This window comes from Rhinolophus hipposideros (assembly GCF_964194185.1).
Source record: "Rhinolophus hipposideros genome assembly, chromosome: 10".
In the NCBI taxonomy this organism is placed as follows: domain Eukaryota; kingdom Metazoa; phylum Chordata; class Mammalia; order Chiroptera; family Rhinolophidae; genus Rhinolophus; species Rhinolophus hipposideros.
Window position 1 is genome coordinate 49,502,057 of NC_138056.1, and position 72,089 is coordinate 49,574,145.

General features: G+C 42.4%; 1 protein-coding gene and 1 long non-coding RNA gene across 2 annotated transcripts; one reads left to right on the plus strand and one right to left on the minus strand.

Annotated features, from left to right (window-relative positions):
- Positions 1-23,773: 23,773 nt before the first annotated feature.
- LOC308503592 lies at positions 23,774-46,234 on the minus strand. The gene is made up of 5 exons (XR_013994218.1): positions 46,032-46,234; positions 36,235-36,355; positions 32,165-32,272; positions 28,293-28,329; positions 23,774-26,890 (listed from the first exon to the last, which is right to left on the minus strand). It is a non-coding gene; the product is annotated as an uncharacterized lncRNA (long non-coding RNA).
- Positions 46,235-46,991: 757 nt separating this feature from the next.
- GVQW3 (GVQW motif containing 3) lies at positions 46,992-47,895 on the plus strand. The gene has a single exon (XM_081062562.1). It carries the CDS (start codon positions 47,130-47,132, stop codon positions 47,760-47,762), a length of 633 nt encoding a protein of 210 aa, XP_080918688.1. The 5' UTR covers positions 46,992-47,129; the 3' UTR covers positions 47,763-47,895.
- Positions 47,896-72,089: the final 24,194 nt, after the last annotated feature.

Consider the following 72,089-nt stretch of genomic DNA (forward strand, 5'->3'; position numbering starts at 1 on the left):
CAAGGTGGAAAAAGGGGCCCTGACTTGCCTGAAGTCACACAGAAAGTCCATAGGAGGCCCACGCCTTCCAATCTCTGGCTTTAAAAATTTTGTTATCCCACTCTGTTACTTCTATTCAAAAGATCCAAAGAAGAAGTTTCAGGAGCCCCTTGTTTGGTTTCCAGGCGGACCAACTCAAGTGGGGAAAAAATGCTCACTCACTGAACACACACCATATGCCCAGTATATAGAATTCTTCAAAGGAAAGATTATTATCCCCATTGTACAGATGAGGAAAGTGAGGCACAGAGCGATGGATGACTTTCACAGGTCACAGAGCAAGTTGTGGTAGAGCTAGAATTCTAATGTGATCTTAACCACCATGCTGGGCTCCCTGGAAAGCTGATGCACACAAATTAATTCTAGAACAGTACAAGACAGCAAATAAACACAGCTTTGACGTTTGAGATCCATAAGGTAGCAGGGAAGGCTACCTGGAGGTGGTGGGGTGGGGCACTGAGTGAAGCTTGGATGCAAGCTGGATAGGGAAGGAGGATTTTTCAAGTGGGACACATCGTGGGAGGAGGCACCATCCTCCCTGTCGTGCGGGGCGGCCTGCGGGGTCTCAGCTCCCGCTCCCCACATAAAAACTCAGGATGTGGCTAGGCCAAAAAGGAACACCCACAGAACCATAGTTAGGGGAGTTGTCATACGGGGTCTCTGGTCCCGCTCCCCACATAAGAACAGAGGACACGGTGAGGCCAAAAAGGAACACCCACGGAGAAATAGGTAGGGGAGTCACACCACTATAGTCTCACTGGAGGCTGGATTCACACAGCGTGAGACCTGCTGTCTGCTTTTCTGCCAACAGACTGACTCAACATTTGCTAGCTGCAATCCACCTCTCTGCAATCCGCAATCCACACTCCTCCACTTGCTAGCTCAGCTACCATCTTCTTGCTAGCCCCCATTTTCTGCTAGCGTAGCCAAAGCAGTTGTATTAGTGGCCAGTGGTCACTGGTTACAACTGACGGCCAACTAGCCACAGCTAATGGCCATCCAATCACAGTTGATGGCTATTTACTATCTGAGCCAGCACCTTTCCACATGAGGCCAAGAGCCTGGAAACTGTACTCCTGGCTCTGTCCCACACTCCCCCTTTGCTTCCTACTTAGGGAAGGCTGGGCCACCCAGCCATCATGTGCTTCCTGACCCCGACACGCAGTCTATCACCGAGTTCTACCCATTCCCCTCAGAAAATCTCCCATCCATCCCCTTTTCTCCATTCCTACTGTGACTACCTTAGCCTAGGCACCTTTACCTCTACGTACAGACTCCTCACCCATGTTACTGCAGGCCCCCTTTCCACCTCCCTCACTAAACTAGAGTGATCTTTCTCAAAAGCAAATCATCTAGCCCAGTCTGGCCTTCTGCTTAGAACCCTACAGTGCCTGCCTCGCATGGTGTACAAGACCTTGCTTGGATTGGCCCTTGCCACTCTCTCCAGACTGGTCTTGTGACACTTCACCTTGAACTCAACACCTCAGGGACACACAATACTGGCAATTTCCCCAAATGCCACGCTCTTGGCCTTTGCATATTCTGTTCTGTCTGTCCGTGGTGTTTTCATCTTTCAGAGCTTAGCTTAAATATCTGCAGGAAGCCTTCCCTGAGCCCTGGGTCAGGAGGCGAACCCTCCTGCAGAGACCCTCGTGGGTCTGTTTACCTCCGCTGCCCACGCCCCCCCCACCCCCCCCACCCCCCCACCCCCCGCCCACACCCCGAGCGCCAGGCTCTAGGTCTCCGGCAGCGCATGCGCCCCTCGAGCCGCGCGGGGTGGAGGCGCCGACTCGCTGCCAGACTCCTTTCGCGGTTCCTCGCGGGGGAAGGCGGGCCGGGGCCAGCGGCGCGCTGGAAAGTCCGTTTCCGCCCCCCTACGGGCCCAGGCAATATTTATGGGCTGCCCGCGGGGAGGGAGGGCGGAGGCGGGGGCCGGCGGCCCGGCGGGCGGGACGCGCCGCCCACTCGGGTTTTCTGCCGTCTCCCGAGGGGGATCGGCGCGTGCGGAAGGCGGCCGGAGCCCCCAACTTCAGGGCCGGTCCGCAGCCAAGTTGGAGGCGACCGCAGCCTGGAAGGAGAGAGCCGCAAGCGGTTTCCTTCCACTTGGGGCGTAGCGGCTGGAGGCAGGAAGGAGCCCGGGGAGGAGCCCGGGGAGGAGGCAGGTGTGGAGCCCCCGCGGGGCGCCGCCCGTACGCCTCTGCCCCCAGAGCCTCGCGAGACTCGGCCCACTTCACGGGCGGAAAACTGAGGGGGTCCCAAGCCAGAGCCAAGAAAGGCGGTGCTGGGGACTCCAGGATCACGGTTCTGCCCACTCCCCTATTTGGCAGCACTGTAGGCCGAGGGCAGCTCACTGTTAGATGAACACAAAGCATCACGGAGGCTGCTGTTAAATGAAGATTACAAGGCCTCATGTCCCAGAGATCCGGTAGGTCTAGGTTGGGACCCAATAATTGGCTTTTAAAAACAGGCAGGCTGGACACCATACATTGGAAACATTGGTGAAGAGTTATTGTGGAATAAGAAGACTCCCCTCAACTGATATCCAGGATAAAGCACGTGGGGACGGCACGGGGGAAGCAGAGAGAGCCTGGACTTGAAGGGGATGGATTTGAATCCTGAAACCAACATTTTCTGCTGGGTAACCAGGAGCTGGTGATTAACCTCGGGCCTGATTTTCACTTGCCTAAAATGAAGATGACGTTCCGCCCACAAGTTCTGTAATATCAAAGAGATCTGTGTAAAAGTCCTTTGCAAACTAAACCGCCACCATCATTAGTCACTGCCACTGCCAGTCCTCTCGGCAAGGAGAGAAGCCAGCCTGAAGTGGTGGTGATGAGCTCAGGTGCCAACGATGTGAAGCCCATCCTGACCAGTCACTTGGGATGAAGCCCTCCTTTGGACAGCGCACCACCCAACTTCTTTACCTCTGTTTGATACTCCTTTCCTGAGCCTGGGGCTGACTTGGCAATACATGTGCCATTTTCCCCCTTAGACTATGAGCTCCTCCTTTGGGGCTGCTCAGAGTTAGCAATAATATCAGAGGGGCTGGGTGGTGGAGACAGACCTGAGTTCAAATCTCAGTCCTGTCAGTCATTAGCTGTGGGATCTTGCTCTGTGGATCCATCTCTCTGAGCTTCTATAGCTGTAAAGTGGAAAGGTTTAAATGGAATAATGTCTGGGAGATTCTGTAAAGTCTCCGTAGGCCCAACTTGGGTAAAACAAGATACAAGCTTGGGAGACGGAGGAAAGCACCACAAGGGATGGCTTTTGACCTAGGCTTTTAGAGCCAGGAAAGACCTTAACAGATAAAGAACTGGTGGGGAAGGGCCCTCTAGGCTCTTTTCCATACTCTGGTTATATGCTGTTTACTTCTCTAAATTGGCAGCAGAGAAATCCTACTCTGAAATGTGTTGTTGCCATTCTTTTAAAAATTGAAATAGGATAAAGATAACAAGTTGAACACACACTGTGGTCTTTCCTGAAACCAAAGAAAACAACAGTAAAGGGATTTATCAAAATATTGGAAACTAGACATTGCCAACAAAGAATGGTAACTGACTGCAATATGCAATGAAGAGAGTTGAGGAGCAGCCCAGTTTACACTGTGAAACCCCCAAATGGTTCAGGAATTGGCTGTACCAGGCACTTCTAGAAATTGGGTGGGTAGCGTGGCTTAAAAACAGGGAAGATTGGTTGAAAAACTATTTAAGAAGCAATCAGACTCCCAGACACCCTCCCCACCTGGTAGACTACGAGAGGTCTATTCTCAGGAGAGAGTTAGGAAAGGATCGCTATTCTGTGGGTACTTGGATAAGGAGAATCAAGTGAACGCCTATGTACTTAATATTGAGGCCACCAGCCTTTTCTTTCCACTCAGCTTTCCAAATTCTGGCTGCTTCAGGATAGTACCCTCCAGGCAGGAGACTGGAGGGGGTTTTTCTTGACCAGTTCAACAGAAAAGACATGGGGTGACCCAACCAGATCCATCTACTCAGCCCCAATTATGATAGTAAGGTATCAAGGGTGTGTGTTAGTTCATTGTTAAATATGAACAGACAGCAAAGAATGAGTAAACATTTGAGGAAAGCTTCTAATAAGAAAGACAGGTTAAAAAAAAATCAAGGGAAAAAAGGAACTTATTATAGAAGATAGCGACTATGGAATAAGCAGAAGACTTAAAAGAGAAAAATGTCGTGAATGTCCTCAGAGATAAGGTGTTGCACCCATGAACAAGAGAACTCTTGGGAATTAAAAATATGATAGCAGATAAGGAAAAATTCAAAAGAATGGTTGGAATATAAATTTGAGAAAATTGAGCAAAAAGGCTAAGAGATGGAAAACAGAAAAGACAAGATAATTAGAGGGCTAGTCAAGGGAACTCAAATCTCAATAACAGGAATCCTAAAACGAGGGATTGGAGGAAATGACCTAGAACTGAACCACTTGAGTTTCAGATCGAAATGACCCATTGAGGACTCAGTACAGTGGATGAAAATAGACTGATACCGTGACCTCAACATTCCAGAACCCTGAGAGCAAAGAGATCACAAAAGCTTCCAGATAGAAGAAAAAAGGAGCAGGAGCAGGCTTCACACAAAGGATTACGAATCACAATGGTATTGGATTTCTCAATAGCAAGATGGGAATTAGGAGACAATGGCAAAGTGCCTTTGAAATTCTGAGGGGTATTATTTCCATCCCAGAATTCTATACTGAGCCAAATGATTATCAAGGGTGAAGACAGAATAAAACATATTTAGTCATGTAAGGTCTCTTTGCATGCTTTCTCAGGAAGCTGCTGGAGGAGATGCTTCAGCAGTGAGTAAACCAAGAAAGAGGAGGACACGGCATATAAAGAAGAGAAGATGCCGCAAAGCATGGGGAGGAGGAATCCCCAGGTCAGTGGTTGTGCAGTAGAAAGCAACTAATCCTGACTGGAATAGGAGGGGAGACCCTGGGAGAGATTCCTTCAGGAAGACCGTCCGACGCATTTAAACATAACTAATTATTACGCAGGAAAGGAAAAGTAATCATAGAATATTACATGGCTCACTTGTGAACAGCATTTATACGGCCTAATAATGCAAATCGTAAATACTCTTCTAACCAAACTTGTGATGTAATTACACTGGGAGGATGGTGGGGGACACAAAATGAACATGTGGGGGTGGAGAGAGAGAGAGAGATCTAAAACTGAAAAAAAAATCAAGCAAATAATTTAGAGTTGAAAACAGTTGCCTCTGTAGATGATGGGGTGTGTGTGTGTGTGTTGGGGGGACTCCTGCTTGTATTCCATTACAAACCTTGTAGACTTCCTAAACTATGTGCATATACAACTAGAGGGTTTTTTTTGTTTTTGTTTTTTAATTTAGTGACAACAAGCCCTGAAACCAAGGCCACTCGGGACAGGAGGGCAGTCATTTTCAGCAGAAGGCTTAGCCTACCAGTCACCAACTCTGAAATACTAGCGGAGAGAAACATTCGGGGGACTCGGGGGAGCTCAACTGAGTATCATAGAATACAATTCATCTGTCAAAGGCAAACTCCAATGCCATGCCTTCCAGAAGCCTTCCATGGTCTCTGCACCCCATGGGATGCTTCCTTCTCCCCACCCCCGCCCCATATCCCACTGTCATTACTGTGATCACTGTCTAGTTTCAACTGTAGATATCAAATCTCATCTCTCCCACCAGTCTGTGAACTCCCCAAGGACAGTGACTTCAGCCAAGTGGCCCAGAGAAGCTGCTCAATAAATACCTGCTGACTGCATGAATGGTCAGTACCTAGTGAGGGCCGGGCACATACTTATTGAACAGAGTAATACTTAATCCTTATTGGGAAAAAAGGACCTTCTTCCTTAGAATCATCCTCACCTACGTTTTTGGTACAAAGTAAGTCCTTAATAAATGTGCATTGACTTGTGGGAGTGCGTATGGCCCTGTGGACTCCCAGTCTGCTGTGTGATTTTGAACAAACTTCTTCTTCTTTTTTTTTTAAACTTATTGGGGTGACAATTGTTAATGAAATTACATAGATTTCAAGTGTACAATTCTGTATTAGATCATCTATAAATCCCATTGTGTGTTCACCACCCAGAGTCAGTTCTCCTTCCATCACCATATATTTGATTGAACAAACTTCTTAACCTTTCAGAAAGGAGCCAAGATTTCCTCATATATCAATAAAGAGAAGAAAGAGGTGGACAATGATCTCCTGGGTCTGGGAAGCATGACCTGGAAATGGAGTGAGGGCAGAGGAGATGGTGACAATGGGACACAAGAGCCCCCAAGGATTTTCAGGTAGCTGGGAAGGCGGGTGGGTAGGAGGGAATAGTAATGGCTAATGAAAAGCGGCTGGAGAGAGGCCTGGATGAGAGGAATGATTCATCTCCCAGCATCTCTTGCCCAAAGCCACTCCTCACGGTCCCTTGGCCCTGGCTTCCAGTGGCCAAAGGTGTGGAGTTGAGTCCCGCACCCAGAGGGACATTTGGCCCGATTCTCCCTATGCGCTGGGATTGGGCCAGGGGAGTCCCAGCCAGGCCTGCTTCGGTTGGGTTGGTAACTCACCCAACACCAGTTCCAAGGGCTCTGGCAAAAGCGCAGAGTGCTCCTTAACATGGGACACTAGTCAGCCAGCCCAGAAGGTCCCCACACTAGGTTTTACAAAAGAGTGTATGTTAAATAAAGACGTGGGAAGACCAACGTAAAATTGCCGACTTTTTATTTTGCTCAGAAAAGAAGATTGATAAAAGAGCTAGTCCAATATTCTGTTTCTTGATCTGAGTGGTGGTTACACAGTGTGGTCAACAAAGTGGAAATACATCAAGCTGGATACTTGAGAGCAAGACTATTCTGTGTGTTAGATTTTGTAAAAAGTTTACTCAAAAAACTACTGTGTACACCACCATTTCATCTTTGAAAAAGATATTTTGATGCTATAAAATGGGAAAGGCATAATCTCAATAAAGAACAGTCAGTCCTAAAAAAGGACAGTGGTAAATTTACAATTGCATACTGTGTATGTATTATAGTAAAAAAAATTCCAGGGGAAAAAAAAATCAAAGACTTATTTCACAATATTACTCACACATTGGTTTTGTCAATTGAGGGATTCAGACATGGTGTTCTATATCCAGCCTATTCTTAAGCTTTTTCACAGTTGTTGAGGAAAAACCTGTTTCACTGGGTTATCTTGAGGAAAATGGAAGCCACATTCAGTGTAGATTCACTGAATGTCCTGAGAGACCTGAGAGGCTGAGGACCAAGATGGCAGCCCCCAGCCCCTGCTCCCCCTACTGCGTAAAGAGGCAGGAGGCCGGGTGATAGGACTCAGAGCCAGCGGGCACTCTGATCACCCAGCACATCGTCAGATATTTACCTGAAAGGGACGCTGCAGACCAAGGAGACCTTTGTCAGAGACCCTCGCCAGTCCGTCCATCTACAAGCTTTTGGGAACCACCCTTATGTCAGACTCCCTTATGTGAAAACAGGCATAGAGAGGGGAGGTGATTTACCCAAAGTCACACAGCAAGTTAATAAAGAGTTGGGGCTAGAACCCGGGTCTCTGGCCTGTCAGCCCTATATTCTGGCTCCGGGGCTTCTGCTCACAGGTCCTCCCGTGTTGCCGTAAATTCTTCGGGGCTCCAGTTCTGGTAGTCAGAGCTGGGCTGGTGCTGGGCTGCACAGGATCAAGTTCCCTGCCTGGAGAGGGTCCCCCTCAGGAGCCAGCCACTCTCCAGCTTGGCAAGAGGACAACTTGGCAAGGCTGGGCTCATGGAAGATGCCAGAGCTTCTACAATGGAGGGCTTCAGCCACCTAACACCTCCTTCAGGGCTGCTGTCACCAAACCCAGGTTGACACCCTGGCTCAGGGCAGAGGATGGCGGGGGTGGGTAGAGGAGGGGAGGCTGTTCAGAAGGCTCAGCCAGGCAAGAGAGGGAAGGGGAGGGAGCTGGCCTCTGTAAGAGGCTTCTTTCCTGCTTGCAGGGCTGTGCTCAGGCTGCCCACTTCCCTGCTTCTCTCATAGACCCGCCCACTCTCCACCCATTCAACAAAGCCTCTTTGATTAATGAGGCCATGAAGAAGCTGCTTCAGGGGACCCATAGACTGGTCTACTCTTTGGGACTTTGTCACCTAATCTGCGAAATGGCCGGTTGTGAGTATGTAAGTAGCTCAGCGCAAAAACTGAGTCTTTCAGGTCAACTCTGTGGTGGGTGGGCTCCAGCTGAGGATGTGGACCCTTGGCAGCCCAGGTGGCCAATTCCTACCCTGCGCAGAGGGACAAGGACCCTTAATTTCTCTACCACATGTCAAAATGGAAGAAAATCCAGTCAACCATATGTTCCGGGCACCTGGAAGGTCTTAATAAATATTTGTGGAATGGATGAAAGACTATTAAGGTTCAGTTTAAGATGATTTTAAAGAAAGGTGCCACTGCATAAAAAAGAAAATCAAAGACATACTCCAGCTGCCTTCATCTAACAGAAGAGGAAATAGGCCCAACAAAGGCCCTTTCTTGCTGAAGGTCACATGGGGAGCACACCTGGCCAGGCAGGCCTGAGCCCAGCCTTTGAGAGCTGCTCCTCTGATGGGTGAGAGGCCAGGAAAGGTCAGGGCTGAATACTCGATGAACCAATCCCCAACACTCAGCCTTCAAGTCTGTAGCTTCCAGGGACACTCCCAGTCTTCAGATCTATACCTAGGGCTTCTTGAAAATTCCTACCATTCCTTGGGCTAGCTTGCTCCACCCCACCCCCTTCTTTTGAATTTCCCTCAACTACCCTACCCTCTGCTATAAGCTGTGTGATCTTGGACAAGTTGTCTGGCTTCTCTGAGCTTGCATTGTTTAAGTGAGAAGCACATGACTATCTCTGAAAGATTGCTGTGAAGGTCACAAGCTCTAGCAGAGACAGTGCACAATAAAGTCAACATTGATGGGACCCCCTCCACTGTGTGGCAGATACGTATAAGACTCAGGATCGTTTTCTGTAGAAAACAGTGTAGGGGTTAAGCAGAGCTCAGATTCACAGGTAGCGCTGACCTGAGTTAGAATTCTAGCCCTACCACTGACTCACTATGGGATCCTGGGCCAGTCACTGAACCTTTCTGGGACTCTCTTTTCTCATCTGGAAAACAGAGATAATAATACCTGCCTTGCTGGATTAAATGTGAGCCATGTAAATGCCCAGTACCGGGCACATAGTAGGTGCTCAGTGAACGGCAGCTTCCATGCATTTCTCTTCCATGAAGTGCCCACTGGGCCAGTCCTGCAGCTCCCCCCAGTGAGCACTGGGCCCTGGCGTTTAGGAAGTCCTCAGTTCAAGGCTGTGGAATATCACTTGGGTCTAACCTGGAGCACCAAGATAAAAAGGAATGAGGAGGCCCCAGGATGGGGAGCTTGGAGGGAGGGTGCTGGGCTGGGCTGGCAGCCAGTAGGCCTGGACCTGAGCCGCCGGCAGTCACCTTTCTAAATCAGGTCCTTCCCTCTGAGCAAGCAAGCGGGCCCTGGTGAAGGCCTGGCCAAGCACAGCAGACCTTTGTGAGCCCTTGGCTCTCTCCACAGCTCCTCCCTCATCTTGTCATCGCCTGCAAGGAGGCCTGGAGGTGGGGTTCCAGGCATGGGGGGGGTGGATGTGGGGGGAGCACGGAGAGCAGCTCTCAGCAATCTCTAACCGCCTTAGCCTGGCATTAAGGGTCCTAGGGTCTGGTCTCAGCCCCCCTCTCCTGTCACAACTCCCTCCAGCTCTGCCTCTGCTCCCAAGCTGCCACCCTGTCTTTACACGTGTTTCTCCCTCCCTTTGATTCTCTGGAGGGGTGTGAACAGGGCCAGGCTGTGGAGGGGCAGGGAGAGGCCTTCACTCCAGGAGAGGTCAGTCATGTCTCCCCATCCTCCCCGCTGCTAGGTCAACACGTCCCAGCCACCCTGGCCAGTCCTAACTACTCAGACCTCTGTGTCTCCACTGGCTGGTGGGGTAGCTTCAGCCCTGACAGTCACTTTCTTTCTCAGTTCCAAGAGATGAAATTCCTGCCTTGCGCAGGCCCTAGTAGAGCAGCTTCCTGGACACTCAGGGACTCGAGAAGACTCCCTGGACTTTGTCTTTGCCCGCCCCCCACATCCAGGACGGCCTGGCTCCAGGAACCTGAACTCTGAAACTCCCATCTCTCTGAGGTCTAGCCTTGTATGAGTCACTGCTCAGAAGAGCCCCCTCTGCAGCCACAACCCCAGGGTTATTGTCCTTCCTCATTCCTCAGACCTGGCTGAGGGAACTGCCCTTGGGACATTCTTACTGAGCCCTGCCACCAGGGCAGTCTCTGCCTGTCTCATTTGGCACTGGATTCCCAGGGCCTGGTCGGGGCCTGGAACAAGGTAGGGGCTCCAAAAACAAAAACGGGCCCACGTCCCCCCACCCTCTTTACTATCAGCACCTGAACCCACCTTTACTTCACTGAGGACATTTCTGCAGGAAAAAATCCAATGTACAAAGTCAGATGAGAAATGGAGGAAACATTTATACATAAGATGGACACATGCTAATCTCCTTAATGTTTTTATAAAACAATAAAAATACCTTTGTTCAAAAAAAAAAAAAATACCTTTGTTCACATTCTTTATCCAATTGGGAAAAAATACAATTTACAAAAAAGAGAAAAATAAACATTTTTATACCTGTAAGAAGATGGCTAATCTCTAAAACAAAAGAAAACTCCACTAAAATAATTGCAATCTACTTTCTGAGCTATGCCCCTCAGATTGGCTTAGAGCAAATAGGATGATATTTATGAGAGATCGACCTGCACGTGTTTGCAATAATGGGTAAGGCTATTCATTGCATCATTGTTTAGAGCTATAAAGGACCAGATAGTAGCCATTTTAGGCTTGAGGAGCCTATAGGCTCATCGCTATAAAAGCAGGTGGGTAGTGGGCCGGATTTAGCCAGCAGGCCAACCTCTGGTTTAGATGAACAAAAGACAAGAAGTGATCTCAATGCCCATCACTGGAGGGAAGGCTAAACGCACTGGACATGACCCCAGGATGGAATACGCCTGCACAAGAGATGTGCTTAGCAGTTGCCTCCATCTGTATTTGGAAAGCAAAGCACACACACGCATACTGTGTAGCCTAGAATTCCCAGAGAGAATACAGGAGAGCTATAAATGACACCCATGGTAGAAGCAAACTGGGCATCTAAGGGAGGGAGGAAAACTTTACAAAGTATACCCCACTTCTCTGTTTGAAATGTACTGGTATCGTAAGCATATGTTAATTTAAAAAGCAATCCCCTACTCCCTCAAATAAAGATGTTCCCTGCAACAAAGGGATTTATGGTGAAGTCAGTTTGATCCATGCAGGGTTAAGCAAAGTTAGTGTCTTTGCTGCCGGATTTGGGGCCTTGAATACGCTGCTGTGCCTCATGAGTCCCGAGGAAGACACTGTTCGTGGCACTTCCCACGCATATTACGGGACCATGTTCCCACAGAGCATCTCTGGGGGGCTCGTATTCTGTGGAATAGATGCTAGAAATTGCCACCTCCAGGAACAAGTGCAAATGCATGAAACTTGCATACTTGTATTTGGCGTAGACTGGGCCACAGCTGCCTTCTCCCGTCCAACCCAATTTATCCTTCATTCAGTGTCCTGATACCACACAATGGAAAACTAAGAAACAGTTTCTGCGTACACACACACACACACACACACACACACACACACACTATACCGCGACATTTCCTGAGGTGCATTCACAGGTCACTGATCTCCTGAGATGCTCCGTGGTCAACTATTCTTGGGGGACACTGCTCTGCCAAATTGGATGATAAATTATTACTCACACTTCTCCCAGATTTTACTGCTTCTCTGCCTTTGCTCACACCATTCCTTCCATCTGGACTGCTCTTTGTTTTAACCCATTTCTGCCTGCCCAAGTCCTAGCTCATCTGTCAAAGCCTGGGTCTCCTGCTTTCTGCAACGTGAGGAAGGCTTCTTAGATCCTGGCAAGATTCTAGAGAGGCCTGACAAGTGTCCCCAGACACTTGGTGAAAGAAAGAAATTCTGAGTGCAAAGAAGAATAGCTGAGGGAGGGAAGAGGAAAGGATGGAGGGAGGATAGGTGGAGGATCAGATCAGTGGGGATGGTGTGATTGGATTGGCGAGGGGGTGATGCAGTAGCTTGTTTGCCTGTGCCCAGGGTTCTAGTTATCGTGGGTGGTGCAGGCAGAATTTCAGCTCTGTAGGTCTGAGGGTACCAAAGCAGCTTGTTGGCCCCCTCTTGGGCAGTCCCAGGGACAGCAGAGAGGTCCCGCTCTCCTAAGCCTCTCCCTTAGGCTCAACCCTGTCCAAAGCCCCGTTAACAAAATGCCCACTTCTGAATGTGAATCTGAGGGTGTCTTGCCACATTACGCAGACTTGCCCTTTTAACTGTTCCATGGGCACTTCCGGGGAGGTCACTGCACCCTTAATTGTTTTAACCAAAAACCTGTGGGGGTCTGCAGAAACTGAGCTGTCCTCGCTCCTCACCCGGACTCTGCAGCAAACTGGATACCCCAGTGCTGCCCCTCTTTGGGGCTGTATGAGGTTAGACCTGCACGGGGATCCAAAATGAAAAGTGGCCAATTAAACTGTTTATCCTTAATAGGCAATTTCCTCTGGAACCTTCTGCAAATTGCCTAACCTCTTTGAACATTATTTTCCCTAACTTTACAATGAGTATCTCTCTCTCATCAGCTACTAAGAATATTACGTAGATGAAAGTACACAGTAGGAACTTACCCCGTTTCCCCGAAATAAGACCTAGCCAGACCATCAGCTCTAAGGCGTCTTTTGGAGCAAAAATTAATAGAAGATCCGGTCTTATTTTACTATAAGACCGGGTCTTATATAAGACCGGCCCTTCTATTAATTTTTGCTCCAAAACACGCACTAGAGCTAATGGTCCAGCTAGGTCTTATTTTCGGAGAAACAGTGTAGCAGCAATTTCTTTCTCCCTTTACCCTCAGTGCTGATTCTGAGCTGCTAGAGAGACAGTTTCTTAGTTTTCCATTGTGTGGTATCAGGACATTGAATGAAAGATCGATTGGGATGAACAGGAGAAGGCAGCTGTGGCCCAGTCTATGCCAAACACAGGTATGCAAATTTCAGAAGCAGCCTCACCCCCAGGTAAGGCTTCCCCCAGTCTTTCTCCTTCAAGGGTTGCTTTTATCATTCTATTTGTAACTAGCTGGTTTTCTTGTCAGTTTTCCCTCTCACCCCCACTTGCCTCCCACTGATGTGGACCTACCTCAGATCAGCCTCAGATCACGTGCTAGGGATGACCCAGCTGTGTCCCCAAGCCCCGCTCAGGGCATGGCACAGAGTAAGCTCACCAGATGGAATGGAGGGAAAGGCTGGTCTCTGCAGCTGTCACTGAAGGTCCCTTAAAGAACAGTTTTACTTGCTGCCGAGAGGGTGCTGAGCCCTTGGCAAGAGTGAGCAGGCACTGGGAGTCCAGGCAAGGAGAGGGGATGAGGTGGTGAGAGGCAGGGATGGAGAGAGCTGGAGGAGGGACAGGCTACTTTATTAACCGAGTGAACGAATATTAAGTGCCTGGTGCTTGCCAGGCTCTGTGCATTCTGGCTTGGGGTACTGCGGTGTGTTGGTCAAGAGTGAGGTGGGTCTGGCTCTGTGCATTCTTGGGCGAGTTACTTATTGTCCCTGAGCCTCAGTGATATCAGCAGTACGGACACAAGACTCAATGTTTCACAAGGTTGTTCTGAGAATTACATGAGCTTATTTATGTAAATCGCTTGACAAAATCCTGCTAGATAACTGTTCCCTAATATAATTGTTAAAGATACTAACAGAGCAGGGCACTCTCTTTCCATCTAAGCTGTAGTTTTTCCTGGAGTTTAGAGCGTGCAGAGCAGGCTTGGACGCTGATTGGCCAAGCGCTCCTCTGGGGGAAGAGGTATGTGAAGCGAGGGCACTGTTTGCACATAACAGGGCCTTAAAGGCGACTTCCGGGACTCACACTGCGGATGTATTACACATAAGCACAAGCCACTGCTGGGCCTGAGACGTGCTGCTCTGAGCATCACCTCCCTTCAGCTCAGGGATAGCCTGGCCCAGGAGACGTTACTGCTTCACTCCAGAACCTTGCCTTACTAGAGTTTGAGGCGATAACAAGTGTATTTGTAAAATTTTTCCACTCTTTCCCTCGTGGTATCATGTCCTTGATTTCATTTGATCTCCATAGGAATTGTTTTTAACAGATGGAGAAACAGAGGCGCGAGGAATTAATTTATCTGATGTCCTACTGTGTTTCCCTGAAAATAAGACCTAGCTGGACAATCAGCTCTAATGTGTCTTCTGGAGCAAAAATTATTATAAGATCCAGTCTTATATTATAGTAAAATGAGACCCTGTATTGTATTGTATTATATTATATATTATATTATAAGACCCGGTCTTATATTATAGTAAAATAAGACTGGGTCTTATATTAATTTTTGCTCCAAAAGACGCATTAAAGCTGATGGTCCGGCTAGGTCTTGTTTTCGGGGAAATACGGTAGGTAGTACCAGTCACCAGGTATTTTCACAAAGTCTAGTGCTTATTTAATTACTCAAAATCTGACACTTACTGGGTGCCTCCTGGAAGCCAGACTCCATTCAAAATGCTCTACCTACATTGAGTTCTAATAACTTTCACATCTGTCCTATGTGGCAGAAGTTATTATTTTTCTCCCAGATGCAGAGGTCAACTAGGGTTCAAATCCAGATAGTTGGGCTCTATAATCAACACTCTTAATCTCAATCAGGGTTTCCTAACCTCGAGCTATGGACATTTGAGCCAGAAAATCCTTTGTTCTGGGGGGACAGTCCCATGCACTGCAGGTTTAGCAGCATCTCTACCTTCTGTACACTGGATGCCAGTAGCTTCCCCCAAAGAGCGGTGACAACCCAAAATACTTCCAAATACTGCCAATGTCACTTGGGGGTCAAAGTCGCCCCTGGTTGAGAATCACTGCTCTGTTATACTATGACAATACATAGGTTTGTTTGATTTTTAAACTATGGAAACACCTAATTTTAGACAAAATATGTTCTGTAGACCTCTTTCCAAAGTGAATCAACATGCAGATTCAAACCACCTCAACTGCTTACCTCCTAGGCCCAGGCAATTTATAGACCATTTAAAAAAACGAATTGATGGTTAGGGAAATCCAGTGACTTGCCCAGAATAACAAAGCCAGTGTGTGGCAGAGCGCGAACACCGGTCTCAAGGTCCACATGACGAACTTTTTTTGGTAGTTTTCATTCTGAAGTGACGTAGTCTGTATTTTCTCAATTCTAAGATACACTTTCTCCCCAATTTAATGGTTTTGAAATGGAGATGCAATTTAAAACCAATGTATGCTTAAAGTAGAAATATTTTTTATTCCCCTAAAAGCTATTTAATTAAAAGGGTGTCTCGTAACTGCCTCTTAGAATTGGGAGCCGAGGGCTGGAGCAGTGAATGTGGGGCATGGTGGTGGAGCAGGATGGGAAGAGAGCAGTAGCCCTTCTGTGCTGGGGGCATGCCTGGTCCTCTGCCCCAGCAGTCCACCCAAACTTTGCACCCTTCCCTGCTAAGTCCTAGCCAGCCTTCAACACTCAGCTCCTACCAACACTCCTCCAAGACATCTTTCCAGGTCCTTTGGTGTGAAACTCATCCAGTTCTAATTTCATCTAGTTTTTTTCTATCAGATCATTTCAGTGACATAATGGAGGATATAAGCAGACTTAACACTTTCACCCTAATCATGGGAGATATTAGCATCTTTGCTTTACAGATGAGAAGCCTGAGGCCCAGAGACGGGCAGCAACTTGCCTAGCCTCTTTCTCAAGGACAGGGAAGAGAAGTCTCTCTAGGTTCTCCACCTCAGTACTCTATACTTATTTGGGGATAGTTACCTATAACCATGACATTGGAGACCGTGGCATTCCAAGATGTGGTGAGGTTTGCTCATGGTGGCACAATGAGCACGGTGACAGCTGAGCTCAGAGAGGTGAAGTGGTTCACCCAAGGCCCCACAACTCCCAAGTGGCAGCGCTCAGACAGGGTCTCCTCACACCAAACCTCTGCTCTTTGCCTGCTCCGGCCTGCCGCTCTGTCCAACCCTGTGCCTTCTCTCCGATGCTTCCGCTCTCCCCAAGAAAAGGGGGAGCAGCCTCTTCCAGGCCTCCCCGAGAATGAGCTCCCACGTACCTACTCTCTTTGATGTCGCAGGGATTGTGGTCTGGCCCTCCCAGCACAACCCGTCAGTGCTCTAATTGTTGCAGAGCTGGACTCAAATCCCGTCCGTAGCACACGATGTGCACAGGACCCTGCCCCAAGCACCAGTCTGAATCAGCGCCACCGTGCTGCAGGAAAGGAGGCATGAAGTTGAGTCCTTAGTGGTGCTGTCAGTTAGGCAAGTTTTGGCAAGTCAGTTAGGGACGACACCACCCATCTCACGGGCTGTAATGAAGACAAAATGAGGTAATGTCTGTGAAGACCCTTGGTGCACTTTCAAGTGCTGTGGCGGGGTTGAGGCTGGCTGTGCAGTAAGTACAAAAACATAGGACTGTGTGACCGAGGGAAATAATTTCTCTGAAACTCAGTTCTCTCATGGAACACATCAACCTCAACAAAATATTGAGTCTTAAATGAGATTTTACACGGAAAGCACCTTACACAGTGCCTGGCATACAGGAGGCACGCAATAAAAATACTAAATCCTTTCCCAAGTATAAGGTCACTATAGGAAACATAGAAATCAGGATCTTAATTCTCTTATTTCAGCACACTGATGAATCTCACGCTACGGGTGGGGACCTGAACCTCAAATGAGCACTGAGATCGCGGATTTTACAGCAGCAATCACCTTTGTGTTCAGTCATCTATCTTCCAGGGACACTGCAAAGCTGGAAAAGGAACTGCAGTCCAGAGGAAATGCCACGATGTAATGGAGGTAATTTAAAAGTGCAGATCCCTCTCTCCACACTGTTTCAGGTCTGCTCCCTTTCTCTATAAAAAGGCTGAAGCTGAGACACTAACGGGTTCTAAAGAGGGCAATGAAAATTACATAGGTTGTGGTTTGGGAAGGGAAGGAAAAAAAAAAGCAAGGCAGAAATGACTTGACTTGGAAAAGAAGAGGTAAGACGGGTGATAAAAAAGAGGGTATTCTAAGGCACGGGAGGGTGATGAATCACATGTCACGGTCGTCACTGTGGCAGGACCTGTGCGTACCAAAGGGATCCTATCTCAAGACTTGGAACACTTTGGAAGAAAGACTATACAAATCACAGATGTTAATTATGATTAAGTGACCAATGTGGGGTTTGCTTTTCAGTTCAACCATGCTGTTTCTAAACATGCCCAGGAACCTCAGCTGGACTTGGCCATACACATCTCACCTACAAATGGTGAGGCCAGTTCACAAAGGCAAGAGGTATAGACTTAACACCTCTTGGAGCACCCACCTGACCAGAGGGTGATGGCCACTCCTGAGCAGGAATTTCAAGGATTTTCATGGCTTGGCCCCTAAATGTTTTTCCAGCCTCATCTCCAGTTGCTTTCTCCTCTCCTTAAACCTCTAGTCACTCTGAATTTCCCATAACCCTAGAAGACATCATTTGTCCCTATTCCATTCCAGGCACTGTTAAAGGCAGTGGGATACAACCACAGTGAACACAATGAGGTCCCAGGCCTTGTAGAACTTTTATACTAGTGTGGGCAGATGTCATTTCTAGTGAAGGTAGTAAAAGGATAGTTTTGAAAGGGTAGTCAGAGAAGCTTCTCTGTGGACCTAATATTTATGCAAAGATCTGAATGATACAAAAAGTGAACTGGGGGTTACCTGGATTAACAGCTTCAAGACCCAGCAAGTATAAAGGTCTTAAACAACTTTCTCTGAGTGAGCTCGGTGAGTGGAAGAAACTAAAAGAGCGTAATAGCTGGGCAGTGAACAAGAATCTGACTAGGAGATGAGGCTGGAGGTTGGCACGGGCCAGATGGCACAGGGCCTGCCAGTCATGGGCAGAGCTTGACTTGTGGTCTAAGACCCCTGGAGGGGTCTGAGAAGAGGTCCGTGATCACTCTGCCTGTTAGGTGGAAAATAAAGTAGGAGAGAAATATAAAGTGAACGACGACAGAGGTTTGAAATAGGGTAGTAATAACAAAGGTGGAAAGAAGTAACAGCGGGCAAGAGGTGGGGGCACACTGATGATGGTCACAAGCTGGGCCTTGAAGAATTAGCAGCCTAACAACTTGCCACCTGGGTTTGTGGTTTATCTTTGTAGCCAAAACACCTGGCACAATGCCTGGCATGATGTGTGTTACATGGAATTGGGAAAATAACAAATATTGTGGAAGGAAAATGTTTTTGTGTAACTAATCTTGATTTTTCCATCTCAGAATGCTATTTAATACTTTCCAAGATGTGAAAATATACATTATAGAAAATTTGGAAAACAGGAATGTCAAAGAAGCAAAATTTGCAACTCCTCATATTCTCACCCCCTAGAGACAAACCTTAGTATTTTGGTGTACTTTCTCCCCAGTCTTCTCATACATATTGTTAAAAAGGTGGGTACTCCCACTTTGAGGAGCAGCCTGGTCTCCCGGAATCAGCTGGTTAGGGTTTGAATCCCACTCCACCGCTGAATGGCCTTGGACAAGTCACTTTCCGATCCACAAAATGAGGCACAGCAATACCTACTGCACCCCACTACTGTGAGCCTACATAAAGCGATTCATACCAAGTCCTAATACGAAGCGCAGTACATAGTAAGTGCTCAACACATAGTAGCTGCTATTAATGAAAGGAAGTCCAAATCCCACGAGACACAATTATAAAGAAAGCTTTCAACATCTCATTTTTGAGGAAAAAGGTTTTGCAAATCCACAATCTAACCACATGTACTCTTCCAAAGAAAAATAATCATACCAGGACTAGGAATTTGCCAAATAAGATGTAAGCAATACCAAATATTTTTAAAACCAAAATGTTACGGTAACTCAAAACAGAAATGTGCCAAGAACCAACCCCAGACCCTGGCCTGTTTCATAAATCTCTCTCGTATAAAGCTGACATACTTATGGGATTACCGTTTACATTAATAACAGTTTTAAGGGTGAACACTGCTCACTTGCCAAGAAATGGTTCTTTCAGGCTTTCCATCCTCAGTTACGTATGTAGGGTATGACAGAGCACCGCACTGTCAGGACACTGTTCATCCTGGCCTCTGCTGCGTGGCGTGATCATGAACAAGCTGTCCTGTCTAGAAATGACGGTTCTCTGTAACTTTACTGCTCTAAAACTCTACCACCAGGATTTTACGGTTTATTACGTGTAATACTGCTTTGAGAAAGTATTACATCTTAAGCAAGTATCTTGAAAACCTCAACATACTGAGTATCGTAATCATTTTTTGGAGGGGAATTGATTCACATTATAGGGCTATACTTCTAATACTACGATAACTCACATTTTAATTGAGAAGTGAGAGAGACTAACTTTAAAACATTTAGGGTTACAAAATGCCATAGTACATAGCATTTTCAAAGGCAGATCTACTCTTAGCAAGTGTTAATTCCTCAGTGGCTTCAAAACTATTCCACTGGACCTCTTATGGGAATTGTTGGTGGTGAATTTGATAATTTTATATACCGTTATCATTCATTAGTTAGATGAGTTAATATACGTGAATAAGAATATTGCTGGTTTATAGGTTTCTGCAAAAGCTGTTGTCTACCCTTTGACTTCCTATATTCACACTGTCTTAGCTAAAAACAGGAGGGCATGTCAGAACCACACAGGTTCTCACAGGGTTTCCATCTAGTGAATAGCCAGGCAAATCTGGGAGCACATGTAAGAGCCACTTGACTCAGATTTCAGGGATAGGGAAGCCCTTAGAGAAAGTGACATCTAAGCTGAGGTCTGAAGGGTGAACAGAAAAGCTGTGAGGGTGACGACTGGAGATGAGAACATGTCTCCCACTTTGGAACCCTAGGTTTAGCTAGGGTATCAGCTCTTCTCGTCAGTTACAGCCTTCTCCTCAGTTACAGCCTTCTCCTCTCTGCTTCCTTCACAGTGGGTTTCCTCTAGCTCGGGTGACCACTGGTCCTGGTTTATCTGTTGTTCCAGCGTAACTATTCCTAGTGCCCCCTTCCACGCGCGCAAGTGCTCTGGCTGGGAAGATCAGTTACATGGTTACCCTATCTTCAGCTGGCTCCTGGCAGATCCTGCTTGCGTCTGGCTCCCCCATGCGACTCAGTTCACTGAGGGGCTGGGCTCAGTCTTACTTCATCTCATGGCACAGGCTTCATCTCATTTACCTTTGTACCTTTGACACCCAGCTTCCTGCCTGAGGCTCAATTTTGATTGAGTACCAGAGGTGCTCCATACCACATTTGAAATTAGAATGAAAAGCAAATATGAGACACATTACACTTGCAAATCTTCACATCATGTTAGAATCATGGTTCTACCTTTCACTAGGTGTGTGACCTTCTCTTAGTTTTTTACCTGAAAAAACGGGGATAACAGTACTTTTCTTAGGATGAAATTTAAATGAGACAATCCAGGTAAAGTGCTCTGGGATAGATAGCACCTGGCATATACTGCGCACTCCGTGAGCAGCAGCTGCTCTGCAGTGAGGACCACTCCTGCTGCTGAAACCCTGCTTCGCTGTAAGAAAATTAAACACCTAACAAGTATCCAGCAGGGACTCAATAAGTGTGCACTAAATGAATACTTGGTCTCATGCCACACGCTGGCTGCAGACCAGATTCTTGGATTACAAAATGCATTAATCAGAATTACAATTTAGAAGTCAAAAAGTTTGACTCCTCTTAAGTCCAGTTTTAATAATAACAATTTTTTAAAAACTTACCTTGTATCCTTAAGTAGAAAAGCACAGAACAAACAAGAGCACCATCTGGTAGCATCTTAGATGTGTCAGTTAACAGCATTTAAACCGCATCCTTCTTACAATCATGCACTTTTAAAAGTTACTATTCCATGAGCATGGCAACTTGGATATTTGGGGTCCATCTCTTCTCTTTTTGAACTGTCAGCCTTTGTAGTTTTACGTGATTAATGTATATAGAGAAAATTAGAAAGGCTTCAGATCGAGTCAACAGTACTTTTCTTGATCCCCCAATTACAATATCCTCTTTGCAGTATATCCTTGTTGAACATTTGGAATGAATCAAGACTTTAAACTTCCAGATGTTTAAACTACTACTGTAAATTCAAACTCATTAAAAGGAGCAGATTTACTACCTCTACTTAGTTTTGAAGTCTGTTGTTCACCCTGTCCAAATAATTTATGAAACCAAATACAGTGGCAGGTAGTGTATTTTATTTACATAGTATTCATGGTGAGAAATAAGGGGCACTTAAAAAGGTCTAGAAATTAACTGCCATTTTGGCCAACCTGTAGATCACACTTATTGTTGTTTCTAAGCTAGTAATTGTTTCCTGAAACCGATCTAGTAGAGATTTTTATGCTAATCTGTACTAAAAATTACTTTGCTTTGTCTGGCCACAAAAAGCTGGCTACAGAAGAGCATTTGATTACAGCAAGAAGACAGCTGCACCCACGTTCACGAAATAAATGGACCTGGATGTGCAGTCCTTTGTGGTGGTGGGCTGGCAGCCAAACAAAGGTGGCAGCATTTCTACACCCCGTTTGTAAAGTCTCAGAAGTTTCAGGCTTCAATTTTATTTTTTTTGCAAGGAACCCACGTGGACTATAATGAGTGCATTTTAGAGATGCTGTGCTGAAAAAGAACGAACATAAAAGAAGCCTATTCGTAAAGCAAATATTTTGATAAACCTTAAGAATGAAGTGGCTTTCACAATCAATTTTATGACTGAAGGATTGAAGTACCTGGCTCTGGCACTTATTAGCTATATAATTTGGGGCAATTCATTTACCTCTGTAAGCTTGATTTCTCAACCGAAAATTGGTAATAATACTTGCCTGAGTTTCTCCGAGAACTTGAATGATACATTCAAAGTGCTCTGTAAGCTCTGAAGTATCACTATTAATAAACACCACGGACAATTTTCCTGTTTTGTGAGTTTCTCACTTTAAAAAGTGGCTGTCCTTAATATGAAACAAAAACCAGATTTAACTTACTGCTGAGGAACTGGCCTCAAGAGGAGGGGGTATCTTTCAGCTGAATCCACTATTATTTACCTTATAGGATTATTGTTAAAAATTGAATAAAATTACATGAAATTATTAATGACGCATTTGTTCTCACGCATTTTACAAGTAACAAATCCTATGTTAGTCTTCAACTGTGTAACCCCCTCCACCCCAAATCAGAGTGAGTATGTCAAAAGCAAAAATTCCTCCAATTAGCTATGCTAAATCTTGAATGTATTTCCTAGTACATTTTGCAAGCTGTTTAGATGACACAGAATATTAAAAACTATACAAGGCTTCTATGGTACCTACATGCTATTTTCTTTCCTTTTAATTTCAATAATCTAGTTCACTTAACTCTATAAAGCGTGTATGTGTGTAGCTATAAATAACTATAATTGTAGTCCTGTGGGCCAACTCTAGGCTGTAAGCTCTGTAAGAAAGTGCATCTGTTACTGCTAGCACTTAACCAAGAAGTATGGCACACAGTAAGCATTCAACTAATATTTGTGGAATAAGTTACTACACCTACCCCGGTCTAACTATCAAATTTTGACAATCTCCGTTTTATCTATGGGGAGACGACCATTGATTCAATCTACCTTCAAAGATTAGAGTTTGTGAAAATGCCTCTTAACAAATCAGGGTTTTTAAGCTTTCAATAACACTCCCAAATTAATTTAGAGAACATACTGGGATTATAAAAACAAATGACGGGTACCTTAAAAGGTTAGTCAATGCTTCTTGCATGAATTTTTTGGATACATTATTTTGGTAGACTGAAAATGGGGCCATATTTTGCAGCTTCTTCCATCAATATGAGGAGTGTTTCCTCACGCCTTGAATCCGGGCCAGCCTCATGACTTGCTTTGACCAAAAGCATGTGGTGAAAGTGATATTCTGTCAGTTCTTGAGGCCAGGCTTTGCCACTTGTGGTTTTGCCTTCTCGGTACTCTGAGACCACCGTGCCACAAGCTCACGATAAAAGACCACGTGGAGAAGCCCAGCTGTCCCACCCAATCCCCAGCCAACCTGCCGGCTGAATGCAGAGAATCAAGAGAAGGCTTAACAAACAAATCACTCAACCAAGCTACAAAACTGAGAAACCATAAACTGATTTTTCAGTCCCACTAAGTTTTGAGATGTTGTTAAGCAGTAATGGGTAACTGATGATAAACGATCTAACCCTCATAGCACAACCATTATGTGCGGTTTTATAGTTTAGGAAACACTGTCAGGTGAAATAATCTGCCAAGTGTCCTAAGAACTGGATGCAGGTATTCAAAGGCCAGCTGTGTGTCGTCTTCTTTGTCCCCTGCCATCATGAAGCTGATCCGCTCTTTCTGCCATGGACAGATACACCTTTTAGAGATGTGGCTATAAGATAAACTCTGATATCTTTTTTATAACCTGCGTGGGTAATGTGTCCTGATTTGACATATCTGCCGGGCTTGTCTACGACAGGGAAACGCACTGCCAGCTATCATTAAGACCCAGCACTCCACAAATATGCCCCATTCTGTTTGCTGAAACTCAAATAACACTAACTTATCCCAATAAAATAATTCAGTGACACCTCAGCAATTATATTCATTCATTTACATTTTAGCCAGCAACAATTACACAAATCTTGACATTTTATATCATGGGCCATACAATATATAATATAAAAAAATAAGTTGGATAAAGCTTACATTTAATAATTTCTTAATTAAAACGTCTTTTTATAGATCCCACGTAGTGAACCACATACCGAAAATTATATAAATAAATAAATAAGAACTTACCTTCAGTTATGAAGGTGATATTTTTGAAGAGGTTTTACCACAAGAATCTGTTTTGTCCCCACCAAAAATAATGTACCTGAACTTTAAACAAAATTCACATTTTATTTAGGTTGAAATAAACTATACAAAATTGATTTTCTTCACCAAAAATAACAGCAATATTTTTCTGTATTACTCCTAGATAAGCCACAAAACACAGTTTTGTAGGTTTTCCAGGTTTTTCTTATAAATCAAGACGAGGCAGTTGTTATAGTCATGGGAAAAGACAGACTGAAACAGACCAGTCGGCTGTCCACATCCACGGCCTCTGATCCTGTGGTGACCATGAAAACAGACGTGTTCAACATGTACCAGCTGAAAAGCTTATGAAGATAAAGGCTCAACGAAGGAATGTAAACAGTAACAACCAGACGTGGAACAACAATGGCAGGCTCTTCCATAAACCAAAACCCTGTTTGGCAAGTTCACGTTTCACTGGTAATTCACTTAACTGTCCATTATAGAGTTTTAACTGTATATTAAAAACTGCTATTCAAAGGTTAGTTGTGAACTTCATTGTAACATTTTATAAAATGCATTCCTTCCTCCCACACCTCCTCAAAATTTACTTCTTCAAAGAACGATAATTTAATACCCGACAACTGGATCCACAGTGATAATAAATGTTATGTCTAAACTGACTTAATTACAACAATTCCAAAGTGCCATCAGCAGAGATCACGCAGAAGTGTGACATGGCACTTTCAGTGCTATCTTCTGGAAGAACAGTAGTTCCCCAAAGCATGAGATTTCAAACAGGGGCCATTTAAACAGGCAAATTATCAATGGCTAATGTTCTCAATGGGAGCCTATAGGTCAAGATATTCAGTGGTTAAGTGACCTACGCACACCTTACAACTTCTCTATAAGATATTTTCAAATTTCTTAGATATTTTTAAATATCAAAAATAACAAAAAGCACATTTTTAAAGTCTCTCAGGTATTCTGGATGGTGTCTGAATTATCAGTAGGAAGCTGTGACTTAGTTGTATAGAGTTTGATATATGTATCCACCATTAAATCTAGATCATGTTTTATATCGAAATTTATGTGAAGCAAGGCTAAGTTACTCGACCTCTGGCCTGTCAAAGTGTTCCTCAGGTATGCTTTGAGACGCTTCCGCCCATTTTCATAGCGTTCGTTCTCTACCTTCATCACAGGAAGAATACACAGGACCTTCAGCAACGCATAAACATTAGGAAAAAACTTGATGTCTGGCAGGTGGAGGGCTTCATAAATGGTGGATGGAAGCTCTATATCTTTTCCTCTGTGTTTCCACTTGATTCTCCAACAATGCAGCTCAGCCGAGAGAGTGTCAGGATTGGGTAAGTCACTTCTGTACATGTCAGCATGGTGCTCCTCTGATGTATTGAATTTGAGCTGCCCCATGACAGAAGGTACCAGAGATAAGCATTTAAGAGCTTTGAGGTGCTGTTCTGAGAATATATCTTTCAGTTCCTGAATGATGTGTTCTACTGTTGGAACACTTAGAGCTTCTTTGTAGTAACTCTCAGAGGTCAGCTGAGATTCCAGGTTACCTTGCTGAGCTCTGCGGAATTTCCCAGGGAGCTTCATCTGAATATCAAGTTTGGTTGCTAAATTGGTGGCTTCCTCAAACCAGAACTCGTGATAAACTTCAATATTTTCCATCACTTCATTTAGTGAATGCAGCACTGCAGTCAAGCTACTGGCTGCAAAGAAGACATCAGACGTTTGCCCCTGGAGATTTTTCCCAAAGGCTCTTGTAAAAGATAGAACATTTTTAAGAACAACAATAGTAACAATGAAATCAAAATCTGTTACTGCACTACAGAGTACAAATGCTCGGCCAGCTATACAGTTATTCCATCTAATATTTGTGTCACTATTTATACCATCTAAACATAAAACAAGTGCTTGTAGGAGGTCCACTAAAATTTCAAAAGCATCATGCCTGCCTGTCCACTGAGAATGGCAAATTTCCTTTAGTTCTTTACCTCTTTCTTCATTATTCTGAAAGAGGACAGAAATTACACTGTCAAGCTCTAAAAGTAGTTGTGGTGATCGATGGAAAAAAGAACAAACTTCCTCAATTGTTCCTAATGCAACAGACACTCCCATAACAGGCACGGATTTTGCCAACCACATATTTAAGGCACAGGAAGAGCAGAGCGTGTAGATAGCTTGGGGATATTTCTCTAAAAGTCTAGAAGCAACAACTTTCATTTTGGAAGAAAATCCACTGGACACAATGTAAGCCTGGCCGCGACAATACTCCATGTTTAAGCCCCACTTCTCAGTTATCATAGTATGAAATTTCATAGCCAAAATTTCGGCATCACCTTCATAAGGCAAGAAGCCCACAAATTCCTCTCTCAGGTTATGAGATTCATCAACAAACCTCACCAACACGGGCAGGTGCTCTTCCCCTGCTATATCCACTACCTCGTCAGTGATAATGGAGAAGAAATGAGAGTCTCTTACTTCCCGGAGGGTTTCTTCCCGAATGCAGCTCTCACAGATCTCCAGCATCTGTTTCTGCTGCGTTTTTGAACAGAACAGTGTGTTGACTGCTGTTGTCTCAAAGCGCTTTCGCAGAACCTCTTCACCAGAATTTATCCGGCACTCCAGTAGTGCTTGAAAGTTATCAGGAGTAAAGAGACCTTCTGGGATTTCATCAGCTTCATGTCCATCCAGAGGTATGTTTTGTTTTCCCATAAGAATCAAAATTTCAAATAAAGATTTTAAGTATTCTTTGTTTTCCTTCTCTTCAAGGGTTAAAGGTAAAATGTCTTCGTCCTGTTCTTCACCCCCTTCTTCTGCACTGGGGTTCTGAGCATTGCTGTTATTTATTTCTTTATGTTTTTGTTCCTGTTCAGAAGTTTCGTCAACTGGAAAATAAAGAATTAATTTTATAAAACAGGCTCATGAGGAACCATACAAACAAAAAATTTTATATTCTTGATTAATTAAATATTTAAAACACACACTGTGAACAGATAGGTTTTAATCCTACAAGTGAATGCTGTTATAGCAGCGAAACAATTTCTTATAAACTAAACAAGGCACATCACGAATACAGAGTAATAAGAGAGAGTCCATGCCCTCAGAGAAAGGAAGAGGAAGAGAACTACTATTTATGAGGCACTGTGTTGACATTCTATATGTTACTATTCTACAGGTGTTATCAGCCCCATTTGACAACTGACTGCCCAGGGGCACAGATGCAGTTAGAAAGATGGAGGTGAAATTCAAACCCAATCTTGTCTGGATGCAAGGTCCATGCTGATGCTGTTTCTATCAAACCATTAATCTATAGTTTTATATGGGAGATGAGACAGTTATACAAACCAATATAATATAAAGCATATCCATGCAAGTTTTAGGGCTAACAATAGAATATTAGAAATCTCAGCCTAATCTCTTCACATTTGGGTGGGAAAACTAAGGCCCCGACCACCGTCACACACACAACCCTGTAAGTCCTGGCCCCTGTGGTCCCCTCTGGGTTCATTTTCTAACCATTATGGATTATTAGAAGCTCCAAACAATAAAGTAAGTGCAGTTCCCTACACTTGGCACCCTGTATCAAGCCACTCTACTTCTGCAGATACCCTTCCCTCCTTTCTTAGCCTGAGTCCACGTCTCCTCATCTACAAAAGGTGGAAAATAATAGCACTTACTTCAGGGCTAGTGTGAGATTTAAACGAACTAATATAACTAAGGTACTTAGAATCATGTCTTGGCACATGATAAAAAGTCACGTTAATAATAACAGTAGCAGGAGGAGACGGAGGAGGAGGAATAGTAGTAACTGATAAGAACACAAATAACTTCTAGTCCTTACCCTCTGGTGACACAGCTCGGGCATCAGAACCTGCACAAAGGCTATTGTGACTTCTACCCCCTACAAGGCTAAGTGTCCCCACAGCATTTGTTCCTTAAATGTTTACCAAGAAATGATTATACACCACATACTGGGGGGACAGAGATTCTGCTTCTGCCCTTTTTGGTGCCTTTCCTTCCCTAAACTGGGACACTGTGTGTCTGCCACCCCTGCCACATTGAGAGCACCCAGTGGAGAGAGAGTAAAGCGTATAGCACAGTGGCACTCAACAAAGACAAACTGAATTTTAGTCTCACAGACAATTCGAGACCACAGGACAATGACCACCACTCTGTTACATCATTCTCACAGTAGATTTCGGACATAAAACATATTTATTTGTCCTTACCAGGTCAAGGCCTTTTTAAAAGGCATTCAGAAGTTGAGTCATTAACCCTATCACTTACTTTTTTTCTGTTTCAGAGTCCTGATTTCATCTTCACTCTAATGACAAGAAAACAAAATCTTTAGGAACACTGAATTCTAGTATATTATGTAGCTTCACAAGTAAAAAACATATTTGGAGTCAAATTTAATTCTCTCAAGAGCATACATTCTTTATGAGGAATACAGATGACAGGAAAACCAGAAAAATAATTTGCTGACTCCAAGTTTGTAATGAAATATTAGAGGGGAAAGACTGTATCATTTAACTTAGTTTATACCTAAATCATCATAACTTTGTGTTATGTTTACTAGTAATAAAAGGCATGAATATACCATGGCACTTGTGATCAAATCCAAGGGGACACAAATCCTACCTCCCACCTCAATCTAACCCAGGGGGATGCCATGTAAGAGGGAGTTGCTGGATTACAGAATCTAACGCAAAGGTTCTGAGAAATCCCTGGGACGCAGAAAGTGACACAGTGCCAGTAGGAAGAGAAATGAATGCATACAGCATAGAGGGCCAAGCGGCACACACAGGGTTTGTGCCACATACTGGCACAATTTTCCGGAGAGAATTTTCCAGTTGTGTCCTCTTCTCTCCCTCTAAGCCACTACAATGCTTAGATCACAGTCTGCTCCATTAGTATTCTGGGGCAGGGAAGCAGCAGTACCAGTGATAGCTGGAGACAGCAGGGTACCTGCTAGACCGTGTGGGACATGACACTGATAAGAATCTGTCAGCAGGCCAGCCAATCCGAAGCATCCCCTGCTTAGCCCATGGGCTGCGAGTTACACAGATAGCAGATCTGGAAGCGTGCCTGCTATAGGTATTGAGGTTCCCTGGGGGGCAGAGTATAGGAAAATGACAGCTCCAGAAAGGGTGGGAAATGGCTGACCCACCCTGGTACATATTACTAAGAAGAAAACTGCTGCAGAGAACTGTTGTCTAGTGTCAGCATTCATCTACGAGAAGTCCAAGGAAAACAAATACATAAATAAATAGAGAGAAAATGCATGAAGAAATAAATAAGAACTGAGGATTCCTTAGAACTTAAAAATGTTAAGTCTGGATAAGAAAAAAACTTCACATGTAGATACAGTTTAGCCAAATCAGAAATGTCAAATATAAAGAAAAAATACTAAAGGTTTTGAGGGAGAAAAAAATAGGTCACCTAAAAATGAACAACAATCAGGTTGGCATCAGATTTCAATAGCAATAATGGATGCAAAAAAACTAGAAAGAATCAACATCACATAGACTATATGTATTCTCTATGTATTACTTAGTAACATTTGAAATAAAAAATACAAAATGGTTTTAAAAAATAAACCCATGTCTGGAAACTAAAAACAAAAATAATCCTGTGTTGAACAAACAGGGGAAATTACAAAATACTAATAGCTGTACTAATAGCTGAAAGCACTATACATCTAAAATTGTGATATAGCTAAAACATACTTAAGAGAGACATGTATAGCTTTGCCTACACATAAATATAAGCTAAACATTCAAGAAGCTAGAAAAAGGGTCAAAAGGTAAATCCTTCAACTCAAGAAGAAACCAATAAAATATCTCACAAGTACAGCAATCATTGATAAAACTAACCATTATTTCTTTGAAAAGATTATTAAATAATTTTAGGAGTAGAGAAAGACAAGCATTCTAAAATCCTAGATAAAGTTCATAAACTTTTGGAAACATAAAACACAAGAGAAAACCAACAAATAAATTGAAATGGCAATCAAAATATTCTCTCACCCGTCCCAAGCCCCCTGACAGTTTTAACATGTTTGATCTAACTTTCCAGAGCAGATAGTATCTACCTCATTTAAGTTTTTCTAGCAAAATTGAGAGAAAGAAAAAAAATGAAAGCTGTCCAACTCATTTTATAAGGCTAACAGAACCTTGATATCATAACTGGATAAAAAGAGTGCATGAAAAGAAAATTATGGACAGGCCAACACTTGTAATTATAAATGCAAAATCCTAAAGAAATTATTGACCAACTGAATCCAATAGTGCATAAAAATAAAGAAATATAATGCAATCAATTAGGGTTCATCATGGGAATGTAAAGATGGTTCAACATCAGAAAATCCATCAGTGTTTTTCATTACATTAAAGAATGGAAAAAACTTGTGGACTTTTTCTACTTAATAGATGCAATGAAAGCATTTAATAAGCTCAACAAGTTAAAACAAAAACTTGGAATGAGTACTAGGAGGGAATGAAGGAAATTTAATCTTCAGCTTGATTAAAAACTATCTTAACAATACCAGCAGCAAACATACTTAATGGAACAAAGCAAGTGGACTAGCTGTGACATTACTGGGACTATTCAACATAGAAGTAGGGACCCTGACTACACAACAAAACAGGCAACAGAAAAAATTAAAATTATAAGAAGTGGAAGAAGAGGCAAATCTGTCCTTATTTGTAGATTGACCTTATTTGTAGATGATATAATCAACTACATAGAAAACCCGGTAGACTATTAGGATTAACAAAAAAGGGTCTTCAAAATTGATGGAAACAATCTCATCCAGAATACATAATCTGTACCAACAAAAACCATAATGAGAAAGTAGAATCCAAGGAAGAATGTACATGTTCTCTTTTAAAGAACTGCAACGAAATCCCTGAAATTTTTTCAAATTTGTGACTTTCTGCATTCCTAAAAGTATTTTAATTCTTTTCAAAGAAGTAGTACCGTATTTAGTTTTCTCAATGATTACTGTTACTTGATAGCCATTTATTTATTTATTATGGCTGGGATCACAATTTTGAAAGAGAAGAGTTAAGAAATCACCTTATCTAAAAGTAAGGTATATTCTAAAGCCATGGTAATAAAAATAGTGTGACACAGCTGTGAACAAACAAATATCCCAGCAGAACAGAGTTCCCAGAAACTGCCGTGTACATATGTGAACTTGGTGTGTGACAGAGGTGGCATGTTACACCAGTGGAGGAAAGGGTGGATTAACAGACCATATTGGGAAAACTGGTTCTCTATAAGGAGAAAAACAAAATTAGATCTCTAATAGACACTATACATACAAACTCCAAATGGATTAAAGATCTAAATATGAAAAGTAAACATAGAACAAAACTAGGAAAATTAGATGTTATCTTAAAAAACACCACATAGTAGGTAGATTGAAATGACATGCACTAAATACACTACCACGGATAACAACAGGGAGGGGAGGAATGGGAATGGGAATAGTGGAAGAAGGAAAAATAATAAGCAAAACAAGGGCCTTGCTGGAGGCAGACACTAGAAAGCCATGGACTGAGGGGTCTGAATAATTTAATTTTGTTCACCCAAGCTCAACAAAAAGCGAGTAGGTTTCAATCATAACTAAAGGGTATCAAAGGAATATAAAAACATGCATAAATGATGCTATATATGGAGATTTAAAAGCTTTTTCTAAAGCCTGTCAGTACTTAATAGTGATAGTCCTTATCTGTAAGTAAAACTATTCCTGTCTTAACTTTTATACTTTCCCTTCTGTATCCATTTGGGCTGAGTTGGATCTGAAATATACCTCACGTCCACTTTCCTTACTACAAAAGAAAAGGTAGTTTTTCGGGTTTTTTTTTATTCTTCCCAGGAAGGGCATGAACTAGTGGCCTGTAATTAACAGCACACTTTGGCCCAAGTCAACGAGTACCAACCAGCTAAATTTGAAGGAGATTTTTCCAATTTAAATACTAAAAACAAACTAATCATCTTACATCTCGGCTATTTCAATAATAATCACAGCATCCATTTCCCATGATGCTATCTGTGTAATAGAGAGTAACCGGGTTCAATTTTAACATGGGTGCATCTATACTGGATTTCATAGCATTATGGGGGGGGGAAGCTGACAGCACACTACATACCAATTCTTTTATTCGTTTTCTGTGTCTACTGTGTGGATTGTTCAAATGACTGGTAAGATCAAATATTGTTGGTATTGCATTATCTCGAAGAACTGTCCTATAAGGACTCTGAAAAAGAAAAGCGTGTTAATTCAGAGACAGTCCTTAAAAATGTATCACACATAAATAAAATTCTATGTTAATGATTTCCCCAGTACTCCTTCAACTCCAGCTCTAAAGTGTAAAGAGAGACGTGAAGAATTGATATCAGTCTAGATCAGCTTCTTATTTCTAACTCTTTTTGCATTTGCCCTTTTCGCAATCTTACTATTATAAATTGAGGAAATGAATTGATGATAGGCATAAGAAATAAAGTATTGTGCGTATATATTTCTAATTCACCCTTCCAGCTACTTTATTCTGCCCTTCCATTAGCTCACCAAATCTACAACAAGCACAAATGTTTCTCAAATAATCTGTCCTCTGGTATGTTCTATAATAATTCTTTCTTCCTTCATCTGCTGTGCACTCCACTTCTACTGCTGTTACTGAGAAACATCAAGGCACAGTAATGATATTGGATTAGGTCCCAGAGACCTAGAAACAAGTCCAAACTCTACCAGTGACTCATTATAAGACCCTGGCCAAATACGTTCCCCTTTTGGACCTCAGTTTCCTCTTCTGAATAAAATTCAGGTATTGAACTAGATCTACATCTCCCCGAAATGAAATTGTCCACATACTAATGATCACAATAATGCTTGCCGTTTCAGTTATACCGTCTATAGTTTTACACAATCCACTCGTTTTTTTAAATTGACATTGTCTTAAGCAATAAAAGCTATACAATAATGATATAGCAATACAAGCAAAAATGGCATAGCAATAAAAAGCTACACAATAATGGAAGGGCTAGGTATATTTTTAAGACATATTACAAAAACTCGACAATAAAAATTGATGCATATGCCACCTGAAATCACTCACACCATAAGTGATGTATATAATCACACTTTTGCAAACATTGAACTAGGTATTTCTAAAGCCCCTTCTAATTCTAATGTTCTTGTCATTGAAGGATGACGATCATGCTCTATCCTAATTCCTGTTAACCCAATCCAACCTGGCTAAAAGCTGATGACAGTCTTCCAGCCCAAAAGGAGGTCAGTTAGAGACAAGAAGTTTATTAGGAGGTAGAGTAACAGATGAATAACTGCTGCGACTACATTCCCCCCAGCTCATTCAAAGAAACAGTGCCTTCAATTTATTTCCGAATTTGCACCAATAAAAACAAAACACACTTCCTTTTTAAAAGTTTTCTCAGCGATTATTTCAGCGATTATTTCAAAGCGATAATAGCAGCGATTATTTCAAAGCTGACTATTAAAGCATGTTCAAATTATATGCCAGACAAAAATAACAACTTCTGTATTTTTTCACCCAGGAAAGGAAAGTTAGGAAGATATGAAGGAATACAGTTGATCCTTGAACAACGCAAGACTGAACTGCGCCGGTACACTTATATGAATTTTTTAAATAAATACTACAAATGTATATCCTCTTCCTTATGATTTTCTTAATAATATTTTCTTTTCTGTAGCTTACTTTATTGTAAGAACACAGTATATAATACATATCATATACAAAATATGTGTTAATCAACTATTTATGTTATTGCTAAGGATTCCAGTCAACAATAGGCTATTACTAGTCAAGTTTTTGGGGAGTCAAAGTTTATACATAGATTTTTCAACTGCGGGGGACTGTCAGTACCCCTAACCTCCGTGTTGTTCAAGGGTCAACTCTACATAACTAAAGGACACACACTATCCTAGGTTTTATCCAAAGAGTTGTTAAACACATTTGGGAAGAATTTCTATTAAGATGCACCATTTTCTAGTTCAATCCCATGCCTCATAGAAAATACAAAGAAGTAAATCTACCTTAATGACACCCAGCTTCTAATGTTGGGCCAATTATCCTGAGTCTACCTGGGAGTTTGAATCAGGGATTGATTAGGGACACAACCATTGAAGGGAGCAAAACCTACAGAATACCTAAAGCGTCTCATCTTTCCCACTTAGCAAACACCTCAGAAGCAAACATATACACACATACACAGTCAACTCTCGATATCCTACCAATTATTAAATAAGAGGGATAAAAAAACATTCTAATTAATTTTAAAATTCAAATCAAATTAATTTGCTATAAAGCAAAACTATTACAGGCCAAAAAACAGAATACATGAATGACAAACATGCAACTTTTTATAAGTACACATGCCAAAACGGGCTATATTCAATTCATGTGCATGATAATTTAAACTTAGTACCAGATTTAAATTTTAACTGCTCGATTCAGTTTTGAGCATAAAGCAATGATCTTCCTTTAGCATTAAAGATAGTATTTGGCTTTAGAACTAGCCACAAATGTTTACTGATGAGATCTTAAATGCCAAACTAATGAAAGAAAAATTCTTAAACATTTGTATATAGATATCGGGTAATCCAGCTTTTTATTTATTTATTTATTTAATTTATTACTTAATTTTATTTTGAAGGAGGGCACAGCTCACAGTGGCCCACACAGGGAATGAACCGGCAACCTTGGTGTTATCAGCACAATGCTCTAACCAACTGAGCTAACCGGCCACCCCTAATCCAGCTTTTAATAGCAATTATCTTCTACATGTATAGAAAAACATCTTCTCACATTTGCATTAATTTATTCAAGACTGAAGAATCATGTGGAAATTTAAAAATTGAAAATAGCTCATCTTTCTGTTCTATGCTGACTAAACAAAAATATGAAAATGAACTATATTTTAAATTTCTTACATTAATCTTGTTGGAATTATCTAATTGAGGCTATATTTATCACTAAAATAAAAACATAAAAATGTATATGGCTTGTGTATTTAAAATAATGATTTGGGATATTTTTACTTAATGTCAAAAACATAAAAGTAGTTTGCCTTTTAACATATGAAATCTCTTATTTCGGTTGGTCATTATTACCCTCTTAACAAAAGCAAGGCAAAATTATCCCTCAAATATTCGTGATTAAACTGTTGAACCGGAATTGGCTCACCTCCCAATGACTTCACAAGTATCTGCTTCAATTAATTTTGAGAAATAAAATAACCCAATCATTCTTTAGTTTTCTGATGCCTCTGCAAAATGTATCTGAAAAAAATATCAAAATAAATTGCTGCATAACAATATATAGTGTACCTTCAAATCAAGTTTATGTCCATCCCAATATCTGGGATGATATATCAGTTATACCTAAACACGAATATATTATTTGTTTAACAAAACTGTCCTCCCATAGTTTTTAGTGTTTCAAGTCTGCTCCATTTCAATCAAATCTGTCCTATTTGTACCTTTTATGAATCACAATAATAACAGAATCACAGAGGGTTAAAAATCTTAGACGTCAGGAATTATCTTGTCTAATCTCATTAGACATTGGGACTCAAGAGGGGAATTTGACTTGGCCAAATTCACACAGTTAACAGTATTAAGACTTAGTAAGAGAGATTCAGGTCTTGATATGAAATTGCAAATTATTGATGGAAATGTTTTTTTTTTTACACTAATTGTATGATTTTGCTTCTTGTTATATTTAGCACATAAAAATTAAGGATTGGTTCTTACATACAAAAACAAAACATGAAGACAAAGAGCTCCATTCCTTGATGAAGATTTCACTATAAAAAAGCTCTAGAGAATCTGCTCCAAATAACAATGCCAACTTTACCTTAAATATACGCTTTTATAACAATCTAAAATTTTCTGAAGGCTACACAAGAAGTTTAAAAGTGGCTACCTCTGGTGAGTAGGAATAGGGCATCAGAAATGGGGGAGGGGGTAAAAAGAACCAACAGGTTTCTAAGAACAAAATATATACAATTCAGCTACAAATTAAATTTGTCTTCATCTTAAAAAAAAAACACGTGCAATGTAAAGATACCCTCCAACAATAGATTTACATTTCCAACCAGTTACAGAGAGAGAGAGAGAGAGAGAGAGAGAGAGAGAGAGAGAGAGAGAGAGAGAGAGAAACCAAACCCTCCTATTACTTACAGTTCTACAGATCATAGATGTCTCAAAGTGTTTGGCACATAATCGATAATGTTTATTTAGTTGATCAGGTGTTTTATCTTCTAAGTCTGCTCTCCTACAATTTTCCACCCACTTCTGGCATCTATAAAACAAACCAAAATACAATTTTGAATACAAGCTCAACATTTAAATTTCAGCTGTTTCAAGGCAAATACATATTATGGACCATTGATCCCCTCTCTCCTCTACCCACAGAACGTAACATAATTTAGTGAAGTTGATTAATAACAAAGTGAGAGCTGGAAGAAACCATAGATATCATTTAGTACATTCAATTACAGACAAGATTAAGAAGTAACTTGCTCAGAGTCATGTACAAAATCAGCCACGAAACTAGAATTTAAACCTGAGTCTTTCAACAACCAGGACTCCTAGTATCAGAAAGGACTCAATCATCAGCAGTATAAATAAAAAGTTGCACAACTACCGTGTCTCCCTGAAAATAAGACCTAGTCGGACTATCAGCTCTAATGCGTCTTTTGGAACAAAAATTAATATAAGACCCAGTCTTATTTTACTATAAGACCGGGTCAATATAATATGAAATACCAGATATAAAATTATTTTAGACCAGGTATAATGTAATATAATATAATGTAATATAATACCAGGTCTTATATTACTTTTTGCTCCAAAAGACGCATTAGAGCTGACTGTCAGGCTAGGTTTTATTTTCGGGGAAACACGGTACTAATGTGATTTATTATTTACAATGATATGTACAAACTAGACTGCAAGCTTCGTGAATGCAGGGATCGTGTCCACACAATCTAGTATACAGAAGGTAGTAAAGACAATGAACAAGACAAGGTCCAGACTCTTTTGGTGCTTACACATCTGCAGAAAAACAAATAATAATAATAATACTTACTAAGCACTGATGAGTCAGACACTGTTCTAAGTCCTTCCCAAAGGGGGTATGATTATTATCCCCTTTGTGCAGATGAAGAAATGAAGGCACAAAAATGTTAATTTGCTAAAGGTTGCAACTAGATCTTTCTTTCATTCCTCAAGTTCCTAAGAATAAAGGTTCTGCCGTGAATAAACTGTCACAAATCTGAAAACCTTCATTTTGTAATCATATCATAGTACATTTTCCTGTCTTAACATTATACTTCACCCCTCCCCCACACACACCCCAACATTTAATTCCCTTCATTCTCAGTATGTGAAACCACAGTGAAATGTTGACTAAAACCACATCTAAGGTGTACAGCATTTCATTCGGCCTAAAAGTATTACTACACATAGTAATAATGTCTAAGGTGTCTGGATTTTAATCATATATTTACATAGTTGTACAATATGATTATAAGCAATTCATGTTTCAATATCTAAATATTTAGTATAAAAACTGTCGCACTATAAAATAATTTGCCATACTGTTAAGAGTTGTTTGTTTTTTAATTCTCAGATCTCTGGACACCTTTCACATAGATACTACGGCATGTATTATCTCTGAACTAAGTTGAAACAGCTTTCTAATACCAAGAGCTAAATTCATTACACTTACGAGTATGTTCATTTTGTAAAAATTCATCAAGCTCTAAAGTACCCTTTTTGTACTTTTCTCTATGTATGTCATTATCGAAAAAACAGCTTCCCCATCACTCTTCTCATTCTCAATAACCAACTCTCTGTGTGAAGTCAGACAGTGGCTACCGCTGGGAAGAGGGAGTTTAGGATATTAGTAATATTCTCTTTTTTAAAAATTTTTTTTAACTTTTTATGTTAAAAAAACAACATAAAAGTGTTGTTTTATGTTGTTAACAACTTTAAATGTGTTTTTAACAACTTTTAACAGTGTGTTTTTAACAACAAGTGCTGTTAACAACTTTAAGTGTGTTTTCTAGGACCCAACAGCTCCAAGCCAAGCAGTTGTTTCAATCTAATTATGAAGGCACAACCCACACTGGCCCATGTGGGGATCGAACCGGCAACCCTAGTATTATGAGCATCGCAATCTAACCAACTGAGCTAACCAGCCACCAGTTTCTCTCTTTTTTTCACCTGGGAAAAATTCTCATGGACATGTCACTCTGAAAATCCAACAAGCCATACACTTATAATTTAATCTGCATATATACTGGTGGTGCCAAAAAAAATGTACACACATTACTGTTTTCATCTTTTGTTATTGGTATATACTGAGTATTATAACTTTAACACGGTTTTTTCCTTTCTTATAATGTGTACACATTTTTTGGCACACTCTGTGTGTGTGTGTGTATGTTTTATATCAATAAAGTTATGAAAATTATATATGACCGTGTCTTTTTTACATACATACACATACTTATGAGCATGCATATGTGGTCAGACAATTAAGTTCACGAATTCATCCTAGAAAAAGTGCTACATACCTCACTGCTGAATATCACTACAGTCACCTTCGAAGTACTCCACTTGAGAAGCTATGCACTGACACCAGCACCTAGTCCACCCTTCAAACCAATTTTGGAACTCTTTTTCTGGAATGGCCGTTAGAGCTGTCATCGTATTACCCTTGATGTCCTGAATGTCATCAAAATGTCCTCCTTTCAATATTTCCTTTATCTTCTCGTACAGAAAGAAGTCATTGGGGGCCAGATCAGGTGAGTAGGGAGGGTGTTCCAAAACAGTTATTTGTTTACTGGCTAAAAACTCCCTCACAGACAGTGCCCTGTGAGCTGGCGCATTGTCGTGATGCAAGAGCCAGGAATTGTTGGCGAAAAGTTCAGGTCATTTTTGTCTAACTTTTTCACATAGCCTTTTCAGCACTTCCAAATAGTAAACTTGGTTCACTGTTTGTCCAGTTGATACAAATTCATAATGAATAATCCCTCTGATATCAAAAAAATTAGTAATATCATTGCAACAAATTCGCAAACTTAATTGTCAGACCTCGTGTACAGAGGGTACCAAAAAAATGTATACAAATTTTAAGAATGGAAAAAAACTTTTAAAATTGTAATACTCAATATATACGAATAACAAAAGATGACTACAAGTCATATGTATACATTTTTTTGGCACCCCATGTATGTTCATAAATATATGTATGTAAAATATATGTATATTCTACATACAATATATGTATACATATATGTATATGTATACAATATATGTATACATATGAACAAGCATATATATGCTTTTATGCTCATAGATAAATATATATACATTTATATACTTGTATGTAGACATACACTAACATGCTTCTATAAGTACATATATACACACACACACACACACACACACACACAATTATCTCTCAATTTTTTCTTAACCAACAGTCCCCCTTTCCTAGCTCTCCCTGTCACTGTTCTGTGCCCTGTACTCCAGACTCTGCAGCCTTTTCTCTTAGCAGAGTAGAATGATTCCCCAAATCCATCTACTTCCCAAGTGGTCTTTTGTCTTTCTCTAACCCCTTCTCGTTGCTGTACAGTAAATGTTTTAAAAAGCCAATGTCAGAATGTCTTTCCCTGCTTATGATCCTTTGTGGCTTCTCATTACTCTTAGGATAAAGACCCAATTCCTCAGGGCTTAGAAGACCCTGCACAATCTGGACCTTGTCTGCCTTTCCACCGTCATGTCGCACCACCCTTCCATTCTCTGCCCCTCACATGCCTGACTTCAGTTCATGAATGCACTGTGCTCATTTCTATCCTAGGGCTGTTCCCATGCTTTATTCATCTTAGTTCCCTCTTCTTGTTGCTTTTTTCCCCACTTCTTTCGCACAGGAAAGCCTATGCAAAGATCAGCCATCAGATCCTAGCCTAAATGTCATTTCTTGAGGAAAACCTTTCCTGATTCAGATGTGTGTGTGTGTGTGTGTGTGTGTGTATGTGTGAATGTATATACACACCGAGGTAGGTAAGACTCTCCTCTACCTCTCTGTAAATGGTCTCTCAACACCCTATATTTATCCCACCATATTATTACGATCAGTATAAACATGGTCTAGTATCTCCCATATTAAAAACTTCCTTAACCCTGATCCTCTACGTAGTAAAACTAGCTAGAGCCCATTTTCACTGTATCCACTTTCTTATCTCTCATCAATCAATTCCAAAGAGGCTACTGCTTTATCTCTTTTCCCCTGAAACTGCTCAAGATTACTCATGACTTCCATCCTGCCAAATCCAATGGTCACTTTCTATCCTCATCTTAATCACCCTGTCAATAAATACTATTCAACCGTCATCGACCACTCCTTTTTAAGTTTTGTTTTTACCTTTTTCCTTCAATGGTCTCCTAATAATATGCAGCATTTCCAAAAACATATTCTAAGGAACATTAGTCAAAAAAGTGTTCCATTTTTAAAAAAAGGAGGTTTAATGGTCAAATAAATTCAGATAATATTACCCATTTAACCCTATTCTTGGGGTTTTGGATATTCCTGTGAGACCTTGAACAAATCAGCTAACCTTTCTATGCCTGCTTTGGTCATCTGAAAGCCAGGACTATCTCAAAGTTTACTGCAAGTGTTATATGACATAATGTACAAAAAAATACATAGACTAGTGCCTGGCATATATGGTAGAATGTGAAGTATTCTATAAGAAATATTATTACAGCTCACAGCATTGTTTGGAGGATTAAATGAGATGACATGAAAGTATGATCTTATTTTATAGAAGCAAGTCCCAAACTTCATAGTCTCGGGACCCCTTTACATTCTGAAATTACTGAGGACCTAAAGAGCTTTTGTTTATGTGGGTATTAGCTATCAGCACTTATTATAGAAATTAAAACTGAAAAAAAAATTTTTTTAATTAATTCTAAAAGTAGCAATTCCATTACAGGTTAACATAAATAACATTTTAGTGAAAAATAACTATGTTTCCCAAAATACATTTAGTGAAAATGTTTAGTGAAAAAAATGGCAAATCCCTTTAACGTCTAGCTTAATAAAAGACAGTTTGATTCTCATGTCTGCTTTTACCTTTAATCTGTTGCCACATGTTGTTTTGGTTGAAGTATATTAAGAAAATCTGGCCTCACACTGACATGCAGTTTTAAAAGGTTATTAAAATATTCCTCCTTTTCCTACATAATTCGGTATGCTCTTCTTTGATACTACAGAAAACTCCAGAAGTGGTGCTTTTTTACAGACTAGTTGCAATGTGTGAAACCAGACCAAGGAGCTGTTTCACACTCTAGTAATTACATTAAAGTCCCCGGTCTATCTTGCACTTTGAATAGAGCATTCATCCACTCATGTCTTTGTAAAATCATGAATTGATCAATTTGGAAAATACTAGTTCGTGACTTATGCAGACCGTCTGAATGGCAACACATTTCATTATACAATATATTTGAAAAGTCCCATTTATCAATATCACCACTGATCTCATCAGAAAAGTCTTTAAGTATTAGAGAGCTGTCAAGTTTAAGGTCGTGCATATAAATTTTTCAAAATTCTATTTTTTGTTTAAATGCTTGAATGTCAGTTGTTTTCCTTGAAGTAGCAGGCTTATTTCATTCATTTCTGAGAAAATGTCTATCAAACACCTGCATCTGAATAATAATGCTTAGAAAATTTTAGAAAACACAATATACAACTTATCAGAGAAATTATGTTAAACATTATGTAGCATCTGAAAAACTCCACTGTATGCTCCTGAGAGAATGAGCATGAAAAAGGCAAATAATGCCGGTGCTATTATAAAAATACTTTTTACCTTGTGGATTCCTTGAAAGGCTTTTGGGGACCCTCATGAGCGTCCAGAAAACCAATGTTTTACATTTTACAGGGGAGACTGCATCGACTTTCAATTACCTTTGATTGAATGACTAAAAGAATCTTGACAGACCTCACCACTTCAGGGGCGAGTTAGTACTAACCGCCGCCGAGAAGGAAGAGGGCTTCAAGTGCCCGACTCTGTCTAACAGGAGCAATTCGTTGGGTCTACCTGTAAGTTCCCACCAGGTCTGGGGATAAGCCACTGTGAGCTGCCCCCAGATTCCAGCCAAGCCTTGGTGTTCCTCACGCCATTCTGGAGCAATCAAAGTTTAGGCAGGTTGTTTTTTTCTTTTTACTTAAATTTTAGGTAATCAATGACCTCCCTGTCACTCCCCTAAGGTGAGTTGATTCTATCACTTTATAACGAAAGAAAAGAAAAAAAAAAGGAAAGAAAAGAGGGAGAGAAAGTGGGGAGGGGAGGGAAGAAAGAAAGGACATATTAATGCCACTTTTTCTAAACTAATAAGAGGTATTATGGTCTGAAATTCCACGTTGTGCCCTTTATTAATTACATTCTTGAATTTTAAATTACTTCTAAATAGCTGTTTCCAAAAGTGTGCATGGAATTTATAAATATGATGAATGGGAAATGTACTATTTAATAGCATTAAATATATTTATCTTTATTGTTAGTAAAAAAATGTTGATTTGAAGGATAGGTTAGCAATTTCACCCTTTACCAACCTTCCCTACAACCCATTTACAGAAAAAAACTAGTTATAACTAATAACCCTAAAAATACTGTTATTAACTCAATAAACACCTCTGCAAACTACTTCTTTATTATAATTAACTCTGGGCATGGTGGAAAAAACTGTCAAATAGAGTAGAATTTGAAATCCTCGAGTATAAGGAGATTGGGTTTGGATAAAAAGTTAAGACTTTGAAGATACTACGTTAAGTAAAATAAGCCAGACATAAAAGGACAATTATTGTATCATTCTACTTATATGAAATACCTAGAACAAATTCATGAAGACTGAAAGTCGATTAGAAGGGGTGGGGGCAAGTTATTGCTTAATGGTTACAGGGTTTTTCCTTGGGGTAATGAAAAAGCTTTGGAAATATATAATGGTCATGGTTGCACAACATTGTGAATCTAATTAATGCCACTGATTCATACACTTAAAAATGGATAAAATGGCAAATTTTATGTCATATATTTTACCAGAATTGTAAAAAATGTAATACACCAAAAGCTATTGTACACTTTAAATGGGTGAACAGTATCATACGTGAATTATATTTGGTCTTGAAATACTCAAAGAGTGCTCGCTTCGGCAGCACATATACTAAAATTGGAAATACTCAAAGAGCTTGCATAGAAAAGGGCACAGATTTGCTCAGCGTGACACTGGGGACAAAACTAGGACTCCAAAGCATAAATTATAGGAAGGTATATTTCCACTCAAAACAAGGAAGAAACAACAGCCAAAGCTATCCAGAATCCTCATGTGTCCTTTCACAGAGCAAAGAACCATCACTGGAGATTTTTAGCAAAAACCCACCTGTCAGGAATGCACAGGGCCCAAAAGGGTTCATAAATACCTTGACAGTGGAATGCAAAAGTGTGTCTATGTTTTTTCTCAAGTAAGAGTCCTTATATTAGATTCTCAAAGAGAACAGTGACCCAGAAAAAGGTTAAAAAGCAGCTACTATTGAGGGAATTGCAGCAATTCATGGGATATTGCACCAGATCTAAAAACTTCCAAATCCGAGACTGTAAGCCCCTATAGGCCATACTTCCCGTTAAGGAGTGTAATGAAAACAGCATTCACTATGTATGGACACAAATGACCTGTGGTCCAGAACTGACTAGTGGTGCCCTCATTAGGCAAGGAAATATACTCCCAAGAATGCCCCTGGGCTAAAATTTGAGTAAGATGAAGATAACGTGTACTGGGATAAAGCCCAATCAGACGAAGATGTTCCTCTTCTCTGCTCCCATAGAACCAGAAAGCCATTCCTCACTCTCTAGAGCTAGTTCTTAGCTTTTCTCCCTAGGAACTCCCTAGGGCTTAATCCTCAGCTTTACTCTACATTATGTACCTGGTACCACGGCTTTAAATACCCTCTATAAACTGAGAACACTGGTATTTACAACCTTCAGTTTGGAAGTCTCTAAATCCCAGACTTGTGTCTCTTTTTATGGTTTTACCTCTTAAATATTTAGGCCATTGATCTAAATATGGGCCATTTTGAGTTCCATTTCTGGACACGGTATGAAGGCATCTATTCTTGAACGTCTAGCAGGCCTCTCAAACTTCATGTGTCCCAAACCAAATTCTTAGGATTTCTCCACCAAACCTGGTCCTCCCATTCTTCCTAAGGCTCTGTAAGCTATGATTCAAAATCTTCGTCATTCTTGACTTCTTTTTCTCTTACAACCTTCATCTAGACCATTCAAAAATCCTGTTGAATCCCGTCATAACACATCTCAAACGCAACTTACCACCTCCTCTTTTATTATTACCTGAATTATTGCAGTTGCCTTTAACTTGTCTTCCTGATCTCACCTTTGCTTCCCTACAATCTATTTAACCAGCAGCCAGTGGTTCTGTTTCAAGTATGTCTCCCTACTCTATACCCTTCGATGACTTCCTATCTCACTCAGAATAAATGACCAGAGTTTTTTCCATGACCTACAATGTCCTACACAATTTGCCCCTAACACACACACACACACACACACACATTCTCTCTCTCCCCCTCCTCATCTCCTCCCTCTCTCCTTCCTTAAAGCAGCAGTCCGTGGACTTCTGGCTGTACCCCTATCAAGCGTGCCCTGCCTTTATAGTTACTGTTCCCACAGATTGGAATGCTCTTCCCCCAGCTATCTCCATGGCTGGCCCCCTCACCTACCACTGGTCTTGGCTCAAATTCACCTTAGTGAGGCCCTTTCTGATCACCCTGTTTAAAATAACAATTGTGCGTCCCCCGCTATTCTCTATTTCCCTACCCCCATAACACGTGCTTTTTTTCCATCATATTTATCACTACCTGACACACTGTATATTTACTTGTCTATTTCCCTCCCAGTGGAATGTAAACTCCATGAGAGCAGGGACTTAGAACTGTTCATCCGTACAGTCCCAGCGCTCACAACAATGCCTGGCTAGCACATAGTAGGCCTTCAGTAAACATCTGAGGAACTAACAAACACCACGTTTTATCATAACCGCCTGCTTGTATCTGTCTCTTTAATGGACTGTGAGCCCTCTGCAGGCAGCCACCCGGCTTCGTGCACCCCTGGGTTTGCAGCACCTACACATACAGGGGATGCTGATTTGAAATGAATGAAATCAGCGGGCGGCCGAGGAACAATCCTCAGCGTCTCAAACACAGTCCCTACGCTTTCACTCTAAACCTTAGTCAGAGAACGGTGGTTACATCAAGGAAGAGGTTTCCCGACCAATTCCCGTGCCTTCACACGTACCCCCCCCCCACCACTCCCCGTCGTGCCCACGATAACCAAGTCAGATAATGAGCAACGGTCACAGCCAGAATTTCATCCATGAACAAGTCGGAAGGAGGGAGTACCTGTGACTTAAGATCACAGAAGGTGGCCGGACTCTAAGAAGAAAATGTCTCGGGGGTGGGGGTGGGGGGGGATGGGGGTAGAAGAGGGCAGGGCCCCGGTGACCACAACCGTAAACTCCAAGACCCCCTCTGACAGCGCAGGAAACGAAACCCCAGGGAAGAAGGCGACCTGCCCGAAGTCGCACAGCAGGCTAACAGGGCGAGAACCCACCGCACCCTGCCCGCCGCCGCCCCGTTGCCTCTTATTTCGGGTGCTGTCCTAGGCGCCGCACCCTCCTGGGCGCACGTGCTCCCAAGTCCCCGGGGGCCCGCCCGCCCGGTGCTCGCGGCCCGCTCTCCAGCCAGTCTGAGGCTGGGGTCCACGAGTGTGCCGCCCACACCCCACCCGCCCACGCACACCCTTCTCAGCCCGGAGCATGCCCGGGAGGGCGGCGGGCAGCGCGCACGGCGGAGGGGGGCCGGGGCCGCCCGCTCCGCGCCGGCACCTCACCTGGCCGGGTCCCGCGGGAACCTGAAGAAGGCCAGGTCCGACTGCGTGCTCTTCCGCGTGCAGTTGGGGGCCGCGCAAAAGTTCGGCATCGTAGCCCGCCCGCGGGCCGGCCCTGCGCTCCCCTCCCCGCCTCCTCAGGGCAACCCGCCCGCCCGTCGGGGCCGGGGAGGGGAGCCAGGCCGGCCTGCCGGCTCGGCAGGGCCGGCGCGCCGGGGGGAGGGGCGGCCGCGCGAGCAGCCGCGAGGGGCAGGAGGGGCGCCGCGGTCCGAGGCCGAGCTGGGGACTCGGCTCCACAGTGCTGTGAGTGGCCGGGAGGATTTACCGCCGCCGCCGCCGCTGGTGCACCTCCCGCCCGCCCGGGACGCTGCCGCCTCCTTCCCACAATGCACCCTGGCGCCCGGGGGTGCCCTCTCTTCCCTCAGCCTTCCTCCCCCGCCCCTTCCTTTCCGCTGACTTCTCCGCAGGCGGGCACGCGCACGGAAGCGCGCCTGCCTGGGTGTGGCGAGGTGGAGGCGGGGCCTGGCGCGGGCGGCCACTGTGCGCCTGCGCAGGCCGAGTCCGCGAGGGGAGGGAACTGCGCATGCGGGCGTGTCTCCTGGGACGCTAAAGCTGGCGCGTAGCGGCCGCTCCGGTAGGTTTGGCGTGCGAGGGTTTCTGCAGGTCTGTGGCAAGCCTGCATGTTACATCACTGGTACATCTCTCTTGGCTTGCTTAAGGTGCCACCGCTTAAGCCTCTGTTGGAGAAATCGCCATAGACTTTTTAAGGGCCGCAGAATCGAGACGACCTCGGTAGCTGATTTGTACACTCCCGGCAGGTCTGCGTGCACGAGTTGGACGCAGACGTGGGTTACAGGAGACTGCGTTTTCCCAGCTTTGCAGCTACTCGTTTGCCCCATTCGCTTCTCGGAACGGGCCTCCCCAGGCTCACCTGGAAGCCGAGGGGCGAAAACGCAGAAAAGCAGTTACTCTTTGCTGGCGAGGTTTCCAGAAAAGAAGCAGAATAGCGGCGTGATTCTACCTGCAGCCCTGTAGGGATCGGTCCCTCTGTCTTTCCCCTCACTGTCGTGGCCCGTTAACGTTCCTGTGTTAGGTGCCAGAATGAGTGACCGCTATCTAGAACAAAGGATTAGTATCAAATTTTGTGTGAAGTTGAACAAGTCTGCAAGTGAGACCCACCACCTTTTAAAAGAAGCGTATGGAGATGAGGTCATGTCGAGGGCCAGAGTGTTTGACTGGCACAAAAGGTTTAAAGAAGGGCGGGAGGATGTTCGAGATGATGCCCGAAGTGGCCGGCCAGTTACCCACCGGACAGATGAAAATATCCAGAAGGTCAAGGCCTTAGTTGGTTCAAACAGGCAGTTAACGGTGAGGATGATGGCCGAAGAGTTAAAGTTAGATAAAGAAACTGTTAGACTCATTCTGAAAGAAAACTTGAACATGAGGAAGATTTCTGCCCACGTTACATCGGGTATTTTGAAGGATGACCCTAAACCTCGGAAACTTGACTTCCGTTCTGATCTTTCAAAAGAAACTAGGAAACAGAGCTTGTGTGTGAAGAAAAAGGTAACAGGTTCGGAAACATGGAGTCACCTCCAGTGTGAAGCTGGTGGGGAGATGCCCCTGCCTGTGCCCCCTGCCAGACTCCACTATCCTACCGGCCAGCTTCTGCAGCCATCGCCGTCTGCGAGCCTTGCCACCAGGGCAGCTCAGGACTGGTTCCCGCCCTGGTGAAAGGACTGGGAGACGGCTGAACCTGAGCTGCCACGCGGCCTCGCTGCACGGCACCTTCATTGGCTGCACGGCACCTTCATTGGCTGCACGGCACCTTCATTGGCTGCACATTTTCAGTCTTCTCTACCACCTCGCCTACGTGTCATGGCTCTTCTACCTACTCTTCACTGGACTGTTGGGTCATCTCCCTGGCTGTTCTCCACAACTTTGAAGAACTTTCGGCTGTTGACTTCTGGCTCTTGCTTGTTCTTGATTTCTTTGGCTTAACACCTCTGGATCTCTTCACTGCCCAGATCTTATTGTGTTGTGGCCGTCCTGTTCCTTTGTGCTCAACATTCCGCCTCGGGACCATACCAGTGAGAGGTGGGAACGAGATCTCCTGGAGTCTATATCCCTGTGCCCACGGAGGCATACTCTTCTGGGAGGACCCCAAGAGAAGGCCTCCAGTCCCGGCCTGCTTCACAGTCAGGGTCTGAGGTACGGGACAGAAGGCAGTGGCACGCTGACCGTGAGCGATGCTGAGCGCCAGTCCAGTACACATGAGTCGGTGGGAGCCCCTCAGAACTTGGATGGGCCACTCACACTGAGCTCACAGACCTATCCCTCACAAAAGACCTAGATTTATTTCATTCTCGGCCTGTACTTTGGACCTCCCACTCATTTGGGTATCCCCTCTTCTGGAAGAGGAGGATCTGGTCCTAGAAAATATAACCAGGGGACTCCAGGCCGGGATGTGATGTGTGGGTAGGAAGACCAGGTGATACTCTAGACCCTACCTTAAGGGAGTCTACTGCCTAAGGGCTGATTCTCACACAGCAGCCTTGTTTTTAATAACTGAGGCCAACATTTTCAAGTGCTTTTGAAGCACCTGCAGTTTTTAGAACACTGATGAGAACTGACAGTGAGAAGTTAGGAAACCAGATCACCATGGGCTGGGTGCACTTCATGGATGAGGTGGCTCTTGAACTGGATCTATAAGGAAAGATGGGACAAGGGGCTAGGAAATGAGGGAAAGCTTCCCAGTCGGGTGGAACAGCAGGAAGCTTCAAACCTGAATTAGTAGGGAAGTGATGGCACTTTTGGCTGAAATAGCAATGTACAAAGATGAAGATAATAATGTTGCAGAAGATAACAATTTGGGGTAATTTGCTTCCTTTCTTCTGCCTCCAACTCTATGCCAGTTTATAAATTGCTTTCCCCTGAGTCTGTGGACAAGTTATAATAACCCACTTATTTGCAAAATTTCCGTCAACACCCCTCCCCAAAGCAATCTCTATGACTTCAAACTCCTTTATCTCTTCCTGCCGATCTGCCAGGATTTATGGAATGAAACTTTTCCCAAGTGAGTTCCAAATACTACCACATAGACGGGGAACATCTCAGAATGCCTGGTGGAGGTGCAGGGAGGGGAATGGTTAGTAATAGCATTTCATGGGATTCGCCAATGTCAGATTCACCCAAGGATTTTTACACTTCACATCTATTATTTAATAAGTTGGTAAACAATATTGGTTGATGGTAGAGGCCCAACACTTAATTATTCAATAGTTATTTTTAGTTCTCTTCTTTCAAAAAATTTACAGTTTCCCCTTCAAAAAAATTACAGTTTCCCCACTAATACCTGTCAGTTTTGAGGCACCCCAAAACCTAGACCTTATCCCACAAATGAAAGATAATTGTGCAAGAAAACTCAAACCAAGCAACAGCTTACAGACGTCTACCAACTTAGCCATTTCTAGACACTCCATTTAGGGACCATTACATCTTCCTACATCAGATGATGCCCTGGGTTCCCCAGAAGCACTTCCCACTGCACCCTGGAACAAAGGCCCCATGGATAGCTATTGCAACTTTGTAGCTGAACCTCATGTTAATCTTTGCTCAAGCTGAGTGCTAATTGTTGCAGAGTTGTGTGTTCCTGGGCCAGGGCCAGGGCCAGGAACCCACAACAGTACCTACGGCATTATCTCCAATCTATTATAATGCAGAGATCCCGAGAAAACTTGTTTCTGGACTTATTCCAGTCCTGTACTCAGAGCTAAAGTGACCCTTCAAAAGGTCCTGGCCCAAGAGCATGCTGGAGTGTGGGGTACCAGGAGCAGTGCTGGCCCAGCCAAGGTTTAGACAGCATCCGGAAGCAGGTCATCAGGAGTCTGAGTTCAAATTGTTCAAATAGCTATAATGAAAAGGACTTATTACCTTAGATTATTTGCTGAGTAAAAGTCACGTCAAACCCACTGCTCATTTGCAAGTTTTCTCAGAAAATATTCAATGAGACGATAACTCTAACATGCTTCAGCTTTGGGGAAATAGAATTACTGCTATAACTCTCACCCAGAGCAAACCAGTCACACGTGGCCACTCAGAATCACTAAACCCAAGGCTAGAGCATGATCTAGGAGTACCCCCAGATGGGAGAGTTCTCGTAGAACAGTATCCATCCCTTATGTGCCCACCCACCAAATCTGTTTCGTTGCTGACATGAATTTTGCCTTGGCCGGCAACTTGCTGCCCAGGGCTCTTGAGCTGATCCTATGTTCTCACGGATCCTCCATCCTCTTGATCAGCCTCTTGTCCTTGGCTTTTCTCACACACCTCTCACTTTATTCTCTACCAGTTTGCTCTTGCTCCTCTGTTTCCCTGGTGCTTTGTTTTCTGGTTCTGGACCACAACTCCCTCCAGTAGCTGCTTTTGGTGTCTTTCATGTCCTGATCTTGAATTGCCCTTTTGGTCATGGTTTTTCACTCAACTTGCAACTCCACTCTGCTCTGAATTTTGGATCCCTCCTCTAGCTCCTACTTCAGCCCTATAGTCTTGAGGAAGGAAATTGTTTTAGCCCTGGCCCTAGGTGGCCTTCCTATTCTCAGGCAGAGGTGAGCAACATGGGGGAGTGTATTCTTGTTTTTGATAAGAGGCATACAGAGAAGGAAATAAACACTCTCTCTCCCACCCTTAGCCACCAGCGGTTCCACTCCCCAGCAGCAACCAGTGTTCACCATTTTCTTAAGGAGGCAATTTGGTTACCTCTCTGGTACTCAGGAGTCATGAAAGTTTTTCAGAGATGTAACATCCAAATCCCATTCTCCCAGCAATTGTATTTTCCCTGACAAGAGAAGCTCCGCCTAATCATAGGAGATGAAGCCTGGCTCTCTGTAAGATGTCAGGAGGAGAACTGGCTATCTGCAAACCTTGACTATAATTCTTGAGCTCAAAACAATCAGTCACTGAATCTCTGGCTTTCAGGCTGATCTCCCTGCCCCTCTCCATTCTGGTTCAAAACCCACGTGAAGTGTCGTGTGCCCCAGCCGAAAGTCCAGAGCAATAGACTCCTTCCAGCAGATCATCCCATCGCTGATCTTATCTAATTTTTTCCTCCACCCGTTACCCTACCCTCTTTTATTCCACCTGTCCCATGGTAATGATCAAACACAGAATGAATAAAACGTTCACCAATCTTTGATTTTGAAACAACTGTAGATAGTTCCGCAGTCATCGGAGTTCTGCCCCCAGCTCTGAATCCTTACTGAGAGGTTATTATTTGGGAAGAATGTGTACGTGGGGCCTGCCTTCCAGAGCCTTCCTTTCAGACCCATTTCTTAGTTAGAATTCATACTTGCCATTACAGTTGCACAGCTACATCTGGATGCTAAGTGATGTGAGGATATTTAGTAAAGAAGTAGGGGAGGGGAGGATTAGGGAACCGTCACTGTATCACGGTGACACTGTTCAACCAGCCTGCTATTTGCAGACATCATGGGAACAAGTCTCACTAGGCTCCTTGGGATTGCATCTCACCAGGGTCTCATGCGGCTCAATTAGCTTCCTTTGCTGCTGCAACGGTACAGGTAAACCCTGTGTTTTATTGCTTAGTTGGATCAGACCGCTCAGATTTTACCGGGCTTTTACATCCTATCCGAGGCAACCCTCGTGTATTTATCTTCTGTAATCTCTGCCTTATTAGATCCTTGCAAACACTCTCCCAGCTGCATCACCCTTCTCCCTGTATTGATATTCAGAAACAAAAAAAATCTGTAATTGGAAACTTCAATACTTCCAAGGACCCACTTGGGTCCAGTGAAGGGGTCAGAAAGGAAATGTCTTAGAATTTGTGGGCCATACAGTCTCTGTTATAACTACTCAACATTTTATTGCAAAAGCAGTCATAGCCAGTGCAGAAACAGATGAGCATGGCTATGTCCTAAAAAAAAAACTTTATTGATGGATACTGGAATTTGAATTTCATGTAATTTTCACAGGTTAAAATATTGTGATTTTTTTTTCAACCATTTAAAAATGTGAAAGCTATTCTTATCCCTCTTAGCATGTACACTGTAGAAAAACAGATTTGGGCCCCAGACCGTAGTTTGCCAAGGCCTGGCCTAGTATATATCATGTGTGTTTAAAATGACCCAATTGATCGTTTTCCATCCATAACATTGTTGATGCCAAATTGACCAGGCAGCATCTGACAATTTACTCTATAGAAATTGTGGAATATGGAAGGGAATATTTATGGTACCAGGAGAGTGAACTAGAGCTGAATTCTCTAGTTCTGTTTTACCTTGATCCTATTCCAGTTCACAAAATGAGTTTTGTATCGCTTTTGACTAAGAAGGATGTTATACAAACTACTACCTATATATTTCCTTGTAATATCTCAAAAACAATTTTGGCAGTATTGCAAATGACACGAAGTTGCAACCAGCGATAACAGAATGAACTGACATTAGTTCCAAAATAGCCTTGACCATGGGTAACATTTGAGTTTATTACCTACAAAAGTAACTACTATTGAGGTGACAAAACTCACTGAATTATATTTTTTGCATGTGTGTAAATATATATATGTATATATATTTACACACACAAAAAATATAATTCAGTGAGTGTATACATAGGTATATATGTATGTATATGTATATGTGTGTGTGTATATATATGTGTATATATATATATATTTTTTGTTTTTGTTTTTGTTTTTGTTTTTTTGCCGAGGTATGTCTTTTTAGGTGCGTTTACTTGTTTTCCCCCTAAAGAGAGTCGTATTGTATCACCTTCATTTAAACTGATTTTCAAAGTTGAAATAGAATCCCAGCATTGGACAGAGCTTTGTAAGCATGTTTGATCCACCCAGTTATGTTTCCCTTGAATCCAGGAGTGACTAAATCCTACAGCTGCTGAAAAACTGCATCTGAAAGAAGATTCTGTATTAATTCAACACATTTTTATTGAGTGGCCATACGTGCCAGGCACTGCCCTGTGTACTGGGGTACAACCAGGTACAAACCAGACACAGGCTTAGATGGGACGGTCTGAAATCTAGTTACATTACTCCACTTTTGCAAAACTTCTGTTCCATGTGCTCACACTAATTCATTGTTAATTGCATACCTGGAAATAGGCATGACCTTTGCCACAGGCCTCTGAATGTTCCACTTACATTTTATTATCCTTTTGACAGATCTGTGTCGGTAGAAAAACACGCTGGCAATGTTGGAAGTGTAAATTGGCAACAGCTTTCTGAAAAGCAATTTGGCAGTATCTATCAGGAGCTTTAAAAATGTTTATATCTTCTGATCCTCTAATTCCACTTCTGGGAATCTGTCCTAAAGAAATAGTCTAAAATGCGGGTGGAATTTGTGCTTAATAATCCAGAAGTCCAACAGTAGAAAATTGGTTAAATAAATTACAGAGTGACTATACAATAGACTATTATGCAGTCATTATAATGAATGTTTATGAAGAGTTAACACAGCTTGGCAAAATGTTTATAATCTTCAGTGAAAAGAATAATATACAAAATTGTATATATAAATCCAAAAATGATTTCTAAATGACTAGAAAGGGTATGCTATGGGTGGTTGGAGTATGAGTATTTCTTTTTTAAGTTTCCTTTTTCTTCTAAAAAATATTTCCAAAATAACATTACATTTATTATCAGAATACAATAATAGCGCCAAAAATTGGCAATGAAGCGAATGAGGCCAAATCACTAGTTTGGGCCATGAACAATTAACCGGCTCTGTGGAGAGGCAGATTGTATGACATTGTGTTGTTTGCAGGGACAGAAGGGAAAAGGGCCTGCCCCAGAAAAGGGGGTGTGACCGGAATCTCTCCAGAAAACCCAAGTGGTACGAGATGACACCACAAGTGGCACGCTTCTGTTATGCAGTGCAGGTAAAGGAGCACATAGGGATCAAGTGTATTCTGACAAGTGGAGAAGGCTATGAAATACTCACCTGGGTAAAATGAACCTCGTTTGGATTTTGTTCTTACATTCTCTCCTACAAAGTGAGTATCCCCACGATGGATTTTGTTACAGCTGACTCACTGAAGAATCCTTGAGTCTTCCATATAATTTCTTTAGGATAGGAACGGCTTTCCATGTGCCAAGTCTACCTCCTCCCATACTAGGATATTCAGACAACACGATGTACACAGGAATATTTGGTATTCCCCGCTGAGAATACCACACGCATATTATTAGCCATCTTAATGTTGGAACTTACAAAACTCTAAGGTTTGCAAATGTTATTTCGTGGGTGTCCAGAGTTACTGGGTTTTTTTTTTTTTTTTTTTTTTTATGTCTGAAGAGTCATCATGTTAGGGGATCTTACAATGAGAAATGATGTAGATAATGCCTATCTGTACGGTAGATGAAATTGTTGTGATGCTGGGAAAATGTGTTCTTGATTGTTGCTTTCGCAAAATGTTTATCATTAAAAGGCGAAATATATCTCCTCAGTGAAATCGGAAACTTTCAAATGAGTACACAAGGTAAATACAGGTTTTATAGGCACAGGGACTATAGATTTGTCAAGCTGAAAGAGTTCTTCAAGATTTAAGTCTACGTCTATTGGTCATAGAAAGAACAAAAGAGTGCAACTTGGGTTTTAGTTCTCCTTAGCAAGCCATGCGATCGGGCAGTTCATTCGCACTCTTGGAACCCTAGTTTACTCATCTGTAAAAGGAGAATAGTAACACCTATCTCATGGAGTTTATTTTGTTCATTCCACAAATATTTATTGAGTGCTTATATGTATCTGACACTGTTATGGACAGTCAGGATGTAACAATAAACGAGAAAAAATATTCCTCCTCATGAGCACACATTTAAGTGGGGGAAAGAGATAAGAAACAAGATAAATAAGGAAAAACACAGAATGGTAGATAATGATATCAGATGTGAGGCTTACAATAAATCATAAATACGAGGTGCCCAGCACAAGACCTGCTGTGTAGTACTCAGCAGTGATTTCCTTTGCTGCTTCAGCCCTCCCAACAGCTCCTGAATTACTCTACAAGATGGTAGTAATCGGCAAAAAGCCTGACCCACGTTGCCTTCTATCTCTTGCCAGTTAATAAAGCCTAAACCTGTTTTTGCTTAAGAAGGCAAAAGAATTCTTACGGTTGTGTTTTGTACTTCCTGTATGGCAGATTAATCGAGGTGGCGCCTAAACACTTGGTAAATGGCCTTTTCTGAAGCCATTTGGCAGGCGTCCTTGCCTGGGGCTAGATGGCAGGTGTTAGGTCCACATAGACAAATGCATCATGTCATTGCTGTTTTAAGGAAAACAAACTAGGACACTAATTGCTGTTTCTCTTCAAGAAGAGATGTGTGCCCTATGTCCGGTTCCAAACATTGGAGAACTGGGCAAAGTTTATGTGAGACAAGGGCATTGACAAAAAGCCAGGAAAAGGAGAGTTTAATGCTTGTGGTATGTTCGTATTGCTGCCCATTGTAGAAAATTTGGAAAGTTCAGAAATGTTTGAAGCAGCAGCTAAAAGTCCACCCCTAGGGTTCAGATATTTCACCAGACCTATCTGTCTCTCTGCCTCAGCTTCCTCTTTCAGAAACATCCAATGAACAGTCCATTTACTGAATTCCTTTTTTGGGCCTGGGGCTGTACTAGGCACAGAGGGTACAGCCCCTACCCTTAGGCAGTGCCCAGTCTTGTGGGGTCGGGACAGGGCCAGAGGTCGAGAGATCCCAAGAATGTCCTCCTCCCTTAGCCTGTCCAGCGTTCCCAGAGGACAACTCAAAAGAACAAGCTTTTATAAAGAATTTGGAACAATAAATTGGAATGATCACACTTAGGGTAATTGTGGAAATGAGAAAATGGGTAATGAAGATGTAAAACACAGAGCCGTGGAAACTGGCCTGCTGGCTGTACCAACCCGAGCTGCTCTAATGTAAAAGGACCCTGAGCTCCATCCACAAGCATTTGGTGTGCAGTTTTACCTCCCAGAAGGAACTGGACATTAGGCTGTGGGCCAGTCAGTACCCCTGTACGTTGCTTTAAGAAACTAAGTGAAAATTCAGAGTTACAACCAAGAGTAGATGAGGAAATTGGCCCAGGGAGGTTGAGTGACTTGTCTTGAATCACACATCTAGTTGGTGGTAGAGCCAGGATAATAATGAAGGACCTTGGATTTCACTCAGTCCAGTGAGTTTTTTCCATTACTCCATTGGTCATAATTTCCTCTCCTAAAGTGTACATTCTTAAGATATCTTTAAAAATAGTGGTCACCCTTACATTTGATAAATATGATTTACCAACAGTTGATTTACCAACAGTTGATTTACATGCAGTTTGTAGGGAACATACTTATGGCACAGAAGGTGCTACAAAGGTTTTTCCAAATTTTCCTGGGGTGTCCAGGCCCCCTGGTCCTTCTTCCAGAGATGTGTATTCATAAGTAAATGTTGGCATTCTGTCGTTCATTTTTTCCAGATGTTCTTCCCAAGTAGTGTGTTGTGTTTTGTGTTTTTAATATTTCTCAGATACCTTTTAAAAATCTGGGTACATAAATCCTAATAAAGTTCTCAACTATCTCCTCTGTGCTGTCTAAAATTTCCTGGTGTGTTTATATTTATAACAGCGTCTGAAGGCATGAATGGTATCACATCATTAGGGATTATATTCTTAAACCCTAGACTTGTGTTTTTAGATGTTCTGAAAATTCCTTACACCTCACTTGTAAATGCCACTTTACTATGTCATGACATTCCCATAGTAACATACACTTCAAACAGGAAAACAGGAAGCCCCCGAAAAAGGGAAGTAGATTCCAAATGCAAAACTTGTGTATATATTAAAAATAGCAGACTACATAAGAAGTGGAGGGTGTACATTCTACTTTGATGTCCCCTGAGAACAGAATATCCTGTGGGCCCACCTTAGGGACTGGCAGCGTCTACCATCCACCAAAGTGACCCAATCTTGGAGTCACACTTTCTTTGACGCTCACATCCAGTCAGGTCCATGCCATTCCCCTAACATTTCTTAGTGTCACCTACTACAACCAGACGGGTGGGTGGTCACCCACTTGTCACCTCACTATCCTGCAGTCCGTCCTCTACACGGCTGCACGTGTGCTGTTTGGTTTGGAGTTTGCTGACCGCCGGAAGCTTTTTGACACCAGCTTTTTGAGCTGGTTCAGGTCACACCCTCTGCCTGGAATCTCTTCCTGCTGCCATCCACCTGGCAATCTCCTACTCATCACTCAAGACGCAGCCTTGCCATTGCAGCTACCCCAGTGTACAATGCACATTCTTATGTCAAGGAAACGATAACATTTAACTGAACCTAATTGTTTTCAGAATGTTTTTCCTCTCCTACCAGCCCATGAACTCCTCAAAAGTCAAGACCATATCTGATTATTTCTGTATGCCCTGCATCCAGAATAAAGCTCGCCAGAAACAGCTCAACAAATGTTTGGTAGATGAGTGAAAGAATAGACTTTCATGGTAATAGACTTTTTTATTGTAAAATCCACCATTTTAACCATTTGAAAGTGTGCATTTCAGTGGCAGTACATTCATAGTGTTGTGCAACCATCACCACCATCTAGTTCCAAAACATCTTCCTCACTCCAAAAAGGAAACCTTATATCTATTAAGCAGCCGTTCCCAATTTTTTCTCTACCCCTAGTCCCTAGACACTACTAATCAACTGTCTGTCTCTATGGGTTTGCCTATTATGGAAGTTTCATGTAAATGGAATCATGCAGTATGTGGCCTTTTGTGTCTGGCTTATTTCACTTAGCATACTGTTTTCAAGAGTCATCGTATTATATCATGTATCTGTACTTCATTCCTTTTTAGGGCTAGACAATATTCTATCATATTGATTTCTACATTTTGTTTATCCATTCCTCCAGTCATTGATAGACATTTGGGTAATTTCCACAAATGTCCGTTTTGATTATTATGAATAGTGTACAAATTAGTACAAGTTTTTGATTGAATATCTATTTTTAATTCTCTCAGATATCTGCCTACGAATGGAATTGCTGAATCCTGTAGTAATTGTTTAACTTATTGAGGAACCACCAGACTGTTTTCCATAGTGACTGCACAGTTTTATATTCCCTCCAGCAATGTATGAAGTGAGGGTTCCAACTTCTCCAGATTCTCATCAACACTTGTGCTTTCCTTTTTAAAAAATGTTAATTTTATCCATCCTAGTGAGTGTGAAGTGGTGTGTCTTGTGGTTTTGATTTGCATTTCCCTAATGACAAATGATGAGCATCTTTTCATGTGTCTTTTGGGAAGGTGTATATCTTCTTTAGAGAAATGTCTATTCAAGTCCTTTGCCCAGTTTTTATTTGGATTGTCTTTTTGTTGTTGAGTGGTAAGAGATCTTTATATATTCTGGATACCAGACCCTTATCAGATATATTACTTGGAAATATTTTCTGCCATTCTGTGGATTGTCTTTTCACCTTTTTTTAATTTTTTAAAAGATTTTATTGGGGAAGGGGAACAGGACTTTACTGGGGAACAGTGTGTACTTCCAGGACTTTTTCCAAGTCAACGTTGTTGTCCTTTCAGTCTTAGTTGTGGAGGGCGCAGCTCAGCTCCAGGTCCAGTTGTTAGTTGCAGGGTGCGCAGCCCACCACCATCCCTTGCGGGAGTTGAACCGGCAACCTTGTGGTTGAGAGTCCGCGCTCCAACCAACATTCGGGAGCTCAGCAGCAGCTCAGTTCAAGGTGCCCTGTTCAATCTTAGTTGCAGGGGGCACAGCCCACCATCCCTTGCGGGCCTCGAGGAATTGAACTGGCAACCTTGTGGTTGAGAGCCCATTGGCCCATGTGGGAATGAAACCAGCAGCCTTTGGAGTTAGGAGCATGGAGCTCCAACCGCCTGAGCCACTGGGCCGGCCTTCACTTTCCTGATAGTGTCCTTTGATGCTTAAAAGTTTTACATTTTGATTAAGTCCAATTTATCTATATTTTCTTTGGTTGCTTGTGCTAAGAAACCATTGCCAAATCCAAAATCGTGAAGATTTTTCTCTCTGTTTTCTTTCAAGAGTTTTATAGTTTTAGCTATCATATTTAGGTCTTTGACCCATTTTGAGTTTGTTTTTGTATGTGGTGTGAAATAAGTGTCCCTCTTCATTTTTTTGCATGTGGATATCCAGTTTTCCCCGCACCACTTATTAAAAAGACAATTCTTTCCCTATTGTCACATTTATATTTGAAATGTATTTTCAAATATAAGTTAACAATTCTTTTTTTCTTCTTTCTGTACCTTAAGTATTTTGCTCCACTATCTTCTGGCTTGCATTGTTTCTGACGAAAAATGTGCCATAATTCTTACCTTTGTTTCTCTATATGTGCTCTTTCCTCTCTTGGTACTCTTTAAGACTTTATCATTGACTTTTGCAACTTGATTATGATATGCCCTGGTGTAGGTTTCCTCATGTTTCTTGTGCTTGCGTCCATTGATTTTCTTAAATTTGTGGGGCTAACGTTTTCGTCAAATTTGGAAAACTTATGGCCATTATTTCTTCAAGTTATTTTTTGACCCCTTCCTCCTTTACGAATTATATGTATATTAGGCCACTTGAAGTTGTCCCACAACTCAATATGCTCTGTCCGATTTTTTTCTGTCTTTTTTTGTTCTCTCTCTGTGTCTTTTTGTATAGTTTCTATTGCTGTGTTTCTAAATTCACTCATCTTTTCTTCTGGAAAACCTAATCTATTTTTATCCCATTTTGTATATTTTTTGTTTCCAACATTATAGTTCCCATCTCCAGAAGTTTGATTTGGGTTTTTTAAATAGATTTTTATTTTGGAATAATTTGAGATTTACAGAAAATTTGCAAACATAGTACAGAGTATTCCCCTATGTGCCTCATCCAGTTTCAGCTTCCCCTAATGTTATTATCTTATATTACTATGGTACACTTATAAAAACTAAGACACCAACATTGGTACATTACTGTTAACCAAACCCCACACTTTTTTCAGATTTCAACAATTTTTCTATTAATGTCTTTCTTCTGTTCCAGGAACCAATTGAGGATGTCACATTTCATTTGGTTGTCATGTCTCTTTAGTCTCTTCTGACCCATGACAGTTTCTCAGTCTTTTTCTTGTTTTTTCATGACCTTAAAAGTTTTGTGCAGTCCTGGTCGTGTATTTGATAGATTACCCCTTAATTTGGGGTTTGTTTGATGTTCTCATGATTAGGCTGGAGTTATGGCTTTTGGAAAAGAATAACAGATGTGAAGTGTCCTTCTTATTACATCAAATTAGAGGGCACATGATAGCCACATGACATCATTGGTGAGGTACATTTTAATCACTTGGTCAAGGTAGTTTTGCTACATTGTCCTACTGTGAAGCTACTATGTTTCCCTATCCCTACCGTTCTTTGGAAGCAAGTCATTAAATTTAGCCCATATTCAAGGGGAGGGATGTGATTAAGTTCCAGCTCCTAGAGAGGGGGTGTTTACCTATGTTATTTGAAATTCTTCTATATGGAAGAATTCTCTTTCTTTCTCTCTTTCTTTCTTTCTTTCTTTCTTTCTTTCTTTCTTTCTTTCTTTCTTTCTTTCTTTCTTATTTATTTATTTATTAGTCTATTTATTTATTTACTATCAGTTTGGACACATGTATATTTATTTCATATTTCGAGTTACAATCCAATACTATGTTATTTATTTTGTTGTTCAAATTGGTCCAGATTTGGCCACTGAATGCTTTTTTTCAGTTGGCTTCTGTGTCTCTTTGACATGCTCTCATCTTTTTGTGTTTTGAGTATTTTCTTACTTCTGGTACTACAATATGCTCCAGCATCATCTACTTTTCCTGTTCCAGATCTGCAATCAACCATTTCTCTAAACAACACTGGTCCTTTTATTGGAAAATGGTACTTAGATACCAAGATACAGGCACTGAGAATGTTTGCTGCTTCTGGGGTTTGGGTCTTTTTTGTATTTCCATGTTCCCACTGAACAAGCTCAGTCTCTTCTCTAGCTTCTTGATCACTGTTTTAATGTCCTTATCTGTCCATTCTACCTATCTTGGTTAGTTTCAGTTGACTGATTTTTCTTGTCAGATGGGTCCTACTGTATGGGTCCTTTGGCTTTTTGGAAACAGCTTTTGGCTTTTACTTTGAACCTTTGTTAGATGGGACCAGAGCCATATTAGTCTAGGGCTAATTTTGCCCCACTATTATGGCAAAGCTCACCTGATGCCTTGTGAAATAAGCCTTGCCACTCTCAATATTGGGAATAGAAACTAGACTTGTGCAATCTCTGAATGTTTTTTCTAGTCCATGTAGATGGTTCTTTCTCTGGCCTCAGGTAATTCCCTCACATGCATGCTGGATACTCGAGGGGGACCCTCAGCAGATTGCCAGAGCTTTCTTTTGTGCATCTTTCTTCTCTTTGGTGTTCTTCCCTGAAAAATCTTGCCACCTTGACCTCCCCAGATTCCTAGCTCCATCTCCTCAACTCAGAGGAACTATTGGGTTCTGTCTGGGTTTACTTTCCTGTCACCAAAGCCTAGAAACCCTCTCCAGGAGGTAAGCAGGAACATCATAGAGCTTACCTCACTTGTTTTCTCTGTCTCATGGATCACTGTCTGTTGTCACGCAGCAGCCTACCCGTCTGTCCCCTCGTTCCTTTCCCTAAAGAAAGAAGAGTCTGTGAGACTGTTCCTTTCAGGGACTTTGCTTTACTTTGTGCTTACACTTCATGTCTCTCTGTGTGGCCCCCAAAAGATGGTTGGTCAGCCAATGACGGGTAAGATTTCTCATGGGAGAAACAACCTAAGCCAGGTGGAACCATGTGCGGACGACCAGGAGAATCCACATGGTTGATAGAGGTGGGCACAGCCCCCACATTCCCCCGCCTGAAGAGGACTTCTGCCTATGTGGCTATTTTCCTTCTTACAAACTGCTTGAGAAGTGAGTCAACGATGTGATAACATCAGCTCTCCTTCCATTCTTAGCAATAAGTTTTAGTACATAGGATTTGTCCCTGGGAAGGCACATACCATAATTGTTAAGACATCCTGGGACTTTTTCTGTTCCGGCTGTTTGCAGGCAAGGGTCATTGGTTTGAATCAGTTTTCTGGTATGATGTATGAGACTCACAGACCGTGGAGAAAACAATGCTACTTCCTTGTATGATAATCAATAAAAGCCACAAGACGGCCCAATTTGGGGCTCTCAGTCCTTTGAGGCTGGGAGACCCTTGGCCCCCTGTTTCATAACTTTCTTGATTTCTGTGTCTTTCTTAACCCTGCGCCGCCCCTTCTCGCTCTCCCACAACCTGTGTTGAGCTGGATGCGACAACTGTCTTTAGTTGCCTGATATCCAAACTGTGTTTCATATATTTTGTCCAGATTTTTAGCTGCTTCAAGTGGGAAGATAAATCCAGTCCCTATGACTACATCTTGGCCAGAAGCAATAGTATAAGCATTTGGGGCGGCTGGGTGGCTCAGTTGGTTAGAGTGCGAGTTCTCAACAACAAGATTGCCAATTCAATTCCTACATGGGATGATGGGCTGCGCCCCCCTGCAACTAAAGATTGAAAACAGCAACTGGACATGGAGCTGAGCTGCGCCCTCCACAACTAGATTAAAGGACAACGACTTGGAGCTGATGGGCCCTGGAGAAACACACTGTTCCCTAATATCCAATATTCCCCAATTAAAAAAAAATAGTATAAGCATTGGAAATTTTGGAAATTAATAAAGCCAGAGGCTATGATTAGCACACAAGCATGCATATCATAAGATTTGAAGAGGTAATATCATATAGTGATTAAGAGTATGAATTATGGAACCAGACTGCCTGGGTTCAAATTTTGATTCTCCATTTACTAGCTACATACTCTGAGCCAGTTGTAAGTTTTCTGGGCCTCAATTTCCATACGTTAAAATGGGGATCATAATGGTCCTAGCTCATTGTAATGAGATGGGTGTTAAATAGGTTGATACATATAAAGCATTTGGAACAGTGCTTGGTTCAGTGTGAGCATTCAATAAATATTAACTATTATTCTATATACTTGTTAAAAGTGGCTGGCTGTGAGTTTCCTAGTGACTATAGCAAAATGGAAATATCAGTTACATGATTTAGTGTTCATAAAATATATACAAACTGGATGTGTAGGAGAAGTAGAGATTTCAGAGTATTTCCCCCACAAGATTTCTCATAAGAGGACACAGTATGTGCTTGTAATTATCTACCAGCCAGAGGGAGTTTCCCAGTATTTTGTCTTTGCTATCCCTCCAAGTAGCCAATAGCTTCATACCAGAGCTCTCAGTTCAGTAAGAGTGACTCCCCTGTGACTAAAATATTGCAGTACCTTTGGTCTGGCTTAATCCAAAAATAAAATTTATAGCATCAAAATGAAACTACGGAATCACATGTCTTTTGAACAATGCTCCATAAATATAGGAAGGTCAATTAGGAGACACTTACAATGGTCCAGGCAAGAGGCAACTAAAGCCTGAGCCAAACAACTAGCTACAGGATGAAAGAGTTTGGGCACAGAACCAATCCATAAGACTGCAACCGACGCAGTGTACAGCCATGGGCAGGAGAACCTTTTGAGGCCTAAGAACATAAGTGTAGAAAGATGAAAAGAAAAAATCTTCATTGTCGTGTCATTCAAATCTTCTGTAGCCTTACAAATATTTTGTCAGCTTACTGTCAGCTGCTGAGGGAGATGTGTTAATATCTCCCATTATGTAAATGTGTCCATTTGTTCTTGTGATTCTGTCTTACGTATTTGGAGGCAATGTTTCCAGTTGGTACAGAGATTTTATGGGTCATTATATCTTCCTGATGAACTGTTCCTTTTATCATTACAGTACGTGACTCTATCCTAATGCTTTTTTGCCTTCAAATCTGTTATTATTGCATTATTTTACTTAGAGTTTGCCTAGTATATTTTCCCCGTTCTTTTATCATTTCTGTGTCATTATCTTATGAATTTATTCTTGTAATCAATATACAGCTGGATTTTTAAGAATCCAATCTGAGAATCTTTATCTTTTTGTAGGCGTGTTTATATTTCTTCTTATTATGATATATTGAGGCTATTTTTCCCTTTGTTTTGTTTTGTCTATTTGCCATGTGTTTTCTTTATTCTCTTATCTTGCTGTCTTTTGATTTGATTGTTTTCTTTATATTCTCACTAGTGGCTTGGAAATTATACATTCTAATTCTGTTCTTTTAGTGGGTGTTCGTACATTATTAATGTGCATACTTACCATAACATTAAATTAATCACTATCTCTAACTCATTTCAGAAGCGTTAGAATTCTTAAATTCTGCTGTCCACCACCTTCTATCTTCCAAATAATTTGGGTTTTAGTATTTTAGTTCCAACTTATTTTTAACTACTAACCCCTCCACTAGATATTTTAATAGCTAGAATTTATTTAGATTTACAAACCTGTATACCAATTTCTTTGCCTACCTTTCTTTAATCCTTTCTTTTTATTAAAACATAATTCACATGCAATAAAATTCACCTGTTTAAAGTGTACAATTCAATCATTTTTAGTAGATTCACAAAATTATGCAGCCATCATTAATTTTAGAACATTTTTATTATCCCCCAAAAAACCTGTTACCAGTCACTCTCCATTTCCCCTTCTCCGCAGCTGCTGGCAACTACTAATCTCCTTTCTGTCTCTATGGATTTACCTATCTGGAAATTTTATATAAATGGAATCATACAATATATGGTCTTTTTTCACTTAGCATGATGTTTTCAAGATTCATCCATGTTGTAACATATACTTCATTCCTTGTTATGCTTGAATAATATTCCACTGTATGGACATAGCATATTTATTTATCTGTTCATTACTTGATGGGCATTTGGGTTGTGTCCACCTTTCAGCTAATATGCATAACGCTGCTATGAATATTCATTACAAGTTTTTGGTGGACATATGTTTTCAGTTCTCTTGGATATATACCTAGCAGTGGAAACCATTTTCTTGGTGTGCTGATAAGTATTTATTGTGCTGATAAGTATTTATCAATACTAACAATCAGCGGTAGCGGGTAAGGGGTAGGGGAGAACAGCTTTGTAGCATTTGTTAATCTCTGGGTGGTAAATACTCAAGTGACCAATGTGATACCAAATGCAGAAGAGATGCCCATCATTCTATAGTAGTTCTACCATATAGATACAGGAGCTATGAATAACCTCAGGAGCACAGGTAATAGCAAAATTATAGTAAAATAATTAAGAAGTAATGCATGGTGAAGGTTTTTCACCTTTATTTTTTAAACAACTCATTTACTTGTAAGTTCATATCATTTCATTTTTAATCATGACCACGTTTAACAACCAGTTCATAAAACTCCTATAATTGTAACAGTCGGCTCGCTGGGCCAATGTGAGCTGGCCCTAGCACCTCACTTACATTCCGCTCCTTACATATCATTTCTGTCTGGATTGAATTTTCTTCTTACCGAAGTACATTTATCAGTTCTTTCAGCAAGAGTTTTTGTGAGGTAAACCCATTGTCTTTGCTTGTCTGAAAATTTAGCTGTCACTTATAAATTTAACTGTGTGTAGAATTCTGGTTTGAGATTTATTTTCTTTCCTCACTGTGAAGATGTTATACTCCTTTCTTTTGGCTTCCATTGTTGCTGATGAGAAAAGGCTGCTGTCATTGTAATTAACACCCCGTTTGGTAATCTGTCCCTTTTCACTTAGGGCTTTTATATTTTTCTCTTTGACTTGTGGTTTTGCAGTTTCATTGCGGTATGACTAGTTATGAAATTGTTTATTGACTGCCTTGGTATATTTCTTAAATTCTGGGAAACTATCAGCCTTTGTGATGGTTGATTTTTGGTGTCAACTTGACTGGGCCGTGGGGTTCCTAGATATTTGGTCAAACATTATCCTAGATGTGTCTGTGAGGATATTTTTGGGTGAGATTAACGTTGGAATCAGTAGACAGAGTATAGCAGGTTGCTCTCTCATTCCATCAGGCCTGAGTAGAACAAAAAGGTTGACCTCCTGGGAATAAGAAGGAACTCCTCCTGCCTGGCTGTTTAAGCTGGGACATCAGTCTTTTCCTGCCTTCAGACTCAGATGGAAACATCAGCTCCTCTTGGGTCTTGTGTCTGCTGGCTTTCAGACTGCAAACTTACAACATTGGCTGTCCTGGTTCTCCAGCCTTTGGACTCAGACTGGAAGTACACCATTGGGTCTCCTAGGTCTCCAGCTTGCCAACGGCAAATCTTGCGACTTGTCAGCCTCCATAATTGTGTAAGCCAATTCCTTATAATAAATAAGTATATGTATATGTGTGTATGTATATATACATATATATGGTATAGATAATAAGATATGGATTCTTTTCATAAACACGTATTGGTTCTGTTTCTCTGGAGAACCTTGACTAATACAGCTACAATATTTAAAAAAAACGATTTCCCACCATTCCCCCTATTAAATCTTTCTGGAACTCCTGTTAGATATATGTTTGACTTTCTCTTTTTATCCTTTTCTTAAACTCTTTTTCTATCTCTTTCTGTCTCATTACTCCATGTTGTGTGATTTCCTCCAATGTCTCTTCTAACTAACTCACTCTTCAGCTAGATCTAATATGTAGTTTAATTCATCCTTTGAGTTTTTAATTTCAGTAAGTACGTTTTTCATTTCTGGAAGTTCTATATGATTTTTTTAAAAATCTCCCAACTCTTTTTTCCTAATACTATTCTGTTCTTTTATGATAGCTTCTGGTCCTTCTCTTATCTCTCTATTTTAATCATCCTAATTCATAGTCTCTTTCAGATAGTTCTATTTTTACCCTTCTTCTCTCTAGTTGGTTGTGTTTGTTAACGCTCCATTTTGGTCATTTCTTTCCTCATGTGGTCTGTTACTTTTTGTGAGCATCTTTATCAAGGATTGCTTTTTCTAGTGGATTCTGCAAGCCTTGGATTGTTAGGCATCCCTACAGAGCTATTTTGAATTTACTTCAGCCCTAACTTAAGAATTTTAATAGGTCTTACTTCAGCCTTAACTTAAGAATTTTAATGGTCTGGACCAATTTTTATGTAAAGTTATCTCAGTAGGTGCCTATACATACAGATAGAGAACATTTAAACCCCATATTGCATTTAGCCGACATTGGGGTTTCTGTTTCTCATGAGTGCCATTTTTCCCCACCTACAGCCTCTTTAGACATCAAGCTTCCTTGCAACTTCTCTAACCCTGGAGTACAGTTTTTCCAGTCTTCTTTGCATAGAAGGGAGTAGAGCTTCCAATGTTAGGATTTTATGCAGGCGGCTCAGCTCAAGCTTCTTCACCTGGCTGGGACTGAAGCCTCACCTCCTACTCCTTAGTGTACAATGTAACCCTGGTTTACATCTCTCAGGCTCGATAGCTAAGTGTAAAATCCCTGTGTGCTGCTAAGGCATATCACCTGTACCCTGGTTTTTCATTTCTTTTTCATTTCTGACATCTGGCAATATCTCTTTATAGTTTTCAAATTTGGCAATAAAAATATAACATTTCTGTTACAGTTCATCCAGCATCTCTTTGGGTCTGTAGTGGCAAGTGGGATGGGAGACCCATGTACACTAGCATAACTGGTCATGTTTCTGGAAGTTGCCAGATTAGAAACAATAATTCTGTGAGAAAGACATTTATTGTTTCCATTTTATAGATAAGAAACTGAAGCTCAGAACGGTTGTCTAAATTGCCAAAGCAATAAAGATTTTCCCCCCTTTCTTCCACCTCCTCCTCCACTCCAGTTCAAGCTGTGTTTCTCAGTCCAGTTGTGTAGGACACATCTCCCGGCCCAGGCTGGCTGCTGGCCACTCACGCTGGCCACCAGGACGCCACCCTCTGGCTGCTCAAAGCAGCCCAGCTCCAGGGAGAGCTGTTGTTAACAATCTTAGCTGTGGAGGGCACAGCTCACTGGCCCATGTGGGAATCGAACCAGCGACCTCAGTGTTAGGAGCACAGAGCTCCAACCACCTTGGCCATCAGTCCAGCCTTGAAATAAAGATGTAAATGGGTTTTGTGTTCAGTCTTTGTCTACAAAATCCATGCAAGCTATCTAGGTACCTTGAAGGTAGCTCGATACCCTGGCTTTTCTCCATTGTTAGCCTTTATGGACAATTCATCCCTGGGTTTTTGCTGAAGCAAATACTCTGCAAAAGAGTTCTCCTTCTACTAGGTAAAGCTGTTTGGGAGAGAAGGGGAGGGAGTAGAAAGCAAGCCATGAAAACCTGAACCTGAGAGCCGCTGGTAGGAGCATTTGGCTAGGAGGATATGAAAGCCAACAGGCATTTCTGCACCATCCAGAAGCATCCCCAAGCTTGCTTGTGCAGTGGCCAGTGAAGGAGACATACCAAGCGTCCTGCACAATGTTTTTGGCTTTCCTCTGGAAGAAGGAGGAAGCCCAAGCCATGGCACGATTTACCTGTAAGTTTTGCGGGGTTTGGGGATGTCTCAGCAGAGACTGGCATATTCTGAGGCTTTACATTTCACTCCTTAGCCTGGGGTACCTCTTTCCCAGTGCATCTTGCCTGGAGCCTGGCGCTGAGTGGGTACCCTGCAACCACCGATGGGGATCCGTTCAGGTCTGAGGGAAAAGAAGACACTTCAGGTGTGTATAGTAGAGAGACCTTAATGAGGTGTATTGGTTACACATGTGATGGGACAGGGGACAGAAAGGCATCCCAGAGCTTAGCAAGAGCAGGAAACCACTGCCACCCATAAGGCAAAGGGGCAGAGAGGGGAGATGGTGTCACCAGGAACTGGGTGATCAAAAGCTGGAACCCTATCAGGCTTGTCAGTGGGAGCAGGAGCCACGGAGAACGTGTAGCCAGAGATGCTACTGAGGCAGACGAGGAGAGAAAAATTCCTGGCCTCTTTCTCCCCCATTCACCTACCTCTAATTTCCTGCGAGTACCTCCCTGTAGCCAAACTTAGCTGGAAGTCAGGTGTCTTAGAGTCTGGATTAGAAGGCTGAATGGATCAACCTCCCTACGTTACAGAGCAAAGCAGAACAGGAGAAGCCTAGGGAATAGGTCTGAGAAAAACAAACCCAGAACTGGCATGGAAGCAAGGAAGGAAAAAAGGAAAGAAGGAAGGAAGGAAGGGAGGGAGGAAGAAAGGGAGAGGGAGGAAGGAAGGGAGGAAAGAGAGAAGACAAGCCTATATGTAACATATAAGCATTCTAAAATACTTTTTATATGTCCTTTTACAATTAAAAAGAGTCTCAGGATAAAAGTTGCCTTCCTTACAGAGTTGTGAGGATCAAATGACAGGATGGATTTCGAAATCTTTTGAAAATTGCCAAGGGCTGCATAAATATGAGATAGCCATCATTAATGTCATTAGTTCTTTCAAGGGAGGAATTGTATGTGAATGTGACTGTAAACAGAAATCCTTTATTGAGCATCTATTATGTATGGACACTTTGTGTGCATGTGTATTGGAATATTTTAGCAAGTAATGCTAACTAACTATGACAAATAAATAGGTAGCTATTTTCTGACATACCAAGAATTGCAGACGTGCTCCTTTGTTCTTTCCATCTTGATTAGAGATGGCTGTGATCCAGTCATAACCTCCAAGTTCAAGGCAGGACAAGGTGACGGTAATAGTTCACACTAAGCAGTCCTTTTTCATCAGGAAAGCAAGAGCTCCCCCAGTAACTCCCAGCAGAGTTATACCTAAATCTCATTGGCTAGAACTGGGCTGCATAATCACCTTAATTGCAAGGGAGCTCTGCTGGGAGGTAGCAAGAGAGCAATACCTTCTGGGAAGCCAACCAGTTGGGTCTGCCACATACATATAAAGCATAGTACTTAGCACAGAGTAAGTGCTCAACACATGTTAGCTATTTCATGCATGTGTGTGTGTGTGTTTATATGTGTTCTCCATTTCTCCTAACAATCCTGTGAAGTAGGGTGCTGTGGGGACAAAACCCCAAAAAAGCAGTTTCCAGGCTCTCGGCCTCACATAGAAAGGTGCTGGCTCGGGTAGTAAATGGCCATCAACTGTGATCAGATGCCAGCAGTTGTGGCTAGTTGGCCGTCAGCTGTAACCCGTAGGCCACTGGCCACTAATATAACGGCTGTGGCTACGCTAGCAGGAATAGGAATGGGGGCTAGCAAGAAGATGGTGGCTGGCAAGTGCGGACTGCTATTAGGCAGATTATGTAGATCCTGCTTCCTGTGTCTCCAGCCCAGACGCCAGCGAGAATATATTGGTTTGACTCCCCTACTTATGGCTCCATGGGTGTTCCTTTTTGGCCTTACCGTGTCCTGCGTTCTTGGGCGGGGAGTGGGAGCTGAGACCCTGCACGACAAATGGCGCAGCGAGCAGGGTCCCCTGCGTGACACATGGCGCAGTCGGCAGGATACGGTGCTGGCCAAAGCTTTCTGAAGGGCAGTGGAGCAGTTTGTGCGTATGAAAGCTCAGTCTGAGGAAGACCAGGAGGAGCAGCTGCCGGAGAGCTCGATTCCCGTGGAGGGGTGGAAAGACGTGGATGGTTCCCCAACCAGCAGAGGCCGGAGAAAGCGGAGAAAGCGAAGGTTGTTGCCGCCCTGTGGGCTGGGAACTGCTTGCTGAGGCAGCCCGGATGCAGGACTTTTAGTCCCAGGAGGAAACGCTTGCTGAGTCCTCCGTGGGAGATGAGGGTGAGGTCAAGGTCATCCCTCACCCCCAGGACAGCCCTGGCGAATGACTATGGACTATGGGGAATTGCCTTCTATCCCTAATTTAATGGACGCTTGACTGTTTGGGAACATACCATCATGTAGTGGGACTGGTTGATGTTTGCTTTTGTGTCTTGACTGGCCGCCATTGATAAGATGTAAGCACCTTGATGTGAGCCACTGTTGTTCCAGCACAGTACCCCGAGAGGCCCAGAGAGAGTGGCAGTGCCCTGAGGCCCTGGCTGTGTCCAGGAAGTCTGGCTGTGTCCAGAGAGTGGCAGTGCCCTGAGAGCCCTGGCTGTGTCCAGGAAGTCTGGCTGTGTCCAGAGAGTGGCAGTGTCCTGAGAGGCCCTGGCTGTGTCCAGGAAGTCTGGCTGTGCCCAGAGAGAGTGGCAGTGCCCTGAGGCCCTGGCTGTGTCCAGGAAGTCTGGCTGTGTCCAGAGAGAGTGGCAGTGCCCTGAGAGGCCCTGGCTGTGTCCAGGAAGTCTGGCTGTGTCCAGAGAGAGTGGCAGTGCCCTGAGAAACTCTGGCTGTGCCCGGGGAGACAGGTGGTACCCTAAGAAGCCCAGGAAGTCTGGCTGTGACCAGAAGTACTGTGGTGGTCCCCTGAGAAAACCTGGCTGTGCCCGGGGAGACAGGTGGTACCCTAAGAAGCCCAGGATGTCTGGCTGTGCCCAGAAGTACTGTGGTGGTGCCCTGAGAAACCCTGGCTGTGCCCAGAGAGCCTGGCTGTGTTCAGGATAGTGCATTCACCTCCAGGCTCCTTGCACAGGGCCCCTCGCAGAAGACGCTTGTCGCGTAGATTGTGAGGCGAGACCCTGTAGGGGTGGAGTGTGGGGACAAAACCCCAAAAAAGCAGTTTCCAGGCTCTCGGCCTCACATAGAAAGGTGCTGGCTCGGGTAGTAAATGGCCATCAACTGTGATCAGATGCCAGCAGCTGTGGCTAGTTGGCCGTCAGCTGTAACCCGTAGGCCACTGGCCACTAATATAACGGCTGTGGCTACGCTAGCAGGAATAGGAATGGGGGCTAGCAAGAAGATGGTGGCTGGCAAGTGCGGACTGCTATTAGGCAGATTATGTAGATCCTGCTTCCTGTGTCTCCAGCCCAGACGCCAGCGAGAATATATTGGTTTGACTCCCCTACTTATGGCTCCATGGGTGTTCCTTTTTGGCCTTACCGTGTCCTGCGTTCTTGGGCGGGGAGTGGGAGCTGAGACCCTGCACGACAAATGGCGCAGCGAGCAGGGTCCCCTGCGTGACAGGTGCTCTACAAATAAGGCCTGACACACAGCTGTTAAAAAACAAAGCCAAGCCTCAGACTCAGTTCTTTCTGACTGCAGTCTGAGGACTCTTGCTATTGTCACGCCATGTC

What these genes read in the sequence shown, in the direction of transcription:
- GVQW3 (XM_081062562.1), top strand. Translation starts at nt 47,130, where the DNA reads ATGAGTGACCGCTATCTAGAACAAAGGATTAGTATCAAATTTTGTGTG.